Source organism: Oncorhynchus masou, chromosome 23 (assembly GCF_036934945.1).
Source record: "Oncorhynchus masou masou isolate Uvic2021 chromosome 23, UVic_Omas_1.1, whole genome shotgun sequence".
Classification (NCBI taxonomy): Eukaryota; Metazoa; Chordata; class Actinopteri; order Salmoniformes; family Salmonidae; genus Oncorhynchus; species Oncorhynchus masou.
Genome location: NC_088234.1, coordinates 50,424,158 through 50,496,246, shown reverse-complemented (window position 1 = coordinate 50,496,246; position 72,089 = coordinate 50,424,158). Strand labels below are relative to the sequence as shown.

Sequence of the window (72,089 nt, the reverse complement as noted above, 5' to 3'; positions counted from 1 at the left end):
GCCGGTTTGGAATGCTATGTTATCCATGGGGGTGAGAAATGTATTGGGTAGAAGATAGGAATGCAGATAAAAGTGTGGCACTTATATTAGGTGTTTTGTGTGTGTGTGTGTGTGTGTGTGTGTGTGTGTGTGTGTGTGTGTGTGTGTGTGTGTGTGTGTGTGTGTGTGTGTGTGTGTGTGTGTGTGTGTGTGTGTGTGTGTGTGTGTGTGTGTGTGTGTGTGTGTGTGTGTGTGTGTGTGTGTGTGTGAACAGTATGTGCTCCAGAAGGAGTCGCAGAGGTGATGGTCTCAGCATGAAAGTGCTGATTTCACATCACTTCAGATTTCAGATCCATCACTATCAAACTACACAGCACCATTCACCATAGACACAGTATACATACACAATATGCTGCCCATATGCCTGTGACATTCAGACGAATGGCTTCCAGAGCAACTACTGGAGCTGCGGTGAGTATCCATTTTGGATCAGCCCCTGAGAGAACAGAATCTGAGGGGGATCCATTTTGGATCAGCCCCTGAGAGAACAGAATCTGAGGGGGATCCATTTTGGATCAGCCCCTGAGAGAACAGAATCTGAGGGGGATCCAGTTTGGATCAGCCCCTGAGAGAACAGAATCTGAGGGGGATCCATTTTGGATCAGCCCCTGAGAGAACAGAATCTGAGGGGGATCCAGTTTGGATCAGCCCCTGAGAGAACAGAATCTGAGGGGGATCCATTTTGGATCAGCCCCTGAGAGAACAGAATCTGAGGGGGATCCATTTTGGATGAGCCCCTGAGAGAACAGAATCTGAGGGGTATCCATTTTGGATCAGCCCCTGAGAGAACAGTATCTGAGGGGGATCCATTTAGGATCAGCCCCTGAGAGAACAGAATCTGAGGGGGATCCATTTTGGATCTGCAATTTCAGTCAGACAGCAGGGACTAATATAGAATCTGAAACAAAGAACAGGTCTGTGAGCCTCCTCTGTGCCCCCCTTCCAGGTCCCCCCCCCCCCTCGGGTAGATTAGACTGCTTAGCGCTCACTGCAGGCTAGCTAATCACTTGGGGGGTGGGGGGGTTCTCATTCATCCCCCCCCCCTCTCCTCGACCCCCAGTCCCACCCCCACATTGCCCGCGGGGCATCGTCACGGTGACAGTGACAGTAATCTTGCAGTGACAGTTTGGACGCGTTGTCATTAAACTGCCACCATGACACTGAGACGATTGCCCTGAAGAGGCTGGCCACAATGCAGGAGCCAGCCAGCCAGCAGGAGAGAAACCATCCCGGGCTAAAAATACTATTACACAATACATCTCATAATTGGTTTATGCAGTGCAATGCTGTAGCCGCTGCCCCTATCGCATAAACAGCCAAATGATAGACAATGGGTTGAGATGGGTGGAGAGGTGGATGATGTTGGTGTGCCATTCCAGAACAGTGTTCTCAGCACTCTCAGTCATGATTCAACAACCCCCCCTAATATATTATGAGTTATTGTCGCTTTTTTATTGAATAGGTACATGTGCTAGATATAAGTCATTGCTGAAGACAATGAAGAGCAATGCCTCCGTGCATGTGTCAGTAACAAAAGGTATGGATCTGGACAAAAGGAGTGAGATAGATTTAAGACCACTGTCGCTAGGTCTGTGCCCAACATCTCCATAAATCCTAATACCGAGTCCTTCCACGTGAAAAAGAAAGAAAGGGGAAGAAAGTAAATGCATTTTCTCTCCATCTCCTCTCTCTCTCCTTCCCTTCAGTGTGCCGGTGTGGCCTGACAGAGGAGCAGATGGTGGTTTAAGCAGAGAATTTATGAGCGCCACAATCTTAATGTTGCAGAAAGAAAAGAAAAGGGCTTGCATCAAACCAACTGACAAATGCACTTGCTAATATTAATGCACTACTCATTCATCCAATATGCTTCCTAATTGCTTTTCTGTACACAGTAATATGGCACCTGCTGCTCAACTCCGGCTCACGTGTCAGGAGAGGGGAGAGAGAGAGAGAGAGGGGGGGTAAGATGGAGGTAGGGAGGGAGAGAGGTTGAGAGAGAGAGAAAGAGGAGGGGAGAGGGGAAGGAAGGGAGAGAGAGAGAGAGGGGGGATGGGGAGAGATGGAGATAGGGAGGGAGAGAGAGAGAGAGAGATTGAGAGAGAGGGGGAGTGAGATGGAGGTAGGGAGGGAGAGCGGCTACAGATCTACACCCTAGCATATCTTTCTCTCCTCTCTCTCTCTCTCTCTCTCTCTCTCTCCCCTCTCCTCTCTCTCTCTCCTCTCTCTCTTTCTCTCTCTCTCTCTCCTCTCTCTCTTTCTCTCTCTCTCTCTCTCTCTCTCTCTCTCTTTCTCTCTCTCTCTCTCTCTCTGTCTCTCTCTCTCTCTCTCCTCTCTCTCTCTCTCTCTCGCTCCTCTCTCTCTCTCGCTCCTCTCTCTCTCTCTCGCTCCTCTTTATTCTCTCTCTCTTCTCTCTCTCCACTCTCTAGTGATGGATACAGGGCCTTGGATCATGTGCTGGACCTGTCAGCATTCCTAATTAAAATGGTATACTTACAGCAGGGAAAAAGGGGATGCTGCAGGAAAAGAGGAAAGCACTCAGTTAACAGTCAGTAATACACGTCAGACACAGAGGGAGGAAGAGGAGGAGAGATGAAGAGGGAGAGGAGGAGGATGGACCTCTCCAGAATCAGCCATATCTCATACTAGCTCTAGTTGCTTCATAGAGACAGAATGGGAAACAGGACACACTCAAGAGAGAACACAGAATGGGTGAAAGTGCACACTGTTCAACGTATTTTATGTACAGTGCCTTGCGAAAGTATTCGGCCCCCTTGAACTTTGCGACCTTTTGCCACATTTCAGGCTTCAAACATAAAGATAACAAATCAAAAACTGAAAAATTGGGCGTGCAAAATTATTCAGCCCCCTTAAGTTAATACTTTGTAGCGCCACCTTTTGCTGCGATTACAGCTGTAAGTCGCTTGGGGTATGTCTTTATCAATTTTGCACAGCGAGAGACTGAAATTTTTTCCCATTCCTCCTTGCAAAACAGCTCGAGCTCAGTGAGGTTGGATGGAGAGCATTTGTGAACAGCAGTTTTCAGTTCTTTCCACAGATTCTCGATTGGATTCAGGTCTGGACTTTGACTTGGCCATTCTAACACCTGGATATGTTTATTTTTGAACCATTCCATTGTAGATTTTGCTTTATGTTTTGGATCATTGTCTTGTTGGAAGACAAATCTCCGTCCCAGTCTCAGGTCTTTTGCAGACTCCATCAGGTTTTCTTCCAGAATGGTCCTGTATTTGGCTCCATCCATCTTCCCATCAATTTTAACCATCTTCCCTGTCCCTGCTGAAGAAAAGCAGGCCCAAACCATGATGCTGCCTCCACCATGTTTGACAGTGGGTATGGTGTGTTCAGGGTGATGAGCTGTGTTGCTTTTACGCCAAACATAACGTTTTGCATTATTGCCAAAAAGTTCAATTTTGGTTTCATCTGACCAGAGCACCTTCTTCCACATGTTTGGTGTGTCTCCCAGGTGACTTGTGGCAAACTTTAAACTACACTTTTTATGGATATCTTTAAGAAATGGCTTTCTTCTTACCACTCTTCCATAAAGGCCAGATTTGTGCAATATACGACCGATTGTTGTCCTATGGAAAGAGTCTCCCACCTCAGCTGTAGATATCTGCAGTTCATCCAGAGTGATCATGGGCCTCTTGGCTGCATCTCTGATCAGTCTTCTCCTTGTATGAGCTGAAAGTTTAGAGGGACGGCCAGGTCTTGGTAGATTTGCAGTGGTCTGATACTCCTTCCATTTCAATATTATCGCTTGCACAGTGCTCCTTGGGATGTTTAAAGCTTGGGAAATCTTTTTGTATCCAAATCCGGCTTTAAACTTCTTCACAACAGTATCTCGGACCTGCCTGGTGTGTTCCTTGTTCTTCATGATACTCTCTGCGCTTTCAACGGACCTCTGAAACTATCACAGTGCAGGTGCATTTATACGGAGACTTGATTACACACAGGTGGATTGTATTTATCATCATTAGTCATTTAGGTCAACATTGGATCATTCAGAGATCCTCACTGAACTTCTGGAGAGAGTTTGCTGCACTGAAAGTAAAGGGGCTGAATAATTTTGCACGCCCAATTTTTCAGTTTTTGATTTGTTAAAAAAGTTTGAAATATCCAATAAATGTCGTTCCACTTCATGATTGTGTCCCACTTGTTGTTGATTCTTCACAAAAAAATACAGTTTTATATCTTTATGTTTGAAGCCTGAAATGTGGCAAAAGGTCGCAAAGTTCAAGGGGGCCGAATACTTTCGCAAGGCACTGTATATCCTACATTTAATTGATGTTGGGTATACACATACATACAATAACTCACACATCTAGTGGAGTACTATTGGTGAGGAAAGACCAAATAACATAACCTCAAAATAAAATGTCCTGTACACTCTGAGCATTTCTTTCCCCAAAAGGCTTCTTTGGCTGTCCCCATAGGAGTACTCATTTTGTTTCCAAGTAAAACTCTTTTGGATTCCATTTACAACTCTCTGTGAAAAGGGTTTTACAGTGAGCCCAAAACCACAAGGGTTCTACCTGGAACCAAAAAGGGTTCTTTAAAGGGTACTCTTATGGGGACAGCCAAATAACCCTTTTAGGTTTTAGAAAGAACCTTTTTTCTAAGAGTGTAGTAGTGTTCAATCCCCAAATAGACGAAAAAAACACATCATAATAAATGTCATTAAAGCACAATGGCTGGAGCTAGTGAATGGCTATGCCACCTTCAAAGCATTACTCTTTGATGGCCGCAAGTGATTTTGCAGAAACGTTGGACCCCACTATAAAAGTGTCATGCATATAGCCACTTTTCATTTCTTAGTGTTGGCACGAATACAATGTCAGTTATATTGTTCATACAAGCTTTTATCACAAATTCAGAATAACTTACTATGAGGTCAGAGATCTCCGTTTGGTCGAGAGATGAATGTTTATCTTTGGAGGGAAAATAACAAGTCTTTATCACAGAACACCCAATTTAATTACACCGGATAGGCTAATTTGTCTTTATCTTCTTCTTTCTTGTAATATATTTTTATATTGAGAGGGAACTTTATAATTGATCTCAAAAAACGTAATTGTTTGTCGAGTTCCACCTTGAGAGGACCCGTTTGGGACCAGCCCTACCCCCTATAGCCCTACCATTATCTGCAGACCAGCTGCTGTTAAATGCACTAAATTGTAATATAATGAGCATGTGAATTGCAAGCAATTACAGAGTCAAATTGAATAAATCCTTAGAGCAATAAATTGTCCTTTCTCTTTACATCATACTTAATTGATGCATATTTTATGGAGAATAGTGCATATTACCTTGTCTGGAGGATAAAGTATGCTTCAATTTGTTGTTTGATACATAGAGGCCTCAAAATATGCTTTGTATTTTAGACGGCATAATGGTAACAGACTGAACACACTGTTTATACCATTAGTATCACTCAAAAGTCAGGATTTATTGCTCGCTTGAATGAACATGATAGCCTATAGCCTATACAGTAGGCTAGATCATATAGGTTATGAGTAATACTTACAGACCCTGCAAAACAAATATGTGACATAACTACACTAATAAAAGCAAGCTAATAGGAGTTTGCACCCAAACTTAATTCACATCAATGAAATATTTTACCTGTTTCTAGAAGCCGTTGCACATCTCTACTTAATAGGAGAGGCATTTGAACGTATACATTTTTTATTTGATCAAAATGCGTTTTTTGGGCAAAAATGCCTTCTGGAACATGTGAACTTTCATGTACCTTAATAACAAACTTGTATGCCATCTGTAAATACAAATACAATTATTAAATTAAGAGCCTAGTTTGTTTAGCTACGGAAAAAGTCAGGAACCTTCCCACTAGCCATGATTGGCTGAGATAATGAGTGGGCTGGACATGCCAAGAAATTAGTTTGGATTGGTCTGCCATGTAGCACACTTCTGCCAATAACACACGCTGCTCAGTATGTGTAGATAATACTTGCTACCGCAGCTTTTTTTAAAGATGTAACATTAGCTATGGAGAACTGCAAAAGGGTTGCTACTGCTCTCAACATAATTTCTGACATGAATTCAGCAGGCGCTATTGACAAAGATCAGTGGGAAAAAGTTGTGATGGACTACTTTCTGCACACAGTCACTGTGAACAGGAGTGACTTGACACAACGGACCAAAAAAGCTGTAACGTATGCTAACCCCATTCCGTACAAATGTGCACAACTGCGACATTCAAACGTGGCTGCAAAGAAAACCAATAAGGTCAATTGTACGGACCAGCGCGATGTACAAAAGCGAATGAGCTTACGTTAGCTAGATACAAACAAAATGGAAAAGACACCCTGACGTTTTCAGATAATATAAGTTTCTAATTTTGTCAGAAAGTCGTTTTCATTGCAAGTTCATTAACTAGCGAACATTAGCATGCTGGCTCGCTAGCTAACATTACATGTATGATCTGTGTAGTAATATTATTTGTTTCTCAGAAAGCCATTTGCATTGCTAGTTGTAGCCTAATGTCAGCTAGCTAGCTAACATTGAACCTATTTGGTTAGCTTTAGCTATCTGCAGATTCATACTACAGTAGTTAATGTATGGAGGCTAGCTATAACATTCCGTTTGTACTGAAGCTATCGATTGGGATTATGGTTCATTGTTTAGCTAGCTACATGTCTAAACAAAACTATACACGTCACCAGATAATTACATTACCCATCAAGGGGCGGTAGCGTAGGCTAGTGGTTAGAGCGTTGGACTAGTAACTGAAAGGTTGCAAGATCAAATCCCCGAGATGACAAGGTACAAATCTGTCATTCTGAACAAGCCAGTTAACCCACTGTTCCTAGGCCGTCATTGAAAATAAGAATTTGTTCTTAACTGACTTGCCTAGTAAAATAATGGTAAAATAAAAGTTAGCCGGGTGTTTACGGCCATCTGCAGTATTTCATGTGCATGTGTACATGTCTAGAAAATAGTGGCCCATCCACTATGCTAGATGTGACTGGGGCATGGTTATAGCAGTTCTTTCATATGACAGATTAATTTAGACAACTGTGTCTGGGTAAGCAGACTAAATTATTTATAGCATATTTTTATCTGGACACGTTCTATTGTTGATATTTATACTATGCAAATATGCAAGTAACCATTTCACTGTACAGTTTACACCTTCTATTTCCTGTGCATGTGACAAATAAACGTTGCTTTTATTTTATATAGTGTATGTTTAAAAGAGATGGTAACGTGAAATACAACATGACCTGCGCCAAAGTCAGATTAGGATATACTGTAGGCCAAAGACTAGATACCGTGTATTTTTACCTGGAGTGTTTCCTTATTGTAGGCAACTACTTTCATCACTTTCAGTATTGAAATCTTTGGTTGTTTACTACAGGACTGACTCTGTTTAGCACATGGCCTCACATGTGAATTCTTAAAGAGATGGGTGGGGCTGAGGCTTAAGAGTGAACGATGCTGGTTAGGTGTAGACAAAGAAGAGCTCTCCAATAGGTCTACCAAAACATTAAGGGTCATTTTCTCAAAAGTTGGGTTCCAAGTTTACCATTTTAAAAGCAGAATGACTTTCCCATTGTTCCTCAACTGCAGTGTATGATATGCCATGTTGAATCGCTGAGTCTATACTTTTATACAATGTAAAAAACTACAAATTTTGCTACATAAGACCGAATAGAGGCAGTCGGTCACATATGTGATGCAACATAATGACTATAATTTGAAAATCCAAAAGTATGCCTATACATATCACTAAGACAAATCATGCAATATCAATCAGAATCAGGAGTGGTTTCAATCATTCCACTTCACAGTTGATGGCTAAGGGGTTTTACGGAAATGTGTACTATAATATCTACGAATGAATTCATAGAACGTCCTAAATTGTTTGTGTAAATTAACACCACCCACATAAGAACGAAGTGCTCGTCATTATTTTCAAAGTTCAATATTCTGTATCAAGCAAATGATACAGAACACTGAACCTTTGTTTTTATCAAATCAAGGAATTATCTAAAGCAGTAGTTTAAAATAGCAATGATTTGCAGCGACATGACCGAAGCCATTGAAACTGTCACACCCTGATCAGTTTCACCTGTCCTCGTTATTGTCTCCACCCCCTCCAGGTGTCACTTATTTTCCCCAGTGTATTTATCCCTGTGTTTCCTGTCTCTCTGTGCCAGTTTATCTTGTATGTTTCCAAGTCAACCAGTGGTTTTTCCCATACTCCTGCCTTTGCTATTCTCTTTTTATAAGTCCTCCCGGTTTTGACCTTTGCCTGTTTCTGGACTCTGTACCCGCCTGCCTGACCATTCTGCCTGCCTTGTCCACAAGCCTTTCTGCCACTCTGTACCTCCTGGACTCTGATCTGGTTTGGACCTTTTGCCTGTTCACTACTATTCTCTTGCCTACCCACTTTGGATTATTAAACATTGTAAGACTCCACACATCTGCATCTGGGTCTCGTCTTGTGTCATGATAGAAACACTTAAGATAAGCTCCCAAAATCGTCTTCGAGTGATTGACACATGCACACACACACACACAATATTCTCCTTAACATGTTTGTATCAAGAAATTACTGTATAATTCTAAACCTTTGTTTTATCAAATCAAATAATTTATCTAAAGCATTAGCCTAAAATTAGGCAGGATTTGTAGAACACAACTTTTAAGGCACGTAGCGTGTTGCCGTTTGAGTGTTTTACAGAGTGTGTTGTCGTCAGTCAAACTATGCAAAAGTGAAACCAAAACTAACCTCAACGTTAAAGCATTATTTCCAAGAATTTGGTTAAGTTTAGACATTTGGGTTAAATTTAGGTAACGAGTACCTAGCACTAAGGTTGAACCCGTGATGTTTAGAGATGTAGCTTGCGGCTTTATCCCATACCCAATACCCATTCCCACCACACGAGCTCAGCGTTTCCCAAACTCAGTACAAGGGACCACAAGGGGTGCACATTGTTTTTTGCCCTAGCACTATACAGCCGATTTAAATATTCAACTCATAATCAAGCTTTTATTATTTGAATCAGCTGTGTAGTGCTAGGGCAAAAACCAAAACGTGCACCCCTTGTGGTATCGAGTTTGGGAAATGCTGTCCTACTGGACCCTACTGGATGATAACAGGCACTCGTGTTGCCTCTAGTGGACAGTTGGCAATTCCCTAAGGAGATAAAATGCCAAGCCATCCCACAACTTCACCAGTCTTATAACGTCTGGACAGTGGTAAACTACTGCAGTGTAATGACTGAAGGCTTTGAAACACTGAAGATAAGCACACAAAGTCCTTGCAGTGATTGACACACACACAGGCAAACACACAGACGTGCAAATACACACACACACATACACTCTTGCCTGTTCTCCTTGGCCGTGTGTGTGTTTGAGGGGTAATTCTGTTATGCATGAATTGGAGAGCAATGTGCACCTGAAGGCACACGTCAACACAGAGTCCCAAGAGCAGTCATCAGCCAAGGGCCTGAGTCACAACCAGCTGTTCTCACACAAACACACACACACAGGCAAATATATTCTCATTATGGTAAGTCTACCTACTGTCTAGGTCAAATATGCTGTTTTTAAAATAATTAAAATGTTTACTACAGATGTCGCTCTTCACTCATGAGCCTCGTGAGTGAAAAATCACCATTAGTCTGATCAAAAAGGACTACATTTTTGAGATGACAATGCCAACCAGCGGGCGAACATATCTTAAAAGACTTTGGTTGCAAGCAGGACACCGACATCATCTTTTTAGGGAGTAGTAATGAGGTGACTATTAATGGTTGCAGTTGAGATCAACTATGCGGGTCAATTCATATTGATGGTTCAATGAAACATCAGCTGGCGATAACAAGGATGCCGCCTTTTGAGGAAGAAATTGTAGGCAGGAAGTCAAAATGTGCATGTCCCAACCCCGTGTATCCTTCGCCTGGGAGGCTATCCCATATCAGCTTGCGGTGCAGCAAAAATGTTAATAATTTCTGAATTAATAGTGGACAGAAGTCCCCACTTGGGACAACATTTTCCAAGAGAATAAGGAATAACGTTGCGAAATGTATGTATAACTGTTATAACTTTAATGGGTGACAGGGTTAATGTTTACAGTTAATTCATTGACATGCATCTAAAGATGTTATTTACAGTGCATTCGCAATGTATTCAGACCCCTTCCCCTTTTCAAAATGTTGGTATGTTATAGCCTTATTCTAAAATGGATTAAATAAATGTTTTTCTTCATCAATCTACACACAATACACCATAATGACAAAGTGAATACAAGGTTGAAGATCTGGGGAAGGGCACCAAAATATTGCAACATTTAAGGAACTTGGATAAAAGAGAAGCATGGAGAGGCCAGAGACAGCCAGACTTTGGCTAAGGAGCAAAAAGTGGCTTTTGGATAAACGCCGCCAGTGTGTGCTCTGCAAGCAATACAGCAGATGAAGGTATGGCAAGAGCGTGGTGAACAGATAGATGTGGTTATGGACAGTGATGAAGAAGGAGAAGAGCTGAGTGCATTGGGAAGATGAGTTGAGGAAGAATGTCGCCAAGTACAAACCGTATTCTGCTGTCTTAGAAATTGAACCTGAAGAGAGTGAGGATGAATTACCTGTGGTGGCATGTGTGGTGAAGACCCTCGAGTCCGAGCCGTGTGACTTGATTTGCTCTCCAAAGCAGGGCGCTTTTTAAAAAGTTTTGAAGCAGAGTCATGTTAGGATATGTCAGTTATCCAGTGAGAGATTTGTGCCAAACTCACCAAGGTGTTTCAGATGCCAAGCTTATGGTCATGTTGCAGCAGTGTGTAGTAGGGAGATACCGAGATGTGAGATGTGTGCAGAAGGGCATGGGACAAAGGCATGTGTAAAGACAGGTTGAGGTTGCTAGTGTCAGAGTAGAACAGAAGGTTTCGTACGCTGAGGCAGTGGAGAGAGTAGAGGATGATGGGTCGCGTCAAGGGTGAGTAGTAGGCCCAGGCCAAAACAGTGTGATATGAATTTGTGCTTCAGTAAGGTTGGCCTCTTAGCATTCATTGCCATGGTCATCAACTGTACCGCAGAAATGGAACGTAAATCACAGAACATAGATGTTGTGGTGGCAGCTGCAGAGAATTACTTGGGTGTACAAGGTTTTACTGCTGAAGAGGTACAAGATGTGTTAAACGAAATAGTAGGATCAGTTAGGGTCAAAGTAGTGGAATGGAGTTGTGGTTTTTAATTTTCATGAAAAACTGGTACAGTGCATTCGGAAAGAATTCAGACCCCTTGACCTTTTACACATTTTGTTATCTTGCAGCTTTATTCTAAAATGTATTAAATACAAACAAAATACCACATAATGACAAAGCAAAAACAGGTTTTTAGACATTTTAGCAAATGTATTAAAAATAAAAACAGAAATACCTTACTTAAATAAGTATTCAGACCCTTTGCTATGAGACTCGAAATTGAGCTCAGGCGCATCCTGTTCCCATTGATTATTCTTGAGATGTTTCTACAACTTGATTGAACTCCACCACAGTTAACAGTGCATGTCAGAGCAAAAACCAAGCCATGAGGTTGAAGAAATTTTCCGTAGAACTCCGAGACGGATTTTTGTCGAGGTATAGATCTGGGTAAGGGTACCAAAAAAGGTCTGCAGCATTGAAAGTCCCAAAGACTCACCCTCTGTGGTGCCTCGCGGTCAGAGGCCGAGCAATTGCCATACCAGGCAGTGATGCAACCAGTCAGCACCACAGAGGGTAGTGCGTACTGCCCAGTACATCACTGGGGCTAAGCTGCCTGCCATCGAGGACCTCTACACCAGTCCGGGCTCTGGGTGGGCCAGTCAAGGACATTCAGACACTTGTCCCGAAGCCACTCCTGCATTGTCTTGGCTGTGTGCTTGGGGTCGTTGTCTTGTTGGAAGGTGAACCTTCATCCCAGTCTTTTCTCCTGTTGCGCTCTGGATCAGGTTTTCATCAAGAATCTCTCTGTACTTTGCTCCATTCATCTTTCCCTCGATCCTGACTAGTCTCCCAGTCCCTGCCACTGAAAAACATACCCACAGCATACCCACGCTCTCGATGGTGCAGCTGTAGGACCTTTTGAGGATCTCAGGACCCATACCAAATCTTTTTAGTTTCCTGAGGGAGAATAGGCTTTGTCGTGCCCTCTTCACGACTGTCTTGGTGTGTTTGGACCATTCTAGTTTGTTTTTGATGTGGACACCAAGGAACTTGAAGCTCTCAACCTGCTCCACTACAGCCCCATCGATGAGAATGGGGGCGTGCTCACTACTCCTTTTCCTGTAGTCCACAATAATCTCCTTAGTCTTGGTTACGTTGAGGGATAGGTTGTTATTCTGGCACCACCCCGCCAGATCTCTGACTTCCTCCCTATAGGCTGTCTCGTCGTTGTCGGTGATCAGGCCTACCACTGTTGGGCCGTCTGCAAACTTAATGATGGTGTTGGAGTCATGCCTGTCCATCCAGTCGTGGGTGAACAGGGAGTACAGGAGCGAACTGAGCACGCACCCCTGGGGAGCTCCAGGGTTGAGGATCAGCGTGGCAGATGTGTTGCTACCTACCCTCACCACCTGGGGGCGGCCCGTCAGGAATTCCAGGATCCAGTTGCAGTGTTTAGTCACAGGATCCTTAGCTTAGTGATGAGAGTACCATGGTGTTGAACGCTGAGATGTAGTCAATGAATAGAATTCTCACATAAGTGTTCCTTTTGTCCAGGTGGGAAAGGGCAGTGTGGAGTGCAATAGAGATTGCATCATCTGTGGATCTGTTTGGGCGGTATGCAAATTGACGTGGGTCTAGGGTTTCTGGGATAATGGTGTTGATGTGAGCCATTACCAACCTTTCAACAAGATTCTCTGGTCTGATGAAACCAAGATTGAATTATTTGGAGGAAACCTGGCACCATCCCGACACTGAAGCATTGTGGTGGCAGTATCATGCTGTGGGGATGTTTTTCCAGCAGCAGGGACTGCGAGACTAGTCAGGATCAAGTGAAAAATAAACGGAGCATAACCTGTTTGGGAGGGGGCAGTATTTTCACGTTTGGATGAAAAGCGTGCCCAGAGTAAACCTCCTGCTACTCAGGTCCAGAAGCTAATATATGCATATTAGTAGTAGTATTGGATAGAAAACACTCCGGAGTTTCTAAAACTGTTTGAATGATGTTTGTGAGTATAACAGAACTCATATGGCAGGCAAAAACTTGAGAAAAATCCACCAGGAAGTGGGAAATCTTAGGTTTGTAGTTTTTCAACTCATTTCCTATCGAATATTCAGTGTCTACAGAGTCATATTTCACTTCCTAAGGCTTCCACTAGATGTCAATAGTATTTAGAACGTTGTTTGAGGCTTCTACAGTGAAGTGAGGGTGAATGAGAGCTGATTGAGTCAGGGGTCTGCCATAGTGGTATGAGCTGATCACGTGTGCACACGTGAGAAAGACCTGTGTTCCATTGCAATTCTAAAGACAAAGGAATTCTCCGGTTGGAACATTATTGAAGATTTATGTTAAAAACATCCTAAAGATTGATTCTATACTTCGTTTGACATGTTTCTAGTCCCTGCCGCTGAAAAACATCCCCACAGCATGATACTGCCACCATCATGCTTCAGCGTAGGGATGGTGCCAGGTTTCCTCCAGACATGATGCTTGGCATTCAGGTCAAAGAATTCAATCTTGGTTTCATCAGACCAGATAATCTTCTTTCTCATGGTCTGGGAGTCTTTTAGGTGCCTTTTGGCCTTTTACTGAGGAGTGGCTTCCGTCTGGCCAATCTACCATAAAGGCCTGATTGGTGGAGTGCTGCAGAGATGGTTGTCCTTCTGGAAGTTTCTCCCATCTCCACAAAGGAACTCTGGAGCTCTGTCAGTGGCAATCGGGTTCTTGGTCACCTCCCTGACCAAGGCACTTCTCAACCGATTGCTCAGTTTGGCCAGGCAACCAGCTCTAGGAAGAGTTGTATTGGTTCTTCCATTTATCCACTTCTTCCATTTATGAATGATGGAGGACACTGTGTTTTTGGGGAGCTTCAATGCTGCAGACATTTTTTGGTACCCTTCCCCAGATCTGTGCCTTGACTTAATCCTGTCTTGGAGCTCTACAGACAATTTCTTCGACCTCATCGCTTGGTTTCTCCTCTGACTTGCACTGTCAACTGTGGGACCTTATATAGACAGGTGTGTGCCTTTCCCTATCATGTCCAATCAATTGAATTTACCACTGGTGGACTCCAATCAAGTTGTTGAAAGATCTCAATGATGATCAATGGAAACAGGATGCACCTGAGCTCGATTTCGGGTCTCATAGCAAAGGGTCTGAATACTTATGTAAATAATGTATTTCTGTTTTCGCTGTTGTCATTACGGGGTATTGTGTGTAGATTGATGAGGAATGTATTTTACTTGGTCTATTTAAGAATAAGGCTGTAACATATCAAAATGTGGAAAAGGTCAAGGGGTCTGAATACTTTCCGAATGCACTAGGCTGTACATAGGCTGTAGCGTTGTGCTATAACCAGTGTAATGTGTCATGCTAACGTCACTATGACTTGATGGCCCATAGTCCACCAATATATCATGCAAATGAGACACTGTTTACTTGACTGGCCACGCTGGGTATTCATTCAGTTGTTCTGGTGGTAGTAATCAGTGCTGTATACAGGCAGACAATCTGCTGAACAAGCAAGCATAGCTAACTATAGAGAGCAATAGTAATGGTTTCTTTTTGTAGGCACTAACTCCACCATGGTTCGTCAGACAAAGCCTATGAGGAAAATGAATGGCGTTTTTGTAGGGTTTTTGGATAAACGGCGATGCAATAATTATTGTGCTGGTAATCGACCAAAATAGAGCTCACCAGCTTGTCCTAAAAAAAGTCCTAAAACCCGGTTATAAGTTACCTCTGGTTCATGCAGCCATCCTTATTGGAAAAATGAATGTGGAGAGAATAGGGGTTTGGAATAAATACTGAAAATAAGGTCTGTGGTAATCACAGGCTTGGAAGATCTTATTCGTTTTGTTCTGCTGTCACTAGCCGGCATCACCCGCTACTCTACCCTGCACCTTAAAGACTGCTGCCCTAAGTACAAAGTCATTGAACACTGGTCACTTTAATAATGTTTACAAACTGTTTTACCCACTTCATTTGTATATGTCTTCTATAGAACTACTGCTGTACACACCTTTTCTATTCATATCCCGTCCATACCGTCTATACACGACATCATAAAGGTATTGTATATAGTTATATTCCGGATTCTGACTTGGCTTGTTCTGAGATTTCTTAATTCCTTTCTTTTTATTTTGGGGATTTGTGTGTATTATTTTGTATTGTTAAGTATCACTGATCTGTTGGAGCTAGGAGCATTTCACTACACACGTGAACACCTGCAAAATATGTATTTGTCATCAATAGAGTTTGATTATGTGTTATCACGTGATGCTGCCTTCGAATCCTGTCCCAAATGGATGTACCCTAACTGGAAGAGTTCTACTTCTAAGGTAGGTGCCTTTGGAGGTAGGTAGGCAGCAGCCTTTGGATTGGTTAAATAATAACAGTAGGCTACACCAACGTTTGTTTCAATTCATACAAAGTGTCAAAGCGATTGCCCAGCACGGGGTGCAAACTCTCGATGCTCAGAGCCAAAGTGTGCTGCCCAGATCACTGCACTATGGCAGTTTACAATGCTCTAGCAAGCTGTGAGAATACTTGATGATACTTGATGGTTGGTTGGCAGAGTCTTCCCCAAACTACAGCCCCCTAGGTAGGGTACTGCATTGTATAGCCTACAAACAAACATCACTTCCAGCTGCCTCCTGACAGCCATTTTAAATATTCAATATTCATTCAAATCCTCCTGCTGCAGGACTATTTTCCTCCTGCGATGAAATGGGGCATATTAAGATCTGACATCTGTGACTAGCAGGTAGCCTAGTGGTTCGAGCGTTGGGCCAGTAACCGACAGGTTACTGGATCGAATCCCCTGAGCAAGGTAGTTAACCCACTGTTCCCCGGGCGCCGTGGATGTCGATTAAGGCCGCTCCCTGCACCTCTCTGATTCAGAGGGGTTGGGTTACATGCGGAAGACACATTTCAGTTGAAGGCATTCAGTTGTACAACTGACTAGGTATCCCCCTTTCCCTTATTTGTCCAGCCTCCCTCATTACTCACTCTAAGTAGAGTAAAACTAAACTTACTTTAGCTTAACTTTTATTGTTTTAATACAATTATTCTTATATTGCATTAATAAAAGCAACGCCACCAATTAAATGCATAGACTCATGTGTATGCACCAGAACAGTACATTTCATAACAGGAATAGAGAGGATATAAGTCTGTCCTTGTAGATGTGTACAAGCACATTTGCAATGTCAATGTGTCCCAAACCACACAGAACTCTCTCCTTTTCCCCTGTTTTGAGTAGTGGGGTCATAGCGGGCCAGTGCTTTATGGTTTGTGTATTTTGGGATCAGAGGAAAATGGCTTCCCTGAATAAATAATCAGCATTTGCGAGCCATCACCATCGGCAGCACACACAGGGAGATGAGAACTGCATCGCCCAAGATATATTACCCACAATGCTTTTCAACAAGGAAACTAATTAGAAGAAGAAAGGTCAAGTAAAAGCAGAGTGTGATTAGAGAGAGAGAAAGAGAGAGAGAGAGTGTGGAATAAGAGAGCGGAAAAAATTTCACATACATAGTCGCTTTTGGACCGATGCCAAAAAGGCTTTTTTCTGCCACTAGAACTGCTAGTAGCTTGTAAACGGTGGCTTCAATATTTAATGAAATGCTTATGTTGCAGCACCTGGACATATCCGCTCAGCCGCCCAACAGGGCGCTCCCAGGAGGGTCATTACCGCAGCCATTTTCAGAGAGGGCAGATCCCAGGCCTGGGTGCCAACCATGATGCCTGTCTTCTGGAATCTACGCTCACTAAAACAGCAGGGGAGGGGGATGCACTGCTGCTGGGACCAGCGCCTGAGAAGGTGTGTGTGTGAGAGAGAGGGTGAAGAGGAGAGTAGTAGAACACGGTGGTGTAGTGTGGGGCCAGTGTATTCCCAGTGAGTGAGGTAGGTAGGTAGTATAGCCTAGGGCTTCTCTCCTGGCATCTAAACACCACAGTGGTCCTGCAGGGGGACATTGAGCACTCGGTGAAAACAGACTGAAGAAGTATGCTTTCCTGTCAACACAAAAACCCTTACAGTATGTGTGACGTTGCCTCCGCTGCAACCTGTCATGTAAACTGTACAAACACTAACACACACGTACACACGTAAACACACTCTTTTGGGATCAGCAATGAAACATGGGAGATCATAGAGACGCTTGCACTCATGAGTCCTTCACACACAGACTCAGACACACACACGTGCCCTTTTCCCTAGGATGGACTGGCTGGGGATAATGCTGCTTTCATGCATTCTTCTACCTCCCAGTCGCCTGACTGTCCGGCACTACCCTGGCGCACACACACACACACACACACACACACACACACACACACACACACACACACACACACACACACACACACACACACACACATACACACACACACACATCCCTAGGTAAGTGAAGTCCCATCCTAATGGAGTTTAATTACTCACACCACATCCATCACAGCTCCAGTAGGAGCCCATAGTATTTTATCACCACTTTTAGGGGTTATTAGTACAAATACACTGTCACACTGCATTACCAGAGGAGCGCTTTAGGTGCCATCTCTCCTGAACATTCATTAAAATCTCTATCAATATCTATCAGCGCCTGCTCTCCCTTCGCACTTTCTCTCGCTCCCATTACAGAAGGCCGGGCAACTCTTCCCCATCGCCCGGCCGGCTGCCGACACTCTGCATACCTCTAAAAGTTTTCACTTCATCCATCTCCCCTCTCTTCCTCTGTTCCGCCCATCGCCGGGCGATTGATGGAGGCTGGCAAGGACACCGGTGGCAGGGGCTTTAAGAGACCGCGTCCTGAGAAACATGGATCAGATGACTACTTTTAGGGGAAGCAGAGCACATTATTCATTCTGCACCATTACCAACAGGACAAAGGTGAGGGGATTAAGAAAGACTAAGCTTTTGGAAAGTTTCGGAAGGGACAGTTTGCAGTTCTGGAGAATGAACTAAGTTGGGCATCCATCACATAGTATCAGACACCAATTCACAGTACATTACAGTATCAGAACTGACATTCTGACAGAGTCTAATGGATCATTATGGTTAAGGCCTTTGGACAATGTTGGCCGTGTAGCTACTGCCCATATCTGAATTAATGGTTGTACCCTAATAGCATTCATCAGATAGACAGAGAAGTTAAAAAAGCCTGACACCTCTAAGTGGCAGCTGTTGTGTTCGGGTGGTGGGTTGATGCCTCTAAATGTTATTTCCAGGTAAATGCACACAGCTTGGGGCCCTAAGTGGAACAATTAGCATCCTTACATGTCTGTTTAGGTATAGGACACAAACACCTGGTGCTGTTACCATGTGGATGTTCCCTTATCATCCCCCTATAGGAAATATTATCCCCCTTCCAGCTCCTATTCTCTGTTCATGTCTGTGCCCCTCTCAACTCTCTGGGTCATCAGCTTGAGTGAGTTCCCTCACGTTAGAGACGAGAAAACTAAGACTCCAACTTGTCTTAAAGTTCACCCCCCCCCCCCCGGTTCAGTCCCCCTCTGACCAGGTGCCTGTTTACTCAACTTTAATTATTTTGTATTTTTTTCCGGCCACGAAATAAAAATCTATAAGCGGATTCCCCAAGCTCTCATTATCCTGTTGAACATATTTTATAGTGAAATAAAACGGCAGTGTAAAGAACGCTGGAATTTGAACCCTGCTGCTCGGGCGAAGCGAAGGTCAGGGAAATTAATTTTACTGACTGTTGAGGAGGGAAGACGAAGGCAAATAAAAAGAAAGAGGGATCGAGAGAGAAATATTGCAAACTCAATCAAAATCATGTAACTTGAACCTCTTTTTTTCAACTGCGAGTACAGTGTTTCACCTTATTGTATTTCATATAATTCAAATACTCATCACTACACTAAATTTACTTTATTTAATTTGCCGTTCATACATTATTGAGATCTAAATCTATACACTGAGTGTACAAAACATTAGGAACATCTTTCTAATTGAGTTGCATCCCTTTTGCCATCAGAACAGCCTCAATTCGTTGGGGCATGGACTCTACAAGGTGTCAAAAGCCTTCAACAGGGATGCTGGCACATGTTGACTCCAATGCTTCCCACAGTTGTGTCAAGTTGGCAGGCAGTGGATCTCTACTCCGAATTGCACGTTCCATCTCATCCCACAAATGCTCAATTGGATTGTGATCTGGTGACTGGGCAGGACACTGAAGTAAGCTGAATTCACTGTCATGTTTGTGGAACCATTCCTGGACAATCCTGGCCTTATGCTGAAAAAAAATCAATTCGCAGATGGATACACTGCTGCCATGAACGGATGCACCTGATTGGCAATGATGTTCAAATATCCCGTGGCATTTAAACGTTCCACCACTTTAATCAAGGGGCCCAATGTGTGCCATGAAAAACACGCCCAGCACCATCACCACCAGCCTGCGATGTTGACACGCAGCATGATGGATGCATATACTCATTTGGTTTTCTCCATACTCTAGTCGTCCCATCAGCGTGAAACAGCAGGAACCGGGATTCATCAGACCAGGCAATGTTTTTCCAATTGTCCAGTGTCCAGTGTTTTCGTTCCTTAGCCCAGCAGCCTTGGAACTCTGTGAGGTCATCCGCTGCCACACCCCATTCATGTCAAGGTACGACGAGTTGTGCATTCCTTTATGTGTCTTTGGGCACCAATGTTGTACTGGACTGTCAGTTGACCAACTGTAGCCCGTCTGTTGCTCTGTAGCTCGTCCCCTTTCGTCAATTACCCGTTTTTGACCACTGGCCTGCCGTTGGGTGGTAGAACATTGATACACATGGGAAACTGTTGAGTGTGAAAAACCCAGCAGCGTTGTAGTTCTTGACACACTCAAACCGGTGCACCTGGCACCTACCACCATACTCAGTTCAAAGGCACTTAAAAATGTTGTCTTGCCCATTCACCCTCTGAATGGCACACATACATAATCCAGGTCTCAATTGTCTCAAGGCTTAAAAATCCTTCTTTAACGTGTCTCCTCCCCTTCATCTACACAGATAGAAGTGGTTTGTGATATCAATAAGATATCATAGCTTTCACCTGGATTTACCTGGTCAGTCTACACACATTGCTACACTTGCTATCCAAAATAGTTTAAATAAGTCTACACATTTCTGGTAGAAATAACACAAATGTTGTGCTGTGCTAATGTGTGTGTGTTTGTGTGTATCAGTGTGTGTGTGCGTGTGCGTGTGTTTACACATCTCCTCAGGTAGTGTCAAGCAGTTGGACTGCTTCTAAGCTGAGGATTCTGGATGTGAAAAAGACATGCGATGAGAGGAAGAGGAGGAGGAGGAGGAGAGAGGAAGAGGAGAGAAAACCTCTGGCCGCCTGCCACTCATCTGGGCACCTTCCTAAGCAGGGCAGAAAATAAAACACGCTGGGAAAGAATTAAATAAAAGAGAGGAAGAAAAATGATTTCTTATAAATAGCAGGGCTCGCCAGAAGGCAGAGGAAATGAGAGCAGCGAGCTCTGGAAAGGAGCTTGAGCTTGACACGGGGCTTAAAATTGAGAGGGGGCGGAAAGAGGGACCTACTGTGCGAAAATGTCTCCAACCAAAGCGCAGATTAGTGTTCCAGCCTTCTCCACTGCCAAGATCTGCCAGAACAACTAATCACCTTCCAAATTTTTTCTCTTCTTCTCCTTCCCTTCTTTCTCCCCTTCTCTTTAAAGTATCATTTCCCCCTCACCGTCTGTATGCCTAAAATGAAGCATAGGATGTTCTGCCAGGGCCGGTCAGACACATCAGACTATCTGGGTGCAGTGAGGTGCTGCTGCTGCTGTGTGTGTTAGTCACTGACTATGGCTGACTGTCTGTCTGTATGCTTTGTTAGAAAGCAACGGAACTGCAACTACAAAGGAATCTATATAGAGGTGTAGCAGATAAATTATCTCCCTCTGTCCCTTCATCCCTCATTTTATGATGACCTTTCATTCTCTTTCCTTCCCTTTTGCCATCCATCTCCCTCTATCCCTTTCTCACAATCTATTTCTCCTGAAAGGATCGCGGCGGCGACGAGAGATCCTGCAGAAACCACACAAACAAGTCAAAGTGATCACATAAGGATCATTCGGTGGATCAGGAAGACAGGAGCGATTAAGCCTTCGTTCTCCCGGGTTGTGGAAGAGCGTTCCGGAATGCTGGGAGTAAAAGAGCCACTTCATAAACAGATGCCTGGCGTATGATTTCACTGGGGGAGTGTGAATACATTTCAGTTATAAATACTCCCGTCACTGTATAGGTGCGAGCATACGTAATTAGACACTGCAACAGAAAGCCTACTTGTGTTATTCTCTGTCTGCATATTTTGTCCACAAATAATGTACTACAAAGGCAGATCGTGCCTGTATATTCATTTACAAAATAACAGTTTGCTGATAAGACTGAGGCATGTGATAATCAATTAGCTAAATGTTAGACAAAAAAAACAAGCTGCTTTTTGGGCGTTTGGTGTTTGAGAAGACACAAAATGTCTACTTCAGCAAAACTCTCTCGTCTCTGAATATGAATTCCACATTAGCCCAGATAAGACCAAAGACAAAATAGGGAAACAGGAGATATATTTGTAATGAGTTAGTTTCGAGGGTTGTTCGGCAGTACAAGGGGTTTGTTTTACAGAATGGAAACAGGGTGTCTAAATGCACCTGCTATTGCTGTTTCTAAACAGACATTGGTGAAAATGAGCCACATAAATGTGTCACAAATCTATTGACAGTCAGAAAAATGTAACTAAAAATGCTATGACATTGAAGACGAAAACAGTAAATGGATAGACTTGGAAATCCGGTGTGCAATCTATTGTTGTGTGCCATCTATTGTTGTGTGCAATCTATTTTTTCAATACAGTAGAGTAAATTGTTACATATCACTTGAGCACAGCTTGACAAGAGAGATGAATGTTTTTAGTTCCACCTTGGTGATCCTGGAGAGCATGCATTGACCAACAAATGAAATGATCCATGCATACTTGCAAATGTCTCACAAATATGCAAGTAATTTGCTGTTAAATTCCATAACAGGAATGTCTAATTGTACAGCATGTACAACTTAATTGAATTGTTCTACGATTACTGTACTGTAATGCATTTCCAGTGGTACCAGTATTAGTTTTTGTCTGGGCTAATACAGCAGTTATCTATCTATTAGTTTGTAATTAGGAGCACTACCTATTAACAGTATTAGTAATACTACTGAGTAGATATATTATAACTTACTCCTTCCCACTTATACCTTTAATAGTAATAATATGAAGAAAAATAAGAAAATAATACTGAACATGTAGTCTGATGTTTTCTCTAGTCGGGACAACCCTGTGGTTTTTAAAATGCCATACCACTACTGTACAATATCTCCTTCTCTCTCGAACTACGTCCCCATGCCAGGGCACCTTGCCCTCTGCTGGCCAGATATTGAACTACCACTGACCCAGCCACTGTATTTCCAGCAGGCTGTCCCTGACAGGGAACAAAGGCAGAACACTGTGCCAAAGAGGGCTATCATTCTCCACTCGGGGACATGGGTTGAGGGAGGACAGGAGTGCAGGGTAAGGGGCTTCGTGGTACAGAGGGTAGCAGTGGAGCTGAAGATGGTGGTCTCTTCAGCAGAATGGACTGGGGATACTACTTGACTGGGACAACTATGGGGGTGTGTTGATGTACACCCATAAAACTACTGTAAAAGCATTCAATAGCAATCAAAACGCAACTGTACGAATCAAAGATCACTTCAACTGGATAGCTTTAATCTGAATGTGGGGTGTTTTGTAAATGCATAATTTTTAGAGATGACTTGGAGATTTCTCAAATTTTCCATTAACAAAGCTTCCATTAACAACAATGGTAAAGATAATGATACAAATCTTAAATATAAATATAATTAAAAGATAACTCAAACTCAGACTAGAATAGTAATACAAGTAAAGTAATATAAGAGGGTTTGTTTAACATCCAGACGTCCTTGGCTGAGGCCCAGCCAGGCAGCTGAGACGGTTTCAGGAGGAAGAGACTGGCACATTTAATTTTCCCCTTGTTTTGATTTGGCTTCCACGCCAAGGCAAGGTCTTTCATAATGGCACCTTGACTGTGAAGAACTTCATCCCAAGCCTCGCTGTCTTTACCATGTGACAAGGTGCTGCTTTGTAGCCAGGAGAGTGGAAGGCGCTTTGAACTGCAGACTGACAGCGCGAGGGAAGCCGTTCCAAGCGTAAATGTAAATTATTGTTACTTACGCGTTTAACCCGACACATACAATCTCATTCAGGACCCAGAACAGGAATTCTGACATCATGTTGCCCTCTTTTGGTCGGCATGTGCAACTGCAACTCTCTCCTCACTGCAACATGCTCCTTATCTCAACATTCAAGATTAAATTACTAGATGCCCAGAAAAAAAATATTAAGTAAGTGGCAAATATTGCTGAAAATTTAAATTGTACAAAAAAGTTAAACTTTCAATTCTTCAAGAATCGGATAATACAACAACAAATTATATCATTTTGGTTCAACTGAAAAGGGACCATTAACACAAACAATGAGAAGCTTTCACAGACAATGAGAAGCATTCATACTAGTCACAGGAACTAAATAATTAATGTATTAACCTTGCTGTGGAAACACCTGCTAATATTTCCACATGTCTATTTATCTCCTTGTGCTTGAAGACAGACAAGGTATTAATGGACTGACAAGCAGCAATGACCCAATCCGGTAAACAATACACTACACAGCCAGACCAGCCTAATTCTGGTCTGAGATCAGCAACAATTCAACAGCAGCAGTCAGATTAGGAGACGGTTACCAAGGTGATCTCAGTCATCTAAGCTACGGCACTACAGAGACCACATGCCCTCTTTCAGCAGCAATGCCAGCCTCACCAGGAAACGTTTCAAAGAAATACACCACTTTAGATAACAAACACTGTAGAAATTCCCAATTTCCTCCAGCTCTCTCTCTCTTTCTCTCTCTCCACTTTCCTACCCCCTCCCACCCGCTCTCCACACCACTTTCCCAACTCACCTCTCTCTCTCCTTTCCTCCAGCAGATCCCTCCGTCCAGGGCTCAGCTTCACTCCTTCACTCACTCTCCAGCATTCAGCTCCTCTACATCTTCTGCAAAGAGAAAACATAAACCCTGACTTTAAGTCTCCCTGTATCCTTTCACACGGTCTTTACACCTGTCTGTTTGCCGTCCCCGTTTCCTTCCTCGTCTTCCCCCAGAGAGGAGAAGTGGAGAGGTGGGCAGTTTGTTTGGTAATCTCACCCAACTGCAGATCTAAATAAAGATGGTCTTCAAATTCCATTACATGTCAGATAGTCTGCTGCAGTGGAAGGATTATAAATGTGATTTCAGCACGGCACAATAGTGAGAAAGAGGAAAGAAGACAAATCTTGTTTGGTGACAAGGTTTTCCTTGTTGAGTATTCCAGTGCCTCTGAAATGCTAAGATAATTTTCTGGCTGGTGCAATTCAACATACTAACACTGAATCGAAGTGAGTGGCAGAGATTGCCAATAGGAAAATTTGCAATTCATTTAGTCCAGGTGCATCATAAGCTGAATCAATAAGCCTCTCTCAGCATATCATTATTGGCAGAAGTATTATAATGACTTATGTTATAACATTTTTCTTAATATGAGGGTAATATGATATGTAATTCAACCCCTATTGAAGAGAGGGAAAATAAGATCATCATAAATGCATCTTTTTTGTAAAATCAATTCCAAGTGGATATTCCGATATCGCCCCACCACTGCCCTGTGGTTTTCTCATGCATATCAACCAATCATTTTCTGCATTCATCTGGAAAAATATATAAATATATCAACATATTTCACAGTGCCCCCGTCCAAGGAAAACAATATGGATTTGTATTTCTTTGCAAACAATTTTAATAAAAAGCTATTGATCAGCAATCGAGTGGCTAGCCCGTGGGCTGGGTACACAGACCCCAGTGAGTCTGGATCATTATGTCCTCAACTGCTGGGCTCATTCACACAGATTTGGTCAATAATGGTCTGGCACGCTTCAGGCTCCATTACCACAAAGACTCCACACTATTCTCAGCTCTGACTGAGGGCCCTGTTCATTTAAAACTGCCAGAGTATGACTTCCTAGGTAGCACAGAAATAAACATTGCTTTTATGCAACAAGAGAGCATGTTCTGATTGTTGAGTTTCATTTTGTTTCAATGATAATATGATTACAATGAAACATACCTGGCATTATGAATGCATTTCTTACATTGGATTAACGGGATTCACTGTTGATCATTTTTTTAACTGAACAGGGCCCTTGTCTCAGGCCCCAAAAAATGAGTTAAAGAGGTGACTACATAGAGCCACAACTTTTCACTAGTCTATCCAGTCTATGGAAATACCTCAACATACCACAGAGACAAAAGCCAATCAATCCACAAAACAGACACACAAGGTAAACTGAATGTACATCCCTATTCTGAAAGAATGGCCTCCGATTTAATATATCCTAGACTGTGAACGCTATTGGATGGTGTGCACACACACACACACACCCGTGCGCACACACACACACAGACACACACACACAGAGTCAGACAAACACACACAGACACACACACACAGACACACACACACAGAGTCAGACAAACACACACAGACACACACACACACACAGACACACACACACACACACATACAGTCAGACAAACACACACAGACACACACACACAGACACACACACACAGACACAGACAAACACACACAGACGTTTGAGAATGTATCAAAGCCCTGGCGCACCGAGACAGTTTTAATTATCAGGTACCGTCCTTATGCTATGATTTGAATTTTAGCAAAATGTGGTAATGATATTCCAAAAGCCTGCTGGCAATTCCAGCTCTTTCTCTCTCGCCTTTTATTTTCTTTCCATGAAAATGTGAATACTTCAGTTTATAGGCTTATTTAACGGCAAGTCACTATGTAAAATCTTTATTCTAGTGAACATATCTTTCGCTGGAGAAATGGCAATAAAGGTTTGGAGGGGGATCAATTCAGAATGTATTAGTCTGCACTACAGAGGCCGCCTTTAATAATAAAAGAATTGATCCATTAAAGTGAACCTTAGTCTGTGCCAAAATAGGCGAGGTTAGTCCACTCTTCACTCTTTACTCGTGCCTATAAGGCCTATGTGGAGAATCGCTATATTTTACTGAGAGACAGAATTAATGACAGCTTATTGGGAATGAAGAACACTCATTACTTCACTGAAATATACTATAGTCCGTATCTTTCTATGGATAACTTTAAGTTGATGTTTAAGAAAGAGAAAAACAAAGGGATAGCATGCAGAACTAACTTAAAAATAAATGAATGTTCTGTTTTAAGTACATCTAAAAGACATCTCTCACCAGTACAGCTATTTACAAGACATTAGGAAAATGAAGTTGGAAATAACATATTTGATTGATGTGTTAGCCGACACTGTATAGTTCATATTTATATGGCTTTATGATTATTTTGCTATATATTATTTAAAAAGACAAAAGAACACTTCCAAGCTTCTTTCCTTAGTCAGTAGTGCTACTGAAGGTAAGTGGATACATACTATAACACTACTGTATCACTGGGCATGGCAAACCTACTGTAGCCTACTGGTTAGATGACTGTAATCAACAGTATGGGGTGAAGGATACATCACAATAACACTCCACAGTGTGTACAACAAGCACACTTCACTAATCAAGTGGACTTTCTACATCCACACCCTGCGTTTTCTCACCTTATCACATGGGAACCTCTTGATTATTAAAATGTCTTGATATGATTAGATATTACACTGAACAAAAATATAAACGCAACAATTTAAAGATTTTGAGTTACAGTTCATATAAGGAAATCAGTCAATTGAAATTAATTCATTCGGCCCTAATCTACAGATTTCACACAATTGGGAATACAGATACACATCTGTTGAACACAGAAATGTAAAAGAAAAAAGTTTGGGCATGGATCAGAAAACCAGTCAGTATCTGGTGTGACCACCATTTGCATCATGCAGTGTGACACATCTCCTTCGCATAGGGTTGATCAGGCTATTGATTGTGGCCTGTAGAATGTTGTCCAGCTCCTCTTTAATGGCTGTGGAAGTTGCTGGATATTGGCGGGAATTGGAACAGGCTGTCATACAAGGCGATCCAGAGCATCCCAAACGTGCTCAATGGGTGGCATGTCTGGTGAGTATGAGGGACATTTTCAGTTTCCAGGAATTGTGTACAGATCCTTGTGAGATGGGGATGTGTCTTATCGTGCTGAAACATGAGGTGATGGTGGCGGATGAATGGCACAACAATGGGCATCAGGATCTCGCCACAGTATCTCTGTGCATTTAAATGCCATTGATAAAATGCAATTATGTTCATTGTTCGTAGCTTATTCCTGCCAATGCCATACCATAACCCCATTATCATCATGGGGCACTCCGTTCACAATTTTGACATCAGCAAACTGCTTGTCCACATGTCTCCATGCACACTGTCTGTCATCTGCCCAATACAGTTGAAACCAGGATTCATCCATGAAGAGCACACTTCTCCAGCGTATCAGTGGCCATCGAAGGTGAGCATTTGCCCACTGAATTCGGTTGCCACACCAAACTGCAGTCAGGTCAAGACCCTGGTGAGGACGACAAGCACGCAGATGAGCTTCCCTGAGACGGTTTGAGAAGAAATTCTTTGGTTGTGCAAACTCACAGTTTCATCAGCTGTCTAGGTAGCTGGTCTCAGACGATCCCGCAAGTTAAACTCTCTGCCAACAGCTCTGGTGGACATTCCTGCAAGTCAATTGCACGCTTCCTCAAAACCTGAAACATCTAAGGCATTGTTTTGTGTGACAAAAAAAATGCAAAGAGTGGTCTTTTATTATCCCCAGCACAAGGTGTACCTGTGTAATGATCATGCCGTTTAATTTTCTGGATATTCCACACCTGTCAGGTGGATGGACTATCTTGGCAAAGGAGAAATGCTCACTAACAGGGATGTAAAACAGAGAAATAAGCTTATTTTCTCTTAAATGTTTTTGTAATTGTACCCCCTTTTCTCCCCAATTTCGATCTTGTCTCATCGCTGCAACTCCCCAATGGGCTCAGGAGAGGCAAAGGTTGAGTCATGCTTCTTCCAAAACATGACCCGCCAAGCTTCACTTCATAACACCTTGACACCCGCTCGCTTATCCCTGAAGTCGTTTAGCCCCCCACAAGTGCCTTAGATGCTGCGCCACTCAGGAGGCCAGAAATAAGCTTGTTGAAATGCTTTCATGAAGGACAGGCTTGAATTGTGAGGATGACCACACAATGTATTTTCATAATAAGACAGTTCTATTGGTTTTCTACACAAAGTTGCAAAGGAAATGTTGTTCTATTTAATAAACACAAGAGACCAGCAAAATGGATTTTAAAAAGTGTTGTGGTATATCAGCAACAGTGTTATCTAGTAGTCAAAACCTGGTACTTTCACACTACTTCATGGTAAATAATGAAAGCAACATCAATGACAAATTTATCTGAACAGGGGGAAAAACATCACCATATTAACAGGGAATACATGACAAAGAATGAAGAAGCAATACTCCAAGCCACAGATTCATACTACTTGTCAAACATAGAGAACTAATACTGTTCACTGGTTGTTGGGGTGGGATTGGCATGGGATATGAGAGGTACGTGGGTGGCTTTTGAATACGTTTTGGATTCCTCAAGTCTTACTCATTGGTAGGAAAAAGTTTGTTGGGCATGGTATTCATTGAATATTATCTGAATTCTATAAATTAAAATGGCCAATTTGGGTGCAATCAATTTCTCTGAGATAAAAAAAACAAACAATTTTAACAAAATAATGTTTCAAGAACTCTAATTGTACCTGTCTCTAACTACAGAAACAATTTCAGAACAATCTGAGATGCTGGGTGTCGATATCCTCCTTTATTGTGCTTTCTGAGGTGGAAAGACACCCCTACTGTTATTTAGGTAGGTTCCCTGCTGCAACTCAACACTGGTGATATCGATCTGTTCCTAAGCCTCCGCCAGGCTCCTAGGGATAAACCCCCCCCCCCCCAGACAGACAGACCTCCCTAGCCCACAAGACATTCAGGGAGTAAAGTCAATTATACACAACCTGCTTGGTCTCCCCGTGGGGGAAAGGAACCCACACTTTCTAATCCGATCAATTCATGTCAGACAGCTGGCTGGATTCAGCCCTATCTCTGAGCCCTGTAATCCAGGCTAAGACTTCTCACTCTGCGCCGCTCCAACTCAGATCACCACACATCCGTGATACAGCAAATTAGAGTAAACACACCCACACTAAAAGATATATATATGTGCATAGTCAAACAAACACACAAACAAAACCATAAATGTACTCAGTTCCTAAACTTCATGGTGAATGCCACGATACAGGCTAGAACAAACAACAGAAAAAGCATGAAACCACATAAAAAGTATTTATACTTATTTATCAAGAAGCTTGCCAGGTAAGAACTTAAACAGCAGTTTTAAAAACGGCCATGTCATTTGATGTCAGATAATCAGAGCTCGTATTATAGTCTTTGGCAGCCCTCCTTCCTGCAGCACATTACATCTGACTCTTTGGCTCAGAGTTGGGTCCTGAGAGCAGTTTAGTGCTACTCAACACATTTCTCAGACTGTTGCCCAGGCTTGTCAGTGCTCACAGTGAATCAAGAGGTTTGAAGATGAAGATGGAGCTGCAGTGTATAGCAGCCGTCTTAAAAGCTCCTGAACAATTTTGCTATTTTTCGTGGGGTTTTAAAGCTGATCTAATAAAAACGTGTACATAATGCGTCCGCCATCCTTTCCTATGCCCGAAAACAGCTTCTGGACATCAGAACAGTGATCATGAACCTCGATTTGGATGAACATGTCTACCTCAACAAGTTGGCAGCTCTGGAGATTCTGCTTAATATGGACCAGACCCTATTCCCTGGGACTCTAAAGAGGAAGAGAGAGTGAAAAACAGGCAGGCGAGGTGGCATCCTGACGAGACTACGTCGACAAACAAACAGACCGCCATTGGATTCTGTTCTGTTGGCGAACGCGTAGTCACTGGAGAACAAACTGGATGAGCTCTGTTCAAGACTATCCCATCAACGAACCTGAAAAACTGTGGCATTCGAGAACATGAATATACATCTCGCTGGTTTTTCTACGCATTGTCAACACCAGACGGCAGCCTTGGGTAAGGGAAGGGAGAATGGGTGTGTCTCTTTGTCAACACCAGACGGCAGCCTTGGGTAAGACGAAGGGAGAATGGGTGTGTCTCTTTGTCAACACCAGACGGCAGCCTTGGGTAAGACGAAGGGAGAATGGGTGTGTCTCTTTGTCAACACCAGACGGCAGCCTTGGGTAAGACGAAGGGAGAATGGGTGTGTCTCTTTGTCAACACCAGACGGCAGCCTTGGGTAAGACGAAGGGAGAATGGGTGTGTCTCTTTGTCAACACCAGACGGCAGCCTTGGATAAGACGAAGGGAGAATGGGTGTGTCTCTTTGTTAACAGCAGCTGGTGCGCAATCTTTATTGTTAACGAAGTCTCAAGTTTTTGCTCGACTGAGTTGAAATACCAGTCATGATAAGATGCAGACCATACTATTTGGCAAGATAGTTTTCTGTCTATTTACCACCACAAACCGATGCTGGTTCTAAGACCGCACTCAACGAGATATAACCAAACAAGAAAATGCACATTCAGGTGCAGCGTTTCTCGTGGCCGATGATTTTAATGCAGGAAAACTGAGATCTGTTTTACCTTTATTTATCAGCATGTGACCTGTGCAACTAAAGGCAATAACATTTTAGATCACCTTTACTCCACCCACAGAAACACATACAAGGCACTCCCTCGCCCTCCTGTTGGCAAATCAGACCATAACTTTATCCTCCTGCTTCCTGCTTCCTACAAGCAAAAACTCAAAACAGGAAGTACCAGTGGAACACTCAATACGGAAATAGTCTGATTAAGCAGATGCTAAACTGCAGGATGGTTTTGCTAGCACAGACTCAAAATAATTCTGGGATCGTCACCAAAGTGACCGTACGTACATACCCCAACCAAAGGCCATGGATTACAGGCAACACCCTCACTGAGCTGAAATCTAGAGCTGCTGCTTTCAAGAAGCAGGACACTAATATGAATGCTTATAAGAAATCCCACTATGACCTCTGATGAGCCATCAAACAGGCAAAACGTCAATACCAGGACTAAGACTAAGATTGAATCCTACTATGCCGGCTCTGACACTCGGCAGATGAAGCAGGGCTTGCAAACTATTATGCATTGCAAAGGAAAACCCAGCTGTAAGTTGCCCACCGATGCAAGCCTACCAGAGGAGAGACATATTTTTTTTCACATTTTGTTACATTATAGCTTTATTCTAAAATTGATTACATTTTTTTTTAAATTCATCAATCTCCACACAATACTCCATAACGACAAAGCGAAAACAGGTTGTTTGAACTTTTTGCTAATTTATGCAAAATAAAAAAATAATAACATTATTTACGTTAGTATTCAGAATCTTTGCTATGAGACTTGAAATTTAGCTCAGGTGCATCCTGTTTCCATTGATCATCCTTGAGATGTTTCCACAACTTGATTGGAGTCCACCTGTGGTAAATTCAATTGATTGGACATGATAGGGAAAGGCACACACCTGTCTACATAAGGTCCCACAGTTGACAGTGCATAACAGAGCAAAAAACATGCCTTGAGGTTGAAGGAATTGTCCGTAGAGCTCTGAGACAGGATTGTGGAAGGCACAGATCTGGGAAAGGGTATATAGAAATGTTTGCAGTATTAAAGGTCCCCATGAGTACAGTGGCCTCTGTCATTCTTAAATGGAAGAAGTTTGTAACCACCAAGACTCTTCCTAGAGCTGGCCGCCCAACCAAACTGAGCAATCGGGGGAGAAGGGCCTTGGTCTGGGAGGTGACCAAGAACCCCATGGTCACTGACAGAGCTCCAGAGTTCCTCTGTGGAGATGGGAGAAACTTCCAGAAGTACCACCATGTCTGCAGCACTCCAGCAATCAGGCCTTTATGGTAGAGTGGCCAGACGGAAGCCACTCCTTAGTAAAAGGCACATGACAGCACGATTGGAATTTGCCAAAAGGCACTTAAATGACTCTCAGACGATGAGAAACATGATGCTCTGGTCTGATGTAACCAAGATTGAAGTCTTTGGCCTGAATGCCAAACGTCACTTCTGGAGAAAACCTGGCGCCATCCCTTCGATGAAGCATGGTGGTGGCTCATCATGCTGTGGGGATGTTTTTCAGAGGCAGGGGCTGGGAGACTAGTCAGGATAGAGGGAAAGATGAACAGAGAAAAGTACAGAGAAATCCTTGATAAAAACCTGCTCCAGACTGGGGAAAAGGTTCACCTTCCAACCAGACAATAACCCTAAGCACACAGCCAAGACAACGCAGGAGTGGCTTTGGACAAGTATCTGAATGTCCTTGAGTGGTGCAGCCAGAGCCCGGACTTGAACCCAATCAAACATCTCTGAAGAGACCTGAAAATAGCTGTGCAGTGATGCACCCCATCCAACCTGACAGAGCTTGAGCATATCTGCAGAGAGGAATGGGAGAAACTCCCCAATTACAGGTGTGCCAAGCTTGTAGCATCATAGCCAAAAAAGGCTGTAATCATTGTCAAAGGTGCTTCAGCAAAGTACTGAGTAAAGGGTCTGAGTACTTATAAAACTGTGATATGTCCGTTTTTATTTTATTAAAATAAATATATATATATATTTGTAATGGTGGGGTATTGTGTGTAGAGTGATGAGGGTAAACAACAATTTAATACATTTTAGAATACGGCTGTAATGTAACAACATGCGGAAAAAGTCAAAGGGCCTGAATACCTTCCGAATACACTGTTTATGCAGCGCTTGAATTGTGTGGGAGCTATCCAGAGCGCCATACCGGCATTTCAAATGTTTGGGTAATTGCGTACCAGCTCCTCTATAATACAAAGTAGCCTATCACCGTCCCAGATTCACGCATAAGGCAAAAAAGGTTAATCAATGCGGAATGAAGGCGGGATCTGCATTGAATAGCAATGGTGAGTGGGCATTCGTTTCCTGATTCCGCTTTGTTCAAATTTATTTGCCGCTACTCTGTAAATCTGTGCGTGACAGTAGGCTGTTCGAGATTGTGCAGATTGAAAATACACCAACCTGAATGCGCTTGATGCGCCGTTCCAAATGGTCAAATTAGGGTTTGTAAAATCATGAAAAGTAATGTAATTCATGAAGCCACGCTTTTAAATATGACCAATCACTTATAAATATACATATCAACCATTATCGGAAAGACCCTTCTTTGTGTGTTGCATGCCAGTAGGCCGTTGTCCGAGGAGAGAGCGCGCGACAAATCAGCAGCATGTATAAAATAATGACAGACTAACTCGATAGCCAATTCAAAACATACCATTTAGCAGTTATCTCGCTAGTTAACTATAGCTAACTAAGCATTAATATCGTCGTCGTCTTTCCACCGCCACTAAATCTAGCCTAAATAAATCTGCACCGTTGGAAAACTGGGATTCCCGTCTATTAAACAGTAGCAATGTATTTGTTGCAACGTTAAAAATATAACTTGCTGTGCATGGATGTCCCCTGAAACATGTTTATTTGCACCTTATACTATCACGACTCCGGATATGAACCAAATGCAGACACGGGAGGCGGATAGTACAGTTCTCAGATGGTTTATTAGAGACACGGGGCAGGCAAAGAGCAGATTGAGGGCAGACACAGAGAGGTTTGTGATCAGGTCAGAGTCAGGCAGGTCCGGGCCAGCAGGCAGGCTCTGGGACAGGGCAGGCAGAGAGAGGTTTGTGATCAGGTCAGAGTCAGGCAGGTCCAGGCCAGCAGGCAGGCTCTGGGCCAGCAGGCAGGCTCTGGGTCAGGGCAGACAGAGAGAGGTTTGTGATCAGGTCAGAGTCAGGCAGGTCCAGGCCAGCAGGCAGGCTCGGCATCAGGGCAGGCAGAGAGAGGTTTGAGATCAGGTCAGAGTCAGGCAGGTCCAGGCCAGCAGGCAGGCTCGGGGTCAGGGCAGGCAGAGAGAGGTTTGTGATCAGGTCAGAGTCAGGCAGGTCCAGGCCAGCAGGCAGGCTCGGGGTCAGGGCAGGCAGAGAGAGGTTTGAGATCAGGTCAGAGTCAGGCAGGTCCAGGCCAGCAGGCAGGCTCGGGGTCAGGGCAGGCAGAGAGAGGTTTGTGATCAGGTCTGAGTCAGGCAGGTCCAGGCCAGCAGGCAGGCTCTGGGACAGGGCAGGCAGAGAGAGGTTTGAGATCAGGTCAGAGTCAGGCAGGTCCAGGCCAGCAGGCAGGCTCGGGGTCAGGGCAGGCAGAGGTACATAATCAGGTCAGGGTCACGCAGGTACAGGAGGCAGACTATTATAATAGTCATTGTTTTTGAACCCTGAACATTGAATAATCAGAGGTCTCTATAGCATAATGTAATTTGTGAGTTTCCGGTAACATAGTTAGTCGAATGGACAGACTTGGAAAAAGACAGCTCCAGCACTTCTTTCATCCCAATTCAAGCATTGCCACCAGGGGCGGCAGGGTAGCCTAGTGGTTAGAGCGTTGGACTAGTAACCGGAAGGTTGCAAGTTTAAACCCCCGAGCTGACAAGGTACAAATCTGTCGTTATTAAAAGGCAGTTAACCCACTGTTCCTAGGCCGACATTAAAAATAAGAATTTGTTCTTAACTGACTTGCCTGGTTAAGTAAAATATATATATTATCATCTCAACTACCTCGTACCCCTGCACATCGATTCGGTACTGGTACTCCCTGTATACAGCCATGTTATATTTTACTCTGCATTGTTATTTGTTACTCACTGTATATTTATATTGTATTTTTTGCCTTTAACTCTGCATAGTTGAAAAAGGACCTGTAACTAAGCATTTCACTGTTAGTCTTCACCTGTTTTTTTTTACAAAGAATGTGCGAAATAACATTTGCTTTTGGTTCTATTTGTTTTTTAAACAAGCGTTGTGTTTTTGTCTGTCTTGTTTGTCTGTGTGAGTCTATTTAATGGGCCTAAATAAGACATCCGGACCGGGGCCAGACTCTGGCACGCTGGGCTGGCCTGGTCAGTAGTGATGCTAGGTCTGATTCCCTTCATTACTTCAAACCTTCATAGTGCACTGCCTAATCAGGAACTAATCTGGTGTGGGACCACTCACATCCAGTCTCTGTTTACAAAGGTAAGGTACAAAAACACTTGATAGGTAACTCTTCATAGTCTTTGTTTTGTCTTTCATTATGTCTATCATATATTCGCTCTTGAAAATAACAGGTGCACACTGCAAATATTTTGTAACTCTGACTATAATGATGTAAATTTCAAAAATGTCTAGCGTACATGTCTGAAGAGCCATTCGAGCAGAACAGATCTTGGCTCAAATAATATGATAAAGACCTGGGTAATGGGCAGGGGGTTCCCATAATATAAAATATACCTTCAATTATTTCTAAACAGCTGACATAGAATGGCAACACACATTTTATATGTGAGACAAAAGTGTAAATTAAGTATAAATCTGTGGTAAGTGGTAACATAAAATATAGGTTATATCAGCAATCCCACCAGTATTCAAAAGATAGCTAAAATAGTGTAACCTAAACACAACCTACATCTTTATCAATAAAAACTATATTTACCGGTATGTCATTATTATTTTACTATTTAGTCTTTATGTCCATTTCAACTCTTGCACAACAATATGTCCTATATATTGTCATTTCAGATGAATGCAGAACACACAGAGAGAGAGAGAGAGAGAGAGAAGTGCGTTGGACCAGACACCCCTGCTCATATCTTGTCTCAAAGGGATCTGTACGAACGAGCGAGAGAGAGAGGGAGAGCGAGGCAGAGAGAGGAAAAGAGAGGGAGGAGGAGGAAAAAACACTGGGTGCAGGACCCACACGCTGTAGTTCCAGCCAATTGCATTTCAGAGAAGTGACCATGGCTAGCGATAAACAAAGCACAATAGATCATTTCTCTCAGAGCTGGAGCCCAGCGCTGGAGGCTGCGGAAGGAAGGACAGAGAGAGGGAAAGAGAGAGAGAGAGCACAATCTATGCACCGGCTTGGGCTATTCTCCAACACTCAATTCTTTAAGCCTTTTTTCTTTTTGAATGCTATTAAGCCAGCCGTGTTGCATGACTGCTGCACTTTGCACATGAAGAGAGACAGAGAGAGAAGGAGAATATCACTCACCCGTTTCACTGACACAGGAGCCGTGCAGCCATTTGAGCGCGATGTCAAAACACACAAGCCCAGATAGTCCTCCACACAGATGTGTAAACAGCACCAGTAAGGTCTCTCTTTGTTTGTTTTTTTCCCGGGCTGGGTAGGTCTCTCCGTTTGCTGCTGCCTCCCGGGTTTTACAGCTTTGAAGCAGGTGGATGACAAAACATCTCTCCAGGCACATTGTGGAGCATGCACGGTTGACACACTCCTCTCACAGACCCATATATAATCACAAACTGCAATAAAGTCATCCTGGCTGGAGGGATAAATATTTGCTTAAAGGGAGCTAAGCCTCAAACCTGCATATAGGAGCACGGCAATATGGTGGTTTTTGTAGTAATCATGGTTTGATTGGATTTGAATAGGAATTGTAATGACATATTTGGCATTCGGGAGAGGGGATTCATGCCACATGTTGTGACAATGCGTATGTAAATTGAAACAGAGACAGATGTCTTATTGGATTTCATAATATATGGAATATGAATGATGCTGGCAGAAAAATTACATGACAGTGTGATTGTTTTGTTGTCTTATGGTCAAGGTAATCTAGACTAAAAATAGATGTAGATGTAATGTCAATACCTACCTCAAAGGAGAACACATTATCTGAGGTTGGCAATGTCACCTGTAGAATAGAACAGAATAAACTGAGAATCCTTTCACAAAATTATAAGCAATACTTTTATTTCTTAACATATCCCTGTCCCTTACATATTGTCTTCATAATGAATAAAAAAGGAATACCCACTATAAATATAACCACACATTTTGCTTAGCCTACATTTCAACACATTGACTAGGCCTATGCCTTCCAGAGACTCTTTAGCTACTGCTTTGGTACATTTTTCGACCATGAAATTCCATTCTTTATACTGTACGTCAAAAGGTGTCCATTACCTGTGGGCTATTCATATAAAAGGACCAGTTAGCTGAACATCCTAGAAGTGAGGTTAAGCCTATTTCCATGATTTAATCATGTATTTAATTTGAGGCCAAGCTAATATAGGGTTATGTCTAGTCAGCAACATTCATGAACCATTCAATATTTTTGTAAACAGGCTACAACAATAATTTACATGGAGAATGGCAATTGATAATGTGTAATAACTTATAATAACCATTTTTCTTTATCAATAAACTTTTCCGTGAAAGTTGCATAAATACTTAAAATAATAGTAGCTTACCCGAAACACTGCTTAGTTGGCACTGGCTAATAAAGTTTTGTAATTCAAACCAAAGCCTGAGTGACGTATGTTACACTTTTTTATTGTTTTTTTTTTTTGCGGGAAAAACAGTTAGCTGGCGAGCTACTCAACCAAAAATAACGTATCGGTTTGTATACAAAGGCAATACTTGTATTTCTGAAATACTTTTTTCTCAAACGCACTCTTAGTTAATGTTCAAGTGGCACGAACGTGAGTACTGTATGCAGCTGAAAACTTGAGATGTTTACATGCTAGCATGGTCAGCTAACCATGTTGTTATTTTAGCCCAGCACCACACAGCTGACTTCGAACTCTCAAGAATGGAGAGTTTACTTGTCAAAGAGAGTCCGCTGTTGTTACCTCTCAACAAGGAGAAAACTGTCTATGATGGATTTATCACGGTTCAGGTGGGACAAACATGGTTTCTGAGCTAGGTAACTGTTACTTGCGCTACAATCTAGTCAAGATGATGTTGTATCTTAGATATAATTTGTAACGTTGTTAGCTGTGTAGTAGTTGCGCGCATGCATCGATTATTGGACAGTCAGCTATTTATTTAGAAGTTGCCAGAATAATATTTATGGTTTGAACAAGATCTGATGACCTACTTTATCTACTATCGTTACTATTTTATTTTAGGAGAGAGACTTCAGAATAAGAATACTGCTTCCACCAGATCATCAACTTAAACTGGCTAAGTAACGTTACAAGCCCCCTGTATTCTGTGTGTGTGTGTGTGTGTGTGTGTGTCCGTGTCCGTGTCCGTGTCCGAGAAAGACAGACACAAGAAATTGTCTGTCAATTCCTCTCTGTTCATCTGTTTCTTGCTTTCTCTACACGCACACAGACAGATTTATGCAGAGGATTGGTGGCCTCAAACTTAATGATATATGTTGCTTGCCCTCTTTTATACCCCAAATTAATTATATTTCACTCTAGTCCCCTGGATCAAATGGAATCAATGATTCACTAAATATCATTCTGCATTGCAGGCTTCAATGCTGCTGGCAGTTGAAACAGCTATTGTGTGGATATGGACACATAGTAAAACAGGTAAGAAAAAAACAAAGCTAACCACACCAACACTTTAATAACTAATCAATTGAGAGGCCAACTCATTTCAGATGAAGATGTTTTCAAGGTTAGGTAGACTGGACTGCTTAGTGAACTGTATGTTCACTTATGCATTCCATCACTTGCTGTGTTTCATTCGCTTGTTGAAAAAAATATTTTCCACTGCATAATTAACATTGCCTTGGAAATGTCCCTATTTGTTATGTGGTCACCTCTGGGTTATTGGGATTAGATTTATATTTCACCCCAGGCTGTAAAGTTCATTATTTTCACAGGCTTTAAGCTATCATTAATTATTAAACCTAGTGGCAGGCTCCATTAATCAAAACTTTGGCCTTGATTTGAACAGCTACTAAGTTGGTTTGAAAGAAGACACTACAGTAACACTTAATTTTCCAGCTGATCAGAGATCTCTCTTGTTGTTGTTGTCTTTTCGCAGAGATTACATCACTCTCCTGATCTAGTCAGCTTTGTTCTGGAGCTGAAGACTGTCCTGGTAAGAGCATCTGTTTTTACCTTTCAGATTGATATTGACATATTCCTTGATGTCATAATACATACAGTAAAATAATACCGCACTGAAATGCTGGTGATTGAATGTAAACAGGAAGTGTTCTGTTCCAGGAAGTGGCCCTCAAGTGCAGGCCAGAGTGTCGCTCCATCCCCCCTCCACAGTACTACTCTCAGCTCATCATTGAGATGGAGGACCTGGGATGGGATAAGTATGTACTGGAGCAAGTAGGGATAGGGCCAGGAGCTTTACCATGTGACCTGAACAGGAAAAACTCTTGTCACTAGTCATAGAATATAACTATGACCCACATTATTTCCTGTTGAGTTCTATTTTACCAGCCAGTGACTAATTATTACCCTATAGCGGCCATACCATCAGCCTGAACCATAAAATAAAGGCTTAGGACAATATTATACTGCATTAATAACTGACTAATGATGACATCCTTATTTTTTTGTTGTTGAGTTCTAGTTAAAGCCAGATCCCATTTAATAACACGGCCTAGCTATATGTCAGCCAGGGCCAATACCGTCTTCTCTTTGTGACTGGTGATGCATCTCAGCTACCATTTAGCTCGGCTACTCATTTTCCACTTTCCCTATTAATGACTACAGCTGCAATTATGATATTAGCAAATGCAAATTGGTCTAATTGAAGACCCTACTCTTAGGTTTAATGGGGGGGATGTTGAAGTTATGTGGAAATGAGGTGAACGTCATTTCAATACTGTATTACCTTTAGAGGCATTACGCAGCAGGCCTCAATGCACTCGAGATTCGTTTAACGTCTTAATTGGCAGTGGCATTAATAGCCAGGGTTTTCACTCGTTCACTCATTTTGTCTGCTGATGGGTGCAGGCAAGAGAGGCTTGCGTTGAGCCTGGTCATTTGAATGGGCTTGAGACTGCCTTGAGAAGTCATGAGTTAGTGAATGGGAATATGGAGTCAAGTATCTCCACTCCAGCCCCCTCTATGCCCAAAACACATGCTTTAAAGTGTTTGTCATCATTAAATAGACACAACTTTATTCCATATTCACAACTCTTTGAGGCATATACATTTTTTTCTTCTCTGTTTGGAGTAAGAGGTGTGTGAATGTGTTTTGCCTTCACCTTTTGTGTATTGCTCTTCAATCTGCCTTTAGGTTTCCCAAAGACCGTATACCACGTGTCAATCTCATTCCATGGAGGGCAGTGTCTGCAAGTTTTCGCTCCTCCCTTGTACTTGATTGATGAATTAAGGTCACTAATTAGTAAACAACTCCCCTCACCTGATGGTCTAGATCTTAATTGACAGGAAAGGTGGGGGACGCGGACACTAGGCCCTCCATGGATTGACTTTGACACCCCTGCCGTATACTTTGCCTTTACCCCTAATGGCCATACATCCATTTGGCTTTAATTGTAATTGATATAGGTGTCACAGCTTCCTAACTTGGAGGAGTCTGCTAGGCATCATTGAATATATATATATATATTTTGTTGTTGTTGTTTACAAATGTTTTAAAAATAAGAGAAATACCTTATTTACATAAGTTTTCAGACCCTTTGCTATGAGACCTGAAATCGAGCTCAGGTGCATCCTGTTTCCATTGATCATCCTTGAGATGTTTCTACAACTTTATTGTTGAGTCCACCTGTGGTAAATTCAATTGATTGGACATGATTTGGAAAGGCACACCCCTGTCTATTTAAGGTCCCTCAGTTGACAGAGCAAAAACGAAGCATTGAAGTCGAAGGAATTGTCCGTAGAGCTCCGAGACAGGACATTGTCGAAGCACAGATATGGGGAAGGGTACCAAAACATGTCTGCAGCATTGAAGGTCCCCAAGAACACAGTGGCATCCATAATTGTTAGATGGAAGAAGTTTGGAACCACCAACATTCTTCCTAGAGCTGGCCGCCCAGCCAAACTGAGCACTCGAGGGAGAAGGGCCTTGGTCAGGGAGGTGACCAAGAACCCCATGGTCACTCTGACAGAGCTCTACAGTTGCTCTGTGGAGATGGGAGAACCTTCCAGAAGGACAACCATCTCTGCAGCAATCAGGCCTTTATGGTAGTGTGGCCCGATGCAAGCCACTCCTGAGTAAAATAAACCTAAAGACTCTCAGACCATGAGAAACAAGATTCTCAGGTCTGTGAAACCAAGATTGAACTATTTGGCCTGAATTTCAAGTGTCACATCTGGAGGAAACCTGGCACCATCCCTACGGTGAAGCATGGTGGTGGCAGCATCATGCTGTGTGGATGTGTTTCAGCAGCAGGGATTGGGACACCAGTCAGGATTGAGGCAAAGATGAATGGAGTGAAGTACAGAGAGATCCTTGATGAAAACCTACTCCAGAGCGCTCAGGACCTCAGACTGGGTTGAAGGCTTACCTTCCAACAGGACAATGATCATAAGCACACAGCCAAGACAACGCAGGAGTGGCTTCGGGACATGTCTCTGAATGTCCTTGAGTGGCCCAGCCAGAGTCCGGACTTTGAACCCGATCGAACATCTCTGGAGAGACCTGAAAATAGCTGTGCAGCAACGCTCCCCATCCAACCTTCCTCTGCATCTGAATCCTGGACTTACTGACAGACTGCCCCTAGTTGGTAAGAGTAGGTAACAACACATCCACCACGCTGATCCTCAACACGGGGGCCCCTCAGGGGTGCATGCTCAGTCCCCTCATGTAGTCCCTGTTCACTCATGACTGCACAGCCATGCACGACACAAACACCTTGATTAAGTTTGCCGATGACACAACAGTGGTAGGCCTGATCACCGACAACGATGAGACAGCCTATAGGGAGAAAGTCAGAGACCTGACCCTGTGGTGCAAGGACAACAACCTCTCCCTCAACATGATCAAGACAAAGGAGAGGAGTGTGGACTTCATGAAAAGGAGGACCAAGCATGCCCCCATTAACATCGACGGAGCAGTAGTGGAGAAGGTTGAGAGCTTCAAGTTCCTTGGCTTCCACATCACCAACAAACTAACATGGTCCAAACACACCTAGACAGTCGTGAAGAGGACACAACAAAACCTATTCCCCCAGCACCATCGAGAGCATCATGACGGTTTGCATCGCTGCCTGGTATAGCAACTGCTCAGCCTCCAACTACAAGGCACGACAGAGGGCAGTGCGTACAGGGGGCAGTAAATCACTGAGGCCACGCTTCCTGCTATCCGGGAGCTCTATACCAGGCGGTGTCAGAGGAAGGCCCTAAAAATGATCAAAGACTCCAGCCACCCTAGTCATAGACTGTTCTCTCTGCTACCGCACAGTAAGCGGTACCAGAGCACCAAGTCTAGGTCCAAGAGGCTTCTCAACATCTTCTACCCCCAAGCAATAGGACTCCTGAACATCTAATCAAATAGCTAATACCTCTTCTACGCTGCTGCTACTCTGTTATTATCTATGCATAGTACCCCCTGTATATAGCCCCGCTATTGTTATTTTTTTCTGCTGCTCTTTTTCTTTTTTCTTTTTTTTACCTTTATTTAACTAGGCAAGTCAGTTAAGAACAAATTCTTATTTTCAATGACGGCCTAGGAACAGTGGGTTAACTGCCTGTTCAGGGGCAGAACGACAGATTTGTACCTTGTCAGCTCGGGGATTTGAACTTGCAACCTTTCGGTTACTAGTCCAACTCTAACCACTAGGCTACCCTATCCTTATCTCTTACTTTTTTTGTATTTTCTTAAATCTCCATTGTTGGTTAAAGGCTTGTAAGTAAGCATTTCACCTGTTGTATTCGGCGCATGTGACAAATTTGATTTAAATTGAGCCAGACAAACCTTGAGAGGATCTGCAGAGAAGAATGGGAGAAACTCCCCAGATAGAGGTGTGCTAAGCTTGTAGCATCATACCTAAGAAGACTCGATGCTGTAATCGCTGCCAAAGGTGCTTCAACAAAGTACTGAGTAAAGGGTCTGAATACTTATGTAAATATCATATTTCCATTTTTCTAAAAACCTGTTTTTGTCATTATGGTGTATTATGTGTATATTAATGAGGGGCGGGGGGGGAACTATTGAACTATTTTAGAATAAGGCTGTAACATAACCAAATTTGGAAAAGGTCAAGGGGTCTGAATACTTTCCGAAGGCACTGTAATAGTGAATGGAATTTTACATGACTGTCCGGCTTTCTGCACAGATCTCATACTTTTCATACTGATATCTGGAGTACCACAGTTCTCATCATTACTTTAACAAATTACTTTTTCACCACTGTGTACATCTAGCTCCATCCATATACTGCTCACTCAAACACACGTGTCATCTGTTTCTGTTTTCTAAGCAGCTCCGTTCCTGTAGTTCCAATTGCACTGCTATCATCAGTCTTCACAGTGGGGCATCACACTGTCACGCTGTGTCCATCGCGCCAAGTGCCAGCCAGCCCCTGCTATTGTGGGGCGGGAGGCCGCGTGTGAATGCAGAGTAGAGGATATGGGACTGTGATTCAAGAATGGAGCTGTGATACTGATATGCAGAAATGTTTTTGCTAGATTGTCACTGCAATGAAATGGGAAGGGGGGGGGGAAGAGGGAGATGAATTGAGTGAGTGAAACATTTTCTGTGTGTTACTAGATTAAAGGAGTGAGGTGCTGTGCTGGGTCACGGTGTGTGTGTTCGAGCATATTTCCACTCATTTCTGTGGTTTTGTCAGTTTTACGATCATCCTAGTCGGGTCCGTCAGAAACGCTGCCCTGCTCCATGCCTTCAGAAGTTACACACTGACCACCACACCACATGAATCTCCAGCAGAAATATGGCCATGTCAGCCACAGCAGAGTTCCATTACTGCACTGGAAATCTAGGAGGAAGTTACCCCCCAGAGTCTAGAAACTGATCTAGGGTCAGTTTGACATTTCCTCCACTAAAGGTTAAGGTTAGGATTAGGGAAATGTAAGCTGGTCCTAGAGCTGTACCTACGGGGATTTCTAACTGTTTAGACGTCTTACTGCCTCTCAGAGGGTGTGATTAATGGGCTACGATGGGAGCAACCTGCTTTCCCTCTACTAAACACCTCTGAGTCTGTCTGTGAGAACGCATCACCTCTTTATGCAGTATGTGTCTGACCAGACTGACCAATGTCTGTGTTCCCAGGCTGGTGTCCATTGACACGGAGTTCTGCACACTGAGACTGAGGGCTGAGGACTCCTCAGGGCGACAGCACGTCGTCACCGTCAAACTGAAGCCCAAGGTAAGGGAACACACACACTTGGCAGGCTAATATGTTCACACATGTACACTTACAGCTAAGCTAACTAAACCCTGAAGTGAGAACACACATTGTAACAGTCAATGAAAAACCCCAAGTCATACTCTTACACAGTACATTCAAATATCCATCTTGTGTTAAAAAGACAGTACTTCTCTGAGCAGTCCCATATCTAGGACAAACATAGTTTGCTGAAGTCTGCGTGAGAGGTTCCAACACCCGGTGAGATGGGAGTGTAGAGATATCCACTTTAGATTCACAGTTGCATGATACAACCCTCCAGAAGCAGAGGAGAGGAGGGAGCTAAGAGCATGTGGGCATAACTAGTAGAAATACATATGGTTGGTCCTCTTAAAAGGTACAACATCTAGATCAGTTTTAGCACAGACCGTGCCGGCATCTTGGTTAGCGATAGTCGGCATATCACTCTTTCCATGCCTGCCTGCCCCCTCCCTCTGAGTATAGCAGGGTGGCAGTGCTGGGTTCGGGAGTAGTGAGCAGGGTGGCCGCATGGCAGGTTGGTGGTAGCTGGCCCAGATGATATCCAGAGGAGGTGGTTGGTTTCACCCTGTGCCCACCTGCCTGGGTGCCCACCTGCCTGCCCCCGTCGCTGTGTAAAAATAGCCTGGATTCCTCCTGTGGCCCAGCTGCCTCGCCCGCCCTTCTCCCCTACCCAGGTCACCCCACATAGGCACAGTCAGAGGGTGGAAGGTAGGCGTTGGCATGCAGAGATGGGGGAGAAAGTGATATATGGAAAGAAGGAGAGGAATCATAAGAGATGTAAGGAAAGGGTGGGTTAACTTCTTGAAAAACACATTTACCAGTAGGCTATAGCCTGTTTAGTGTACATACAGTATTGGTAACAGTCAAGTACCCAGGGACATTGATATGCATGTTTGCCAACTCTGGGGTGTTAAGGCAAGTTTCCCTCCTATTCACAGCACCCTGTAGAGGCCCCATGGTGCTCCGCAGACCTACCTGTTCCACTGGCCATGACTTGGACACCACAGGTACTGTACACACAAACACATCACACTGTTTCAGTTCAACTGTCTCACACTCGTACATGGGAGTGGAAATTGCCAGGGACCAATATTATTACGATACTTAGGTGCCGATTCCATATGTATTGTGATTCGATACTGGGATTTTATTGCGATTTGAAATTCCAAACATATTGCTCACTATGTCTGCTGCAGAGAGACAAGAGAACCATAAGAAAACAAATGTTGATCAGTCATGGAATGAAAGTGCTGAAAACATGTTGGCTCACTATTTAAAAAGATGGATAACAAGCTATAGGATGAAAAATACCAGAGTTTTTGCGCAAGTACAGCCGACTAGCGCTAGCTAACGCAACCTAACAACAAAGAAATTGTTAGGTTGCGTTAGCTATTGCAATATGTAACTATATTAATTTTTGATTTGATTTTTCTTTACTACTTATACACACTAACACACTTTTTCAGTTGCAATTCACACACTTGCTGTCTGTCTCAGTAAACCTTTAAAGGATAGCCTTTAGACACTGACAGCTGTTCTCTTGCTGTGTGTGTGTGTGTGTGTGTGTGTGTGTGTGTGTGTGTGTGTGTGTGTGTGTGTGTGTGTGTGTGTGTGTGTGTGTGTGTGGTACATGGCAGCCGTACAGAGAAGACGAGCTAAGTACAGCGCTGCCGTATGGAGCCTGTCTGCCTGCTGGGCAGCTGATGGATCTCTCCTGTGCTGTGAGAGGAGTGTGTGTGTTGTGGGGGAAGGGCTTGTCTGTCGGCTGTCCTGACATGTTCATTTGAATGAGTAATTATTGCCTGCTCTGTTGCAGGGCCAAGATGTGCCACACTGTGTTTGTGTGAGAGAATGAGAGGGACAGAGAGACACTGTAGTTTGTGTGCACATTAGAGAGGAAAAACAAGACAATGCGTCATATACACTCAGTACACCAAGTACACGTTCCCATTGAAAATGGTTCACTCCTACAAGACAGTGAGTGACGTGGCTGTGGTTTGCTATATGAAGCAGGCAGACAGGCATCAAGGCATTCAGTTACTCTTCGATTGAACGTAAGAATGTGCAAAGCGAGTGACCTCAGCGACTGTGCGTGGTTTGATCGCCGGTGCCAGGCGCACCAGTTCCAGTATCTCAGAAAGTCGGCCTCCTGGGCTTTTTATTCATGATAGTGTCTAAGGTTTACAGAGAATGGTGCTACACACTAAAAAACATCCAGTCAGCTGCATTCCCGTGGGCTAAAACAGCTATTTGATGAGAGGTCGAAGGAGAATGGGAAGAATAGTGCAAGCCAACAAGCGGGCCACAAAAGGGCAAGTAACAGTGCAGTACAACAGTGATGTGCAGAACGGCATCTCGGAATGCACAACTCGGCGTTCCTTGTCTCCGATGGGCTATTGTAGCAGACGACCACACCGGGCTCCACTCCTATCAGGTAAAAACAAGAAGTGGCTCCAGTGGGCATCACCAATACTGGACAATTGAGAATTGGAAAAACATTGCCTGGTCAGACAAATCCTGGTATCTGTTGCATCATGCTGATGGCAGTCAGGATTTGGCGTAAGTAAGCAACATGACACCGTGGCCCCATCCTGCCTATTGTCAACGGTATAGGCTGGTGGCGGTGGTGTAACGTTGTGGGGAATGTTTTCTTGGCACACGTTAGGTCCCTTGATACAAATTGAGCAACGTTTTCCAACCCAAAGAATTCCGGCTGTTCTGAGGGCAAAGGTGGGGTCTGACCTGGCACAAGATGGGTGTACCTAATAAACTGGCAAATGAGTGTATGTTCATACAGTAATACATACCTGTTTTGTGTTTTAAAATCAGTGTGTGGTGATTGACGTACGAATCAGATTGTGGCTGGGCAGGACCATTGGTGGGCACCAGACCCACCAATGCAGGTGTGGCACAGCATGAGCAGCCTCTGCCAGCAGTCTGTGAGTCCGTGCGTGTACAACTGTATGTACCGGACCTACAGTAATAGATGATTAGAATCCTATCTGTCATCAGCCAGGAGAAGAGGGCCCAGGCAGATGCATCACAGTTCCCTCAATGTCTACACAAGCCACCATTATAAAGGCTTTAGGTGTATCCATTCATACGTCATTACTCCATTTGAACCACACTAGATGATTGCTTTTATTAGCAGTGTTTTAGTATGTACGGTTAGGCTCTCATTTCCTCAGGAGTTAAGCCTGTAGCGAGGATAGATCTGTTTTTACTCAGTGCTAGATGAAGAGGCCTAATTGAGGCACTCAAGGAGTACTGAGCGGATCTTAGCTTTCCACAGACACACACTCTTACATCCTGCCACTCAAATCCAGCAGGAATTCAATTACCAAGCCCCCTTTTACTGGGTCCACTGTATTTCTATGGAGCCATAACCATAATCACGCCACTGGCATTAATTGGCCAGTAATTGCGGAGTCTCTGCACCTGTGCGATGCTAAATTGTGTGCACTGTGCTGGCACAATGACCCATAATTTTTGGTTCATTTCTCTATTTTTTTTTTTTTCTCCCTCATGTCGGATTTCCCGGGACAAAGCTAGTCTAATAAAATAGTTTGTTAAAGGGAATTTGTTTTTTTGAGCCTGTGCCTGCATTAAATGCTAAATAAAGAGTCAAATCATGTTTGTATATAATGTTTCATCTTCACCTCACAAATCTAGGCAAAAATATTTCCCTAACCGTTAGATAGCTTAGTTGGTGTAAATTGTGGTCATTTTAATACAAATAAACTTATTAGGTTACATGGGTCATTCTCTCCAAGGTAAGACCTTTTATAGATGCCAATTTTTCTGCAAATCATTACCATTTAATGTACATGGGTATAATGATACAGTGCCTTCAGAAAGTATTCATATCCCTTGACTTTTTCCACATTTTGTGTTACAGCCTGAATTGAAAATTGTTTAAACTGAGATTTTTGTTACTGGCCTACACACAATATCAAAGTGGAATTTTGTATTTAGACATTTTACAAATTAATTAAATATGAAATGTCTTGAGTCAATAAGTATTCAACCCCTTTGTTATGGCAAGCCTAAATAAGTTCAGAACTAATCATTTTAAAGACTAAGCTATAATCGCTGCCAAAGGTGATTTTTTTTTTGTATTGACTCAGGGGGTTGAATACTTATATAATCAAGATATATTAGTGTTTTTAGTTTTTATAAATATTTGACAAATGTTAGAATTTCTCTTCTACTTTGATATTAAGAGTATTTTGTGTCAATCATTTAAAAAATATATATATAATTAAATACATTTTAATCTCACTTTGGAACAACAAAATGTGGGAAAAGTGGTGTGAATACTTTGAAGGGACTGTATTAACTACCGGTAATTATAATTTCTCAGTGAAGATAATTCTTCATTTCTTTATTCAAAAAGTATCCACCCACACATTTGAACCCTAGTTTAGGTTGTCATACCGGTGTTCTGTTCCCCACAGAGTTCTCTGGGTCATGTTCACACTCAGTTCCTGCTGCTTCTAGAGTCTCTGGCGGAGTTTTGGGCGGTTCTAGATGAGATCGATGAAAAGACCTGGGTTCTAGAGCCAGAGAAACCCAGCAGGGCCGACACCATGAGGAGGATTGCCATTGGTAACGCACACACAGACATGCAAACTCACCAACTAGAGACCTCTATAGGCCATAATTAACCCTCATGCACACTGAACTAAACAACAGACCACTACTGCTACTACCTATCACTTTTATCATTGCTTCCTTTGTGTTGTGGTCAGCTATTCCTCGTCTCCAATCACTGATTAACTATGTCTGCAGCAAATAACGTGTCCATAAAAGTGGAGGTTGACACGCAACACCCAAAGATGTTGCCAGAGTGCTGCCTGCTTGGAGCTGAGCATGGTAGGTGAAAGACTATACTTATGGTTGTTCCTTTTTTTTTTTAAATGTTTTTTTTAATCGATAATGTATATGAAATGTGTACCCTATATTAAATGACGGCACACTGCCATGTTTCAATGTATTTTATGCATCCTCCTGTCTATTAACTGTTTCTGACTCAATTTGATAAGCACATGTAGTATTGAGGAAACCTGGCTTCCACCTACCCTTATTCTATCATATCTGTGATCACAGACAAAGGAAAGCTGTATTAAAAAGGAAAGCTGATGAATGTGTACTACCCAACAAAGTTTTTTACAACATAATCATGCTTTTGATTTGGTGCGAGTAGGAGCGGACCAACCAAGGTCGAGTTTGTTCTATTTAAGTCCTAACAATTGTTGCCAATTGTTTCTTTAAATCCAAGGTCATGCTTGGCCAACAGTGCCACACAGAACTCATTGTTGGTTGCCTAGCAATGCTATTAAACACACACTGCTGTCGCCAAGACTGAGGCAGGCAGCGACCCTCAAATAGATGGGGTCACGCAGAAATATTGCTTTTTGCATTTAAGAATAACAAACAACAGAATGCAATGATGGCTGTACACAAAGACGAGGCTCATGGGGTGGAACGGACTAGAGCAGAGCGTTTATGTGGAAGTTATTGGAATATTTCCTCTTTGCCTGACTCTCTGTCATCAAATATGAAGAGCTGTTTGTAAGAGCCTGTGTGCTGCATCCAGGAAAACACTTGACATCACCCCAAATTAGATGTGGGGTGATGTTTTCTGAAATGCATTGAAATGCACAAAAACGACTGTTAAATCCCCCTGCAAGTGTTGTGTATCTCTAAACCTCTCTTTTTACAATGTCCATTTGGAATTCACAACTTGTGTGGGTTATTTTCCCCTGCAGTGGTTACACCTTTGAGGAACAAGCTGAATGCCAACATGCATTTATGGTAAGTTAGGTAGTCAGTCATTTGGATACAGTCTACTTATTGGTATTATATGTTCCATACAATGTGATTCTAAATTAACAGTCTATGCCATTTCAACGTGATAGCATTGGTCAACATTTCCTAGCTGGGAGAGAAAGACATATTGGTCATAATTGCAAACTTCTCTTCCCTCCGTCTCGCCCTCATTTGCATGTGTTTAATTAGTGTGTGAAGGAGCTGTTTTGTGTCTTTCAGGAACCCGGACTGCAGCATCTTGCAAAACCTCCGGGATGTTTTGGAGATAGAATTCCCATCACCTGCCACCCACGAAAAATCTGTACGTTGCATTTCCCTGTTTCAAACACCAAGCCTTCACAATTACCTCTGCCGAGGAATCGTGTGTTATAGAAATATATTTTTATTTCTGGTCTTTTTTGTTTGCTGGAGGTGGGTGTGCATCCCCTTTAATTGGGTTGTTTACAGATAAGATCATTAGAATAACAAAGATGGCAGAATCCTCGGCACTATCGAGATCGCTTTAATCACACCCCCATTTATCTCTTTTTTGCCGCCGGATGGGTTGAAAGGGCGCCGTGTTTATCCACTGTCGCCACGGTGATTAATGCCTCAGCATCATTAACATTCCGAAGAGCAAAGTTTACTTTACCAGATGTTGAAATTGTACCTGCCATCCTCTTTTTAATGGATCGCTTGGAGAGAAAAAAGGGCTTCTCGTTACATGAAAAGAAATATGCAAACAGAGAGAGGGAAGGGGGACACTGGCAGAGAGGGGATAGACAGGAGGAGAGCTACTAAGAATGTCTCCTGTAGAGTTTCAGTGCAGAGTGTGGGATCTGTTACGCCTACCGTCTGGAGTCGGCCATTCCTGATCAAGTGTGCAACGACCCTCGCTGCGGCCAACCCTTCCACCAGGCCTGTCTGTACGAGGTAAGAGACACGCAACTATCCTACCCAATCAGTAGGCATGTCTGTTTTACAAAACACTACACACTATCCAGGATAAGACATGCATGAATTTAAAATAATTTGTTATAAATTCATACAAAAATGGGATGTGAATTTATTTTATTTTTTCCGTCAAATTCATTTCAGGTGTTTGGCTTCTTTGCATTTCTCTAATCTTGCCACTAGAGGCACAAGGAATTGGTCAACTTCAATTTGACTAGTTCCAGTTAGTTTGACTAGTTCCTGTTCGGTTTCTCTCCAGTGGTTGCGTGGACTCCCTTCCAGTCGCCAGAGCTTCAACATAGTGTTTGGAGAGTGTCCCTACTGCAGCAAGGTATTTCAAGCCACCATATGGCATTAAGACTCACTTTACAGTCGATGTCCTTCATAAAAAGGTCATATAACATACCTTATATAGTCTTCATATAATGTGTCATTCATAAAGTAATATAGAGTGCTGTTCATGCACAATAAGTACATTGAATATAGCAGATCACATTTAGTAGTGTGGAGGTACCATGTCCTTGGTTAGTATATTATACAACAGTCATGCATATAAATCACTGTAAGACTATAGAAAATCCCCAGAGGTACAGTTGCAAATCAAAGTTTTTTTTTTAGTAATTGATACAGCGAGCCTGCTTTGACATTTGCAAATAACAATGTAGTCCATGTTAAATTACATTTGTACTTTTGTTGTTTACAGCCCATCACAGTGAAGATGTCCACCCAGAAACCCTGAGAGCTGACTGAAGCCTGGGCATAGAGCTATATGGTTTAACATGAGCCTCAGCAAATCCACAATACATCTCATCTAATGTATATCGTCTCACTCACGTCATGACACTAGCGAACTGGAGTAAGAGTTGGGGATGATGCAAACCTAAAATAGGCATGATGAATAGGAAACAACAAAAAAGCTCAGAGTTACAGGGAAACAGCACCAAGTCATCATTCAGGACTGTCAGCCAGAGTGAATAGAAAGGCCAGGGACAGGAATAAGACCACCAAGGCACTACAGTACAGTGTGACATTACAGCCACTCTTCTGTTTGGGAGAAGGCTCTGCTCTCTGGCCGTGGTCTTTGTGGCTGTATTCCTCCCACTCACATATGTGGATGGGACTTTCCCAGTGGTCAGATTCTGGGGGATTGTGCTTATTACTCTTACCCCCACACCGGTGGTCATGGTTGAAGATTTCTGAACCATCCTCTTTGTACAGATGTTTTTCCCAGTGTGTCTGACTGTGGTCCTCCCACTGGTCATCATGTGTTTGACCCAATTTGCTTTTTGTATGAGTTGTACTTTCTCTGGGTTGGAACAGTATATGGTTGACTTGTGGTCTTGAGGTCACAGCAACGCCGTCATCAGCAACTATTTTCTTCCGTTTGGTTTGTGTTGATGTTTTCTGTTAGGGGATAATTCACACATTTGCTTGGGTTTCTTCCATTGACCTGAACTTTTGTAACAGCCGTTAAATGTGAAATTACAACAAAGGCAATTAAAAAAAAAAGTGATTTATTTTGGGCTTGAACTTGCTCTGATAAAACAGATTTCATTATCAGTTGGGCGTCAATGTAAAGTAGCTGGTAATTTTGTCCATTCTTGTAAAATGTTGTGAGTCTTGTCAATATTGCAGGACTTAGTGCCTTGGCCTCACCGCCTGTTCTGGCTGGGGCTTGGATTTGGGTGGTCCTCTGATGTATTGAGACGGCACAGGTCTGGGTCTCTCCATCTCCTCCTCACTCTCGTCATCCTCCACATATACAGACTTTGGTTTGGACGACCCTCTAGCTCGTCCTGCTTTCTGTGGGGAAAAGATACAAGAAGACCGGATTGAGATTTCACGTGAGAAGCTAGTTTATGACAACATACTCCTGGACATTTCCTGCTTGTAAATTCACCAACACCTTACCCCATGTTCTGACTGGGGGTTGGATACTGGTGGTCCCCTAATGTAGCGAGATGGTACAGGCTTGGGTCTCCCCTCTTCATCACTGTCATCCTCCACATATACAGGCTTTGGTTTGGAGGCCCCTCGAGTTGCAGGTTTAGCCCTGCCCGCTTTCTGTGGGGAAAGGACACCGGAATAATTATTTCATGTGACACAAACGAACAACTGAATGAAAACATACTTTTACTCCGGTTGTCAACACTTCAGAATAAAAGGGCATTTCTCCATGTGTGTCCACTACTGTATATTCCAATACATTTATTTTTGGGTCATATTGTACTCAAACCAGTTGCAAACAGCTCAGTAGTAAAGTTCAGTGAATCCCGTTTATAGCCAACACCTTTATGCCCTTGGGTAGTACAGGTTTGGGCCTCGCTTCATCCTCTTCATCACTCTCCTCATCCTCCACAACTACGGGCTTTAGTTTGGATGAGCCTCTACCTCGGCCTGCTTTCTGTGGGGAAAGGATACAGGAAGAGGGTGAGGGGCTTAAGAGGCTAGCATGCAACTGTTTCTGATAGTAGAAACTTGCTTGATTCTCCATTGACCAGGAGAAGGCCACCTACTGTGTTGAAGATGAAGCATTGTTCACTGAATTATTCATTTGTCTTTGAATGATGAAGAGAAATAATAATACGGGAGTCCGTACAGGACAAATGATGGGACAACGACTAACTACCTATTGGATATCATGAAATCGGGGAGGAAAAAGGAGTAAATAACAATAGAGTAGGACAGACACTGAAAGCAGCCTTTCCATGACCCCTATTAATTCGACTGACATTTACACTCACTTTCCAAACCTCCAAGAATTGACTTCCATTTGACTACAGATCCAACTGCCCAGCAGTTCAGCATGGAAATTAGAGAAAATTAGAACAATTATGGCTGCTGATCCTCTGCCCCTGTAAAGTGTGTGTAAAGTGTGTGTCATCAATCGCCTCAAATTGGGCTGTTTTGGCCATCTGCGGGTCAAGTTAGTCACCATTGGAGGCTCAAGTGATTCCAGTAAATTCCAGAAAATCACCACCTCCGCTCCAGAGCCTCTTGAGGGGGATGAGGTGTGCCTCCGTGGGGGTCAGGGGCAAGTTGACCCCCTTTACTGCGGTCAAGATCCCCGCCAGGCATTTAGAGAAGAAAATGTGATTCACCTCTACACTGCTATGCAAAGAGCCAGAGAGATGACATATTTGATACAGTCCAATTGAAATGCACATATTTGATGAGATATACTTTCTGCAGTGTATGTGTGTTGTAAATAAAGACGGGGATTTGTGGCTGAGGCTGTCAGTGTGTGTAGATCTCCCACACTGCACTGGGGCTCCCGACAGACCCACACACAGACACCTCACCTCTCCCAGAGGGTTATAAATCAGAGTATAAACAATGAACATGAAGAGAGTCCAGCCATCTGGTCTCCATTACACTCCCCTGACCTGCACTTTACCCTATCCAGCTATATTAGATACTGAACAAAAATATCAACACAACATGTTGGTCCCATGTTTCATGAGCTGAAATTAAATGTTCCACACGACTTATTTCTCTCAAAATTGTTTACATTCCGGTTAGTGAGGCTTTCTCATTTGCCAAGACAATCCATCCCGACAGGTGTGGCATATCAAGAATTTTATTAAAACAGCATGATACACAGAATTACAACATCCCTTCAAATTAGTGGATGCAACTATTTGAGCCACACCCATTGCTGACAGCTGTATAAAAATCGAGCAAAGTGGCAACGTCTAGGAACAACAATGGCTCAGCTGTGAAGTGGTAGGCCACACAAGCCAACAGAACGGGACCACTGAGTGCTGAAGCACGTAAGAATCGGCTGCAACACTCACTACCGAGTTCCAAACCGCCTCTGGAAGCAACGTCAGCACAAGACCTGTTTGTCGGGAGCTTCATGAAATGGGTCTCCATGGCCAAGCATCCACACACAAGCCTGAGATTGCCATGCGCAATGCCAAGTGTCGCTAGAGTGGTGTGAATTCGATTCTGGAGTAGTGGAAAAGCGTTCTCTGGAGTGATGAATCACATTTCACCATCTGGCAATCCGACGGACGAATCTGGGATTGGCAGATGCCAGGAGAACGCTACCTGCCCGAAGCAGTGGCAACTGTAAATTTTGGGTGGATGAGCAATAATAGTCGGGCTGTTTTTCAAGGTTTGGGCTAGGCCCCTTAGTTTCAGTGAGGAGAAATCTTAATGCTACGGCATACAATGACATTCTAGACGATTCTGTGCTCCCAACATTGTGGCAACAGTTTGGAGAAGGCCCTTACCTGTTTCTGCATGAAAATGTCCTCATGCACAAAGTGAGGTCCATACAGAAAAAGTTTGTTGAGATTGGTGTGGAAGAACTTGACTGGCCTCCAGAGCCCTGACCTCAACCCCATCAAACACATTCAGGATGAATTGGAACGCTGACTGTGAGCCAGGCCTAAGTGCCCGACCTACTAATGCTCGTGGCTGAATGGAAGCAAGTCCCCGCAGAAATGTTCCTTCATCTAATGGAAAGCTTTCCCAGAAGAGCCTATTTAGACTACATTTGTGAGTAGATCAAGATGTGTGCGATTGATTAATTGATTAATAGGTGTACATTAGGGGTCCCAAATAGGCAGTTTTCTCAGGTACTCTCACCTTGCCCCTGTCTGGCCAATCAGACTCTCTGGTGGAGGAACCCCCTGACATTGCTCCTCGTGGCACAGACAGGTCCAGCCTTCCCTGGCCTCCAATCGCTCTCGGTCCCGACTCAGACAACAGCTCTCTCAGCCTCTGGTAGTCCGGACGTTCCTCATACTCCAGAGCTTTGACACTGAGCAGGAAACTGGCCAACTCATCTGGGAGCGGGACAAAAGATAGAGAATGCGCAATAGTCCCACTCCGACGTATCTGTGATGTTTTAACACTGGCTATGTGCCGTGTGATCTGCGTGTTTCAGTACACAGAAACAGTCACCCCTTACTGCAACTAACATGTCCAGCTACCTAGTGTACCCACACACTGTGGTTGAGTGTGTATCACACTCATATACAATAGGGTTGATGCATGTCCTGGGCCTTATCTGTGGCGACCAGCCCGGCCCTACCTCTGGAGGAGGTGCAGAGAATCATCCCAGTCAGTCACCACCATACATCACATAGCCATAACCTCACAGAGACGTGACCTCTGTTTACAGTACCAGAGATAACAACAATGGAGTCTCTAAGACATCTCTCTGGGATAGATAATTGAGTTGTGGGAACATTTCAAAAAACCCTCCTAAAAATGTTTCATTCCCTTCTGGGACAAAGTCGTGACTCTGGAGTCTACTGGACAAGTACTGACTGGTACGGAGGCACTCTCACTCACCTGTGCAAGCGCCACCCACCGACAGCTCCTGCACCGAACCAGGTAGATTACCTATGAGTCTGGAAAGAGAAACAGGCATGAAATAGAGGGGGAGAGATAAACCCTTGTTTAACTTAACAGACATACTGTAAGGACAAAGGTTTTGAAGGGTCTGTCCTATATCCGAGAGATATACTTTGTCAATTAGTGTGGACACAGGTTCAAACATCTCATTCTAAAATCATGGCCATTAACATGGAGTTGGTCCCCCCTTTGCTGCTATAACAGCCTCCACTCTTCTGGGAAGGATTTTCACTAGATGTTGGAACCCAAACCTTGAAAAACAGCCCCAGATCATTATTCCTCCAGTTGGCACTATGCATTTGGGCAGGTAACATTCTCCTGGCATCTGCCAAACCCAGATACGACGGCGAAGGGTGATTCATCAGTCCAGAGAACGCGTTTCCACTGCTCCAGAGTCCAATGGGGGCGAGCTTTACACCACTCCGGCCGACACTTAGCATTACGCATGGTCATCTTAGGCCGTGAAAACCCATTTCACGAAGCTCCCGATGAACAGTTCTTGTGCTGACGTTGCTTCCAGAGGCAGTTTGAAACTCGGTAGTGAGTGTTGCAACCTGGGACATAATTTTTACGTGCTATGCGCTTCAGCACTCGGCGGTCCCGTTCTGTGAGCTTGTGTGGCATACCACTTCATGGCTGAGCCGTTGTTGCTCTTAGACATTTCTACTTCACAAGAACTGCACTTACAGTTGACCAGGGCAGACATTTTACGAACTGACTTGTTATAAAAAGGTGGCATCCTATGACGGTGCCACGTTGAAAGTCACTGAGCTCTTCAGTAAGGCCATTCTGTTTGTCTATGGAGATTGCATGGCGGTGTGCCCGATTTTGATACTCTATATACACACACACAAGTATGTGGACAGGTGTATAACAAAGCTCAGGAAATATATATTTTGACACATTTAACCCCTTATTTGACACACAACTACCTCCATATTTTATTTTTAACTGGTACCGGGTTACCTTCAGACAAGTCACGTGACAAACACCACTGTAGCTCGGCCACCGACATATTCTAGGTGGGTGTGGTGAATTGAGACGCGGTCCATGCAAAAAAACAACATCCCTCTAGCTTAAAACTGACGGATTTTGATGGGGATTTAACACTAAGGATCAATAGGAAGATGGAGAGGGATCCAGAGAGAGGGTGGTCTTTACCTGGTCTTGGCCTCTTGGACCTGTATGGGGTCCTTGAGCACAGAGTCCCAGGGCAGCGCCCCACACAGCCAGTGGAGCAGACAGAAGCCCAACACCTGCAGGTCTCCACGTCTCGATGGAGCTACACAGAGACAGAGAAGAAGATGATCAGAACCTGGTTTGGGAGGATAGAAACAGCTTTGTTTGAGGGGCTGTGTTCAGAGGTAAAACAGTATGCAAAGAGAGGATAAAGAGGATGACAATTATGGAGGGAGTGTTAGTCTTTCAACTTTTCCTGTGCTCTGCAGACAGACAGGGCTTTGAGGGGAGGGCTGACGTTTTATGTCAGTTTTTCTTCTTCTCTGGCCTGTTCCAGGAAACTGGATACTTGTGGCCTCTGACATGATTCAGACGCCCGCTGCACAGCCGAAACACACACACTCGATTGCTCAAACACCCCCTCTCTAAGGCAGTAAAACACAGATATCTACGCCCAAATCAATACCACAGGTTACAGAAGTCGACAGGGTGCTGTGCACTGGGGAGATATCTAAATACTAAATACTGATGATGGCTACACATTAACCTCTAGACTTGCCTCGTTGTAAACAATGCCTTCCATCTAGTTTTAATACAAGGAAGTGAACAAACCCTGCACTGAGAAAGTGTCTATGAAAAACTGTGGGGAGTTCATCAATACGTCTGGATTGAGTGCATGTGAGGGGTCGAGCCCGAGGAGTTTTAGCAGCTCAATACTGTAACGGCCGTGCATCTCCGGAGAAATTACCCATCGACTGACTAGCTTCGTCAGAAGGAGAAATCTCGAGCCAGATCCATGGCTAGCATTGATCCCAGACAGTGTTCCCAATTAAATAGGCTGCTGCCACAGTGGCTGCCAGGCAGCGGCACCCAACAGGACAGCACTACTGGCTAGCCTAGAGACGGACAACAGGGGTTGGTTGGTTGTAGTTAGATGTGGGTTGCCACTGCATCTGCCTCTGTTCTTGCCTTCAACATTTTTGTGATTAAGCCGCTTGTTTAAGTAATTTACTGAATCAATTATCTCAAGAGTGAAAGGTGTAAAGTACTTAAGTGTATAGGTCAGCATTACAGGATATTTGTTGCTGCCACTTCTAATTAAGCCATTGTTGTAAACAATTATATAAAGCCTCATTGATACTGAGAGGCAGATAAGAGGGAATAAAGATGAAAAACACAAGTGACACCAGCACTCAAAAACTACGCCAACTCCCACAGCCACAAAATAGATTAACAATTAAAAAGATCAACAACTACGTTAAGCACCAGTGGCGTGCTTTGACCATATTGTCCCTGTTCACAATAGCTTTTCCTTTGCCGTTTGGTCGTGTATTTATGAATCTTTCCCTAATGAGAAGGCGGCACACACACATACAGCTCTCTCTAACGCACCCACACATTCATGCATATGCTTGCGTGTACGCACATGCATTCATGCACGCGCACATGCGTGCGTAGGCACACGGGTTTCTCTCTCCTGTTGATCCTCAGATTCTCACTCTTAACCCGCTCTTTCGGAATCTCCGCGTTCCAAAGCATCCTGCTCCAATAGGTGATAATTAGCTCAGTGATGCATCACTCTGTTCTATCTCCACCCTTGTCATGGCAACATCTACCCAGCGAGGGTGATGATAGGTAAGATGGGAGTGTGGGATCTTGAGCAAAAAGTAGTCTTGTAGCTCGTCAATCTGCATGCATCTCAATTTCCATTTGACCCAAAGGAACTTACAACGTGGAGGTCAAGTAAGACCAGCCATCATATTTAGCCACCTGGAATATAATTCTGGTTTGTTTATCAACTGTAGACAAAAAGGGAAACGTTACCTGATTGACTCATTCCAATAGTAGAGTACTGTAGGCCTAACAGAAGTTATTACATCAAAGGACTGATGATAAGCATAAACACATACCAGACAGTTTACACACAAAAAAATTGGATCGCTCCTACAGACAGTGAGTCACATGGCCGTGGCTTGCTATATAAAGCACGCACAGGCATTGAGGCATTCAGTTACTGTTGGGTTGAATGTTAGAGTGGGCAAAACAAGTGACCCAAGCAACTGAGCGCGTTACGATCTTTGGTGCCAGGTGTGCCGGATCAAGTATCTCAGATACGGCCGGCCTCCTGGGCTTTTCACGCGAGACAGTGTCTATGGTTTACAGAGACTGGTACGACAAACAAACATCCATCCATCAAATATATTGGTCACATTCACATATTTAGCATTCGTTATTGCGGGTGTAGCAAAATGATTGTGTTCCTAGCGCCAACAGTGCAGTAGCATCTAACAATTAACAACAATACACAAATCTAAAAAGAATGGAATTAAGAAAAATATAAATATTAAGACGATCAATGTCGGAGTGGCATTGACTAAATACAGTAGAATACAGTATACACATATATGAATAAAGCAGTATGTAAACATTAAAGCGACTAGTGTTCCATTATTAAAGTGGCCAGTGATTTCATATCTATGTATATAGGGCAGCAGCCTTTAAGGTGCAGGGTTATGTAGCCGGGTGGTAGCTGGCTATTTAACAGTCTGACGGCCTTGAGGGAGGCAGTGTGCCCCCGGTGATGTGTTGGGCAGACCATACCACCCTCTGGAGAGTTCTGCGGTTGCGGGCTGTGCAGTTGCCGTACACGGTCTGTGTAGGTGGACCATTTCAGCATCTGTGATGTGTACCAGGCGGTGATACAGCCCGGCAGGATGTTGCATCTCCCCCACACTGTCTTTGTAGGTGGAACATTTCAGTGTCAGTGATGTGTAGGCCGAGGAACTTGAAGCTTTCCACCTTCTCCACTACTGTCCCGTCACTGTGGATGGAAGCGAGCTCCCTCTGCGGTTTCCTGAAATCCACCATCAGCGCCTTCGTTTTGTTGACGTTGAGGGAGATGTTATTTTCCTGGCACCACTCCCCCGGGGCCCTCACCTCCTCCCTGTAGGCTGGTAATCAGGCCAACGACTGTTGTGTTGTCTGAAAACTTTATGATTGAGTTGGAGGTGTGCGTGGCCACACAGTCATGGGTGAACAGGGAGTACAGGACGGGGCTGAGCATGCATCCTTGTGGGGCCCCAGTGTTGAGGATGAGCTAAGTGGAGGTGTTTCCTACTTTCACCACCTGGGGGGCGGCCCGTCAGGAAGTCCAGGACCCAGTTGCACAGGGCGGGGTTCAGACCCAGGGCCTCAAGCTTAATGATGAGATTGGAGGGTACTACGGTGTTGAATGCTGAGCTGTAGTCAATGAACAGCATTCTTACATAGGTATTCCTCTTGTCCAGATGGGATAGGGCAGTGTGCAGGCAATTCCATCATCTGTGGACCTATTGGGGCAGTAAGCGAATTGAAGTGGATCTAGGGTGACAGGTAAGGTGGAGGTGATATGATCCTTGACTCATCTCTCAAAGCACTTCATGGATGCCCGAAGTGAGTGCTATGGGGTGATAGTCATTTAGTTCAGATACCTTTGCTTTCTTGGGTACAGGAACAGTAGTGGACATCTTGAAGCAAGTGGGGACAGCAGACTGGGATAGAGAGAGATTGAATATGTCTGTAAACACTCCAGCCAGCTGGTCTGCGCATGCTCTGAGGATGTGGCTAGGGATGCCGTCTGGGCCGGCAGCCTTGCAAGGGTTAACACGCTTCAATGTCTTACTCAGTAATCCGTGATTTTCTGTAGATCCTGTCACAAACTTTGTCTGTCCACTTTGTACTGACAAATGCTGCCTGTTTGATTGCCTTACAGAGGGAATAACTACACTATTTGACCATATTCCTAGTCACCTTGCCATGGTTAAATGTGGTGGTTCGCACTTTCAGTTGAGCGAATGCTGCCATCTATCCACGGTTTCTGTTTTGGGTAGGTGTAAGTCATGGTAGGAAAAATATCCCCTACACACTGCCTGATGAACTAGGTCACCGAAGGGAGGGCCTTATAGGTATTTCGAAAAGGTGAATAGCAGTGATCTAGTGTTTCCCTATCAATGTGTTGATAGAACTTCGGTAGCGTTTGCCTCAAATTTGCTTTGTTAAAATCCCCAGCAACAATAAATGCTGCCTCAGAATATGTGGTTACCAGATGCATAAAGTCCAGTGTAGTTTCTTGAGGGCTGTGACTATAACCAAAGGTAATTCTCTTGGGAGGTAATGCGGTCAGCATTTGATTGTATTCTAGGTCGGGTGAACAAAAGGACTTAAGTTTCTATACATTATCACAATCACACTGTTACGTTCCCCAGTTTGTGTTGTAGTTTGTGTATTAGCATGTGTTTATTTCAGGAAATGGCTTCCTGAAATCCCTCAAGCAGCTGATTGGTCGACTCCATGGCTAATTGGAGAGCTGACCCCGCCCCCTCGTCAAAACACAGCTGTCTCCAGTTACACATTCATTCTGAAGCTATATAAAAGCCAGTGTTCTGTTCAGGAGGTTAATTGCTGGGAGGTCATTGCAGAGAGATTGAAGGTGATAGAGAATCATTGCTGAGAGAGGAGGCTGATGGCTGTGGATAATTTACTATGTTAGTTGTTGGTAGCAGTTGGTATGTTCAGTGAGTTTGTTGCTCAGATAGAGCTTATTTGATGTCCTTTGTTTGTTTGAGAAATTATTTGTTCTCTTGTTTCATTTGTTCCCAGGGGGGAAGGGGAAGGCACCTAGGGAGTGCTTAGGCAAGAGGCCCGCGGGCATACATATACCCGTAGCATATTCATTCATTGTCTAGGCACAATAGCTAAGACCTTGGTTAGGGCACCAGGTGGTGCTAAATTAGGTAAGTATTGGTTAGGCAGGTAAGATAGGAGAGGGGGGGCTTTGAGATTTACTTTCTTTGCTTCCGTCCAGCCCCTTTCCCCATATTACCGTGTAAAGGAATAAAGTCCTTGTAAACGGTACCACATTCTGTCTGTTGTCATCCTTACTCGCACCTACAGTCCATACCTTTTTCACTTCACGGAGAGTTGAGTTGTAGCAGGGTGTTGCATTCCCTCTTCATAGAGGCATGCGTAACACACACCATGAAGCATACACCCACACCTTTCTTCTTTCCGGAGAGTTCTTTATTCCTGTCTGCGCCATGAACTGAGAACCGAGCTGGTTGTATGGACGGGGACAGCATATCCCAAGAGTGCCATGATTCTGTGAAACAGAGTATGTTACAGTGCCTGATGTATTTCTGGTGGGAGATCCTCACCCTGAGCTCGTCTACTTTATTGTCCAAAGACTGAACATTCGAAAGTAAAATACTCGGAAGCGGTGGATTGACTACAAGTCCACTCCAAGTACCTCTTCTCTGCCGGCGCCGACATGGAGCAGCCTCTGGGATAAGTTTGATTGCCCAGGGGGTACGAACAAAGGATTCAATTCGGGAAAGTCATATTCCTGGTTGTATTGCTGGTGAGATACCGCCGCTCTGATATCCAAAAGTTATTTCCGGCTGTATGCAATAACAAAAACATTCTGGGCTAATAAATGTAAAAAATAACACCCCCCCCAAAAAATACTGCAAAGAAGCAGAGCGACCATGTCTGTTAGCGTCATTACATTGACAGTCCAGTGGGCAAAAACAGCTCGTTGATGAGAGGTTGAAGGAGACCGGCAATCGTGCAAGTTAACAGGCAGGCCGAACAGACAAATAACGGCACAGTACAACAGTGGTGAGCAGAATGGCATCTCGGGAACACACAACTCGTTGATTCTTGTCACGGATGGGCTATTGCAGCAAATGACCACACTGGATTCCACTCCAATCAGCTAAGATGCAGCTCCAGTGGGCACGCAAATCACAAACACTGGACAATTGAGGAATGGAAGAACGTCGCCTGGAACAGGACAGCGAGTTCAGTTTACTTGAGTGGCCTGCACAGTCCCCAGACCTCAACCCAATAGAACATCTTAGGGATGGAACTTGCTGTACCACCATCCAATCTGCAGCAATTGCAATTGAAGAATTCAGGCTGTTCTGGAGGCAAAATGGGGGGGGGGCAACCCGATACTAGATGGGTGTATGTAATAGACTGGCCAGTGAGTGTATATTTTCATCTTATACCTACTTTAGTTTGTAGAAGATTCATGACACCTGGGCTATAGAAGCAAAGGAATGATTCACCTATACAAGAGCTTCTACTGTTAAGCAAAGACCAAAAAGTTGGAATGAGGACCATATGCAACGACATACAGTATATGTGACATGAGAACAAATTGCACTAGATGACAGTGTGTGTGTACTTCTATGTAGGTCTGTAAAAGAACAGACCGGTGTTTAAACCAGTCCTGTGATTTAAATGTCATTCCTATCCAACCTCTTGTTAAATTAAATTCACAGCCATAGATCAACGACTCGGAACATGTTGAAGCATGTTCCGCCTGCCACATTTTTAGCTTGTATGCAACTGTGAATTACATGGGCCCAACATACACCTCTTGATTCAGAGAACCGAACATAAAAACACAAGCTCAGCATGTTAACCCCCACCACCCTCTTCACTCTATAAAAGATTAAAATTGACGGGTTTGCCTTTATCAATAACGCTGACTAAGCATCTTGTCTGTTTTCTTTCATATGGACAGCATTGATTGAAACAGTTGCATGGCGATTAGGGAGTCTTCGCCACACTCGTTCAGCATATCGAACTCGGCACCGTCCTCCGCTCTTAGCAAACAGAGGTTATCAGTGGCCAGTCCCGTTCTAACCAAACATCAAAGCCTTAATTAATGGGGGATGAATACACGATGCAGGTTATGACTTTAGCTAATTAGGGGATTTTTTTAATGGAGTCTGTGTCGGGGAATACGAGGCCGAGAGAATCAATGTCCAATAAAAAAGGACCATGTACGCAATTTGCCAGCTAATGTGTTCCCTACTGAGGGCGGTTTTATAGCAAGGAACGAAGGGGGGGTTCACTTTATGCATTGATAAACAAGTACACTGCCAACTGAAAGATACAGTAACGCAGTTAGTATACATCCATACGAGATCATTGGCCACACAGTCAAGACAAGTGAGCTATTGTCCACCAATTCTTGTATATATACCCAGAAACCTTGCCCTTTCACTACACAATAGTTGTTGCCACCTGAAACTATGAGTGTTCATATCAATGAAATCCCACTTTACCGGCTCCATTGTGGGCATCTATGCTGGTGTACTCTATGGTTCCGTTGTGTCCCTTTTTGGGGTTCTTTTTGTACTCTTTGTGTACGCCGTCTGGGCTGTACCTGTAGGACAGGCCGTAGTCAGCCAGGTACACCTGCAGCATAGGGAATAAACAGACAGTATGTGTAGATAACAGTCAGCCCACCTACAAGTAAAAAGCTTAACATATACATTGCTCAATGTTAATATAGCTAGTAACGGTCTTCTACGTATATTTTATACACAGTACAATAAATGCCTTGAATACGCATGCCTACTGTTCTGAGACAGTGCTAGCGCTAACCTTGTCAGGGTCTGTGTGACCAAGCATCAGGTTGGCAGCCTTTATGTCTGCATGGACATACTCGTTGTCATGGATATACTCAAGCACATCCAGCTGTAGGAAGACAAAGAGAAGGTGAAATCTTTACATTCCATCTTGGAAGAGGATGTTTTATTAATATTATTTTATTGTGTTTTTTTATTTATTTTTTATGTTTAGTTTATTTAGTAAATATTTTCTTAACTCGTATTTTCTTTAAAATTCATTGTTGGCTTGTAAGTAAGCATTTCACTGTATTCGGCGCATGTGACGAATACAATTTGATTTGAACAGAGGGAGGGACTCACCAGGACACGTCCTAGCTGTAGTACTGTGTGCTTCTTCAGCTTGCCACCGTTTCTCTCACACACCTTCTGCAGGTCACTGCCCAGGCGGTCCATCACCATGAACCTATACCTGAATTGTAAATAAGAATTTGTTCTTAATCGAGTCACCTGGATAAAAACTGTACATGGTACAGGGCAAAGGTCAAGGATAAGAGGTAAAATCATCTCTAACACACTTCCCAACCACAAAGCAAGGGATTATTAATGCCTTCACCATGACTACACCAGTCAGTGTAGTGTCTCCAGTAGTACCTGGTTCCGTTGTGTTCTGCCAGTCCTGATCCCCAGTATGCAGGGATCCCCAGAAAATCCAGCGTCTTGCTCCTCATCCACCTCTGCACTGAATCAACAGCAGGACAGAATTACAAGGGCCAAAAATGGTATCTTACATACTATATTTAGGGAAAGGGAGATACCTAATCAGTTGTCCAACTGGAATGTATTCAACTGAAACCTGTCTTCCACATTTAACCCAACCCCTCAATCAGGTGAGAGGTGCGGGTCCTTCAGCACCCTGCCCCGCTCAGGGACAGAACAACCGGTTTCTACCTTGTTGCTGGATCGAATCCCCGAGCTGACCTTCCAGCAACTGGCCCAACGCTCTAACCACTAGGCTACCTGCCGCCCCTTTCCACAATGTATTTTCATCAGTGCAACGATTGCACCTATTGTTTTTCTATAGAAATAATGGACACAATAAGAGTGCAAAAACAGATATTTCCTCTTTAGCATTTTTGTTTTATGAATTACTTGTTGCTCTCAGTATTTACCTTCATGCCATTTTGTTTCTTTCCCTCTGAAAGGTAGCAGGTGCACAACTGGTGCTGAGCAAATATGGCCAAGTGCCCAAGATACGATCCTAGAGGACCTAAGCCTTTGGTCTTAAAAGTGGTGCAACAAATTAGGACGCAGTGTGGTTTTAATGACTGTGGATTCAGGTTGGACTGTCTGAACTGTTCACAAAAACAAATATGACCACTTAAAGACAGAGGAAATAATCATGCACTTCTAAATCAGACACAGAAACACACAAAGTGAACAGGAAGCCTGTCTTGGAGTGCTGGCTGGCTCTCCACCAGACTGGCAGGTGGTCAGGGGCCCAGCAGAGGAGCAGGCATCATTATGTGGGATTGGGTCCCTCTCTATGAATTAAGAGCTCAAACAAGCAGGGAAGGGGCTAACTGCCACTGAGGTGCATGTTTGCTTTGGCTTATTAATTACACCAGGCAGCAGTCTTGGGCACTTCATCAGCCAAGTACACTCCCGCTGCACTGGGCCTGGCCGCTCAAATAAGATGTAGCCTAAAATAGGTTTGGTTGTAACCACACGGTATGTAGCCTATATTGGACATAGGCTATGAACTCTTGGTCATATTTACATTTACATTTAAGTCATTTGGCAGACGCTCTTATCCAGAGCGACTTACAAATTGGTGAATTCACTTATGACATCCATATTTCTGCTACATCATGATGTTGACTGATTGAATTTGTTGATACTCACTGTTCTCAGGTTTAGCTGCCCTCTGATAGAACTTGAGCTCAGAAAACAGAGGCCCATTCTCATGGTACTCCTGCAGACAATGAAATAAGAGGGTGAAATATGAGGAAATGTGGAAATAGAAATGCTGAGAACTGTTGCATGTGACTGCCATACAATTATAGGTTTATTCATAAGCATATTAACACGGAAGTTCCTTATGATACCTTCCCATATCCACAAAAAACCCAGTAAGCAGAGAGCAAGCGAGAGAGAAAGAAAGTGAAAGATAGTTTCACAGTAAATTATTGTAGTTAAGTCAAACTGTCGATCACATCTGGTGTTGTCTCTGAACAAATGACAAAGCGTATACAGTGATAGAAATGCCCTGACTCACAACACAGCCATCCCTGTACTCACCACTTTAATCACAAAATGAGAATCCTCCCCAACAGGCATTTCCATGTCTTGCGAAGCTGAAGGAAAAAAAGGGAGAGAGAGAGAAAGGTAGGAGATGGAAAAAAGGAGGGAGGGAGATATGGTGTGTGAGAGAGAAAGAGGGGAGAGAAAAAAATACAGAAAAAAAAACAGGGACACATAAAGAAACCGTGATAAACATGACATTAATTTGGCATCAATCAGATGTACTCCAGTTTTTATGCTCTGTTGGTAATGCTTTACACCCAAATCTGTGATTCCTGGTAAAATAAATTGGGATGCATGTTTATTTGAGAATCTGTGATACCTTGACGGATTGACATACTCGTCTGGTTACTTACCTAGGTAGATCAATCCAAAACCTCCTTGGCCAATAATTCTGCCCAGTTTCCATTGCTTCTTCTCAGTGTCGATCAGTGTAAACCCGTCTGGTAGGGGTGCAGGCAATGCTCGTTTCCTCGGAGGGGCCATGGGGCTAGCCAGCAATAGGAACCTATTTTGGTGTAAAAGAGTCAAGTTAGTTGGCTGGCAATAGTAACTTATGGTACAGACAGACTATTGACATGTGGTCAACAGATGCAACTACAGCCACCCAGCTAGCTTGCAAAGTAGAGAGAAGCTAATAAATCCAGAAACAAAACTGAAAGTCAGTTAAATCTGGACACTGGCCAGCATATTAGCTAGCTAACGTTACCTAGATAGCTACAGCAAGCTAACAGACTATATCGAATAAACTACATATAAAACTAAATTAGCTAGCTAGCAAAACAATATATTCGATTCATTTGGCTCGGTGGCATTGCACAGTTCAGTGTCAACTTGTTCTTAGCAAGATACCTAACTAGAAATCTACTATAAAAATTAAACATGGCGATACATTACCATTAGAGTTTGGATAATGTTCCGTGAAATGCCTCAAAGATCTAGGAAGCGATAGAGCTGGATATTCAACCGCCAATGAATGCTATCTAGAGGCGGGACGATGACACAGTATGTGCCGTACAGGTTCACACAGCTGTCAGTCACCTTTAAAACGTCTGACCTGGGATGCGTTAAGTGGAGTGCAACGTTACAGAACGTTCTGATAAAACTGTATAGAACAGAAACGCTATGTCATTTAGATTAGGCCAGGGAGTCGTATCTATTTAATTTACATATTTGTAAGAAAGACAGGTATGCAGGCGGCCAAATTACGAAGTGCATAAAGATGGCAGAACGCAGATATGACGTCAATGTTTTAGCACTATCCACTGAGTTTTTAAACTACAGGTTGCGATATGGTTCAATGTGCTAATAAATCAGCACAAACTACTTTTTCTGTATTTCAAATTCCCAGCATCTTGAAGCTGAAATTGGAATCATGTATATCCTCCTAATGACCAGACAAAAAAAGAGTAATGGAAAGCAATGTACAATATATTGGGAATTTAGTAAAAGGAGGCATTTATGGTAAGCGCATGGGGGCAGCTAGCCCAAGAGCCTACCGTAAGATCCTTTATGTTATTTTCAGAGGTGGGTTGACTCTGGCTGCCAAAACAGCCAAATGGGCCATCTAAACGCGAATCGAATGTCAATTGCGATATGATTATAAAAACATAAAGCTCTTAACTTTCATGTCATAACACAATAATTATACCAATCAAAATATACACTGTTTTAACCGTCTTTATCACAGTTGCAGCCAACAGTATTTTTCAGTGACAAGTCTGGCGTCCTTCCATTACGCACAAGTGTTCGGATCATGCTAAATAGCTCATTAGCACAGGTGGTGCTTCGGTCTTCAATAAACACGCGCTGTGATATGGCCATCTGGGAACACTAACCATAACCTTATAAAAGGTGAGTATTAATTTAACATTGTTTTTTTTGAAAATGATTTCTCACTGATATGAAATATTAGGTCCTAATGCTTCCAAAACCATACTGCAAGTGATGCATAGTAACGTTCAGACCGAACATTGAGGATCTTAAAACTCCCCCTTAAGTATGACGCCTTCGTCCAATGATTTATGTGTAATGGACCTGAGAGTCATCACGATCAAAGGATAAGGGGCCGCGATCTTTATCCACCTCCGCTATTTTGATGTTTTTTTCCCCCAATATCTTTTTCAGGGTTAATCTGATTGGTCAAAATACCAATTAGTTAAAACAACTATCAGAATTGGACTGCCTGTCTTTCTGATTGATGGCACTGATGGAGTGGAAGGAGGGAGTCGTGGCACCAGGAATACAAGTCTAGGGTTTTCCTTTTCTTGGAGGGCTCAAAAGGTAAAAATCTTGCAGAAACTTTGTACAAAAATAGTGTGACCCAGCCCTTCATCATGACTCCGTTCCATTACATTACACATAAGTCATTGGACAAAGGCGTATTTTTCAAGGGGAGAGTTTTGTAGAAGGGAGGGCTGGAACAGTAGCCTGATGTTTGGGAAAGATTGAGCCGCGAAGCTCGGTCTGAACAGTAACACGCATGGCTTTCGGTATGGTTTTGGAAGCATAATAACCTTGTCTTTTCATATCAGTGAGAACCAATTTTCAAAAAATTAAAGGTTAAATTGATACACACCTTTATGGGGTTAGGGTTCCCACACAGCCATATTTCCATGTTGCAGCGTTTGTTTACGGAAGACAGAGTGGACTACCTGTGCTAATTAGCTGTATAAATGGAAGACAGACACCACAAATGTGTTGTCACTGAAAAAAATATATATATTTTGATGTGATATGAAAGTAGAGGGATTTATGTTTCTAGATCTGTACAGCAATTGAGAATCAATTCACATTAAGATGGAGTATTTGACTATTTTGGCTTCGAGAGCCAATGCGCCCTTTACACAGAACACATAAGGTCCTCGGACTAAGGAGTAACGTTAGGCTCCTTTAGTCCAAATTGGGCTAAGTGTGACCTAGCTTTCTACGGGCTAGAAGGTTGACAGTTCCCCATGCAGGCCACCTTGCACAAGCTTTGGTTGATTGGCCACTTTCCTCGCAATATCGCTAAGGATTTGCATAAAGTTCAGCTTTCCCCAATGCTCCTTTCGCTCAACGGTCCCTGCCCACTCCGCTTGAATTTGAATGGCTTCCGATGTTTCACTGCACAATGCCGCATTATATTAGCACAGGCTGTAAAAGTGGCTTCACATGCTCATGGGAAATTGGTAACTGGGAAGTCCGACATGATTGTGTTCAAGTGCTTTTGAACATTCCCAGCGCCTGTACAATCTTTCTTGAGCACATTACCTGCAGCTTGCTACTCCCCACCACTCTGTTCTGGAGAGAGAAACTAAAATAACAAAGACAAGATTCAAGTTAATGCTAATGTTAGACGAGTTGATCAAGCTCTGTGTATTTCATTTACTGATATGTTTTCAACTTTTGACCAAAAAAACAAAACATTGCTGCATTGCTTTCACAGACCTGTGCCATGGCTAGTGCTAATGGAACAATCAAATGTGAAATGTGTAGAGTCAGTGGAATTAACACTATTCTCCACAATACTATTATTATACTTAGCCTGAATAATAGGTTACATGAAGCAGATATACAGGTAGGCTGATAAATCAGACTATGATACCAGAAAGTTTCCTTACAAGCCCAAATGTTGAATACAATTACATTTCTACTTACTCTGCACGCGGGCAAAATTTGAGACAGAATATCCACAGGAAAGTATTGTTTACCCAACTTTTTAGAGTGTTGGCACTGCCTCAGTTGTCTAAACCAAATCTTTCTGGATGATTGTAGAATTAGGCACTAAAACTATTGCCAAGATCTCTTCAGCTCATGGAATGAGGCCAGGGGAGAACAACTGCCCCCTCTCATTGAAGCCACGGTGTTCAAGGCCAATCAACAGTACTGCAGGCATTGTTTGCAGAAAACAGGACCCCCCCCCCCCCATTTTAGTGAATGGGAAAATGGCAATTTTTGTGTTCCATCTTCATGTAAAAAAAAAAATGTTTAGGAGACACTCATGTTACCAATAATTACTTCTAATATACCAGATGTATGTCCTTGAACTGATTATTTGAAAAATTGCACATCGAAGGCGTTATAAGGATAATTTAGTTGCTAATTGCATCCTACAGTACCTCGGTAGGCCATCAACTTTAGTTACTCATTGAGAGGGGGCAGCACTGAGCCAGCCTGCAACGTTGCTTCCTGGAGTAGGTCAAACTGCACATATTAAGTATCCATGAGACGCCATCTTAACCAACTTAATTTGGCTTCAATGGGTTAATGAGTCTTCACATAGGAATGAATGGTGTCACGTGATTGAAGGCATTGTCTATTCATGGGCCTAGGCTATAGAGACTGAACACAAGCTAAACTTTTGACACGTAAAAGATGCACAAAGATGTGTAAAACGTAGAGCTGCCAGTTGTCTCTGTCCTAGTCAAGATGACCCAGTGGAAGGAAATCAGCTCAATCAGTTTTTATCAGCTTAAACCTTTATGTCATGACATTGTCTCGAACCTTGCTCCAAACCTGTCAGATC

General features: G+C 43.3%; 2 protein-coding genes across 6 annotated transcripts; one reads left to right on the top strand and one right to left on the bottom strand.

Moving 5' to 3' along the window:
• Positions 1-37,798: 37,798 nt before the first annotated feature.
• fancl (FA complementation group L) lies at positions 37,799-52,846 on the top strand. 4 transcript variants are annotated; one of them, XM_064932431.1, is made up of 15 exons: positions 37,799-37,885; positions 38,044-38,165; positions 38,398-38,456; positions 38,751-38,811; positions 39,272-39,328; positions 39,457-39,554; positions 44,447-44,543; positions 45,503-45,571; positions 49,022-49,172; positions 49,356-49,439; positions 50,336-50,381; positions 50,616-50,697; positions 51,192-51,308; positions 51,589-51,660; positions 52,033-52,846. In XM_064932431.1, exons 2-15 carry the CDS (start codon positions 38,079-38,081, stop codon positions 52,066-52,068), a joined length of 1,116 nt encoding a protein of 371 aa, XP_064788503.1. In that variant the 5' UTR covers positions 37,799-37,885; positions 38,044-38,078; the 3' UTR covers positions 52,069-52,846. The 4 variants fall into 4 exon arrangements, with proteins under 4 accessions (XP_064788503.1, XP_064788502.1, XP_064788501.1 ...); XM_064932430.1 differs by having other exon boundaries at positions 37,800-37,968; XM_064932429.1 differs by having other exon boundaries at positions 37,801-38,165.
• vrk2 (VRK serine/threonine kinase 2) lies at positions 51,838-68,554 on the bottom strand. 2 transcript variants are annotated; one of them, XM_064932427.1, is made up of 15 exons: positions 68,480-68,554; positions 67,939-68,090; positions 67,580-67,635; positions 67,184-67,253; positions 65,933-66,020; positions 65,642-65,750; positions 65,316-65,408; positions 64,994-65,126; positions 57,861-57,981; positions 56,637-56,695; positions 55,926-56,125; positions 53,620-53,733; positions 53,241-53,393; positions 52,986-53,132; positions 51,838-52,733 (listed from the first exon to the last, which is right to left on the bottom strand). In XM_064932427.1, the coding sequence occupies exons 2-15, from the start codon at positions 68,066-68,068 to the stop codon at positions 52,278-52,280; spliced, it is 1,929 nt and encodes a 642-aa protein (XP_064788499.1). In that variant the 5' UTR covers positions 68,069-68,090; positions 68,480-68,554; the 3' UTR covers positions 51,838-52,277. The 2 variants fall into 2 exon arrangements, with proteins under 2 accessions (XP_064788499.1, XP_064788500.1); XM_064932428.1 differs by lacking the exon at positions 53,620-53,733.
• Between the last annotated feature and the right edge of the window lie 3,535 nt (positions 68,555-72,089).

Excerpts from the sequence above, each read along its gene's own strand:
- fancl (XM_064932429.1), top strand. The coding sequence starts at position 38,007 with ATGCTAGCATGGTCAGCTAACCATGTTGTTATTTTAGCCCAGCACCAC. Across the intron at positions 39,329-39,456 it reads TGGAGCTGAAGACTGTCCTG|GAAGTGGCCCTCAAGTGCAG; the intron begins GTAAGAGCATCT and ends GTTCTGTTCCAG. Across the intron at positions 51,661-52,032 it reads AGTGTCCCTACTGCAGCAAG|CCCATCACAGTGAAGATGTC; the intron begins GTATTTCAAGCC and ends TGTTGTTTACAG.
- vrk2 (XM_064932427.1), bottom strand. The coding sequence starts at position 68,068 with ATGGCCCCTCCGAGGAAACGAGCATTGCCTGCACCCCTACCAGACGGG. Across the intron at positions 57,982-64,993 it reads AGATGCCCACAATGGAGCCG|CTCCATCGAGACGTGGAGAC; the intron begins GTAAAGTGGGAT and ends GTCTCTGTGTAG. Across the intron at positions 56,126-56,636 it reads GGTGGGTGGCGCTTGCACAG|ATGAGTTGGCCAGTTTCCTG; the intron begins GTGAGTGAGAGT and ends TCCCGCTCCCAG.